Source organism: Diadema antillarum, unplaced genomic scaffold (assembly GCF_040938485.1).
Source record: "Diadema antillarum isolate AM-2024a unplaced genomic scaffold, OU_Dant_1.0 seq00000059_RagTag, whole genome shotgun sequence".
NCBI classification, from domain to species: Eukaryota; Metazoa; Echinodermata; class Echinoidea; order Diadematoida; family Diadematidae; genus Diadema; species Diadema antillarum.
In genome coordinates this window covers 1,545,348-1,617,436 of record NW_027271164.1, presented here as the reverse complement: position 1 = coordinate 1,617,436, position 72,089 = coordinate 1,545,348, and the positions used below count along the sequence as shown (strand labels likewise).

At 37.1% G+C, this 72,089-nt stretch overlaps 2 protein-coding genes and 1 long non-coding RNA gene across 3 annotated transcripts; all 3 read left to right on the top strand.

Annotated features, from left to right (window-relative positions):
* Positions 1 to 14,667: 14,667 nt before the first annotated feature.
* LOC139725752 (uncharacterized) lies at positions 14,668 to 22,963 on the top strand. Its single transcript, XR_011710568.1, has 3 exons — positions 14,668 to 14,811; positions 16,516 to 16,547; positions 22,673 to 22,963. It is a non-coding gene; the product is annotated as an uncharacterized lncRNA (long non-coding RNA).
* Positions 22,964 to 29,730: 6,767 nt separating this feature from the next.
* LOC139725794 (uncharacterized) lies at positions 29,731 to 48,325 on the top strand. The gene is made up of 7 exons (XM_071636874.1): positions 29,731 to 29,791; positions 32,933 to 33,042; positions 36,028 to 36,207; positions 40,011 to 40,164; positions 41,504 to 41,535; positions 43,830 to 43,904; positions 47,313 to 48,325. Exons 2-7 carry the CDS (start codon positions 32,946 to 32,948, stop codon positions 48,323 to 48,325), a joined length of 1,551 nt encoding a protein of 516 aa, XP_071492975.1. The 5' UTR covers positions 29,731 to 29,791; positions 32,933 to 32,945.
* A 2,996-nt stretch (positions 48,326 to 51,321) lies between these two features.
* Positions 51,322 to 71,726, top strand: LOC139725818 (disintegrin and metalloproteinase domain-containing protein 10-like). The gene is made up of 14 exons (XM_071636900.1): positions 51,322 to 51,592; positions 56,919 to 57,057; positions 57,674 to 57,798; positions 58,474 to 58,748; positions 61,170 to 61,273; positions 62,210 to 62,333; positions 63,614 to 63,797; positions 65,365 to 65,519; positions 66,000 to 66,180; positions 66,594 to 66,759; positions 67,403 to 67,589; positions 68,479 to 68,572; positions 69,047 to 69,270; positions 71,041 to 71,726. Exons 1-14 carry the CDS (start codon positions 51,520 to 51,522, stop codon positions 71,293 to 71,295), a joined length of 2,286 nt encoding a protein of 761 aa, XP_071493001.1. The 5' UTR covers positions 51,322 to 51,519; the 3' UTR covers positions 71,296 to 71,726.
* Positions 71,727 to 72,089: the final 363 nt, after the last annotated feature.

The window sequence follows — 72,089 nt, the reverse complement described above, 5'->3', positions numbered from 1 at the left end:
AAATTTTTCACTTTTCCCCTTTCAATCCCACTAAGTCAACCGTACAGAAGCCCAAAGATAATGACTGTTTAATGAATAGTGGTGTAACGCACTTTAATTTCATTTCAGCAACTTTCCAACACTTATACATGAAGAAGTCCCAATGCAATGCAACACCAACTCTCGATCGAACCAAATTTGCTACTCCAATGTGTTTGAAAGAGCACATTAGCATGTGCTGTTTATTTAAATTATTGTGTTTTGTCAAGCCCTTGTCGACTAACAAGAGATTTTCCGTAACATATTCTTATATTTGGGCTTTCTTTTCGGACAAGAAAATTCATGTTCGATCAAGTCTTCTGCGGCAATTTGAAAATCTGCTCGCCCAATAGAATCGAGCAAGCGGTTCAAAAAAAAAAATAAGTAGCACTCAGCTTATGTATACAGTGTCCTATCTTTGAGCAAAAACATGAAGAAAGAAGTGGATTTACCGCACACATCCCGCTATAAAATCTTTTTTTTTCCGCAAAACCATACAAAACCGTGTTGCTGTCATTATCTTTATGTTGACCAAACGTGTACATAGATTTAGAAAATTACATAGAATTAGTGTGTATTTGATTTTTTACTGAATGTGTCTACTTTAAGGTTTGCAGATCGAAATGATCACTCCACAAAGGTGTGCTGCACCCCCTGTAAATTTTCAAACATGTACAATTTCCTTATGGATTAAAAACGATGCAAAGCCTTCGTGTTTTCATTGATTTCTAACAGTGCTAATGTATGACAATGATATATCCATGTATTTACGTATACATAAGCTTGTACTTATCTATCATTAATCCACTTTCGATGTATAATAGTTTACAACGTCACCTGTAACTGTATTTTGTATGTTCATGTAGAATGATGTTCGTTTTCACAGCGGGACGCCTTTGCAAAGATTTTATTTAACAAAACTGGACAGGTCAACCCTGAAGTATGAGTAAAACAAAAGAAATAAATAAATGATTTCGATGTTTGTAAAACGCAAAGAGAAAACCTGTTGATTCTTTGTTGTTCATAGAATAATAAAGTGCACAGCCACATTCTTTTTTTTATATTTTATAAATAGGTCTGAATTCTCTGTCCGTGATAAATGTTTTTCATAGAAGTTTGCTATGTTAGGGCCTGCTCGACCGTCATGCTACACGTCCTATCACGTTCTGCAATAATTCTTTAGCTTGCGTATGACTTTGCATTGTACGACACATTTTCACAGAAGCAAATAGATAGCAAATAGCATCCATTCATGGATGGTCCAAATCATTTGCTGCCAACCAGGTTCCATATGAAAACCACAAACAGCACCGGTCAGTGAATACGTGCATCAAAGTGTACGCTCGTTGGTAACGGTCAGCTCCAATCAAGATTCAACGGCTGTGTGCCTATTTACCTGAAGATCAGGCATCAGGTTTTATTTCATTCTTCAGGTAAAGAGAGAGTAACAAGCGTTTATATATAGACAATATGTACAGGTATGAAAATGTTTTAAATATATATCTCGACAAACAAACACATGTACAGTAGAACAAACAGAGTGCATTAAAATAAGAAAAAATGAAATATGATGTATCAGTAAAAACCTATGAAGCTTACGAATGAATGATGGAAGACATCTTGGATGTAACACATATTTTGAGTCCGAATATTGTCTTACCAGCTCTTTTAGGAAGGTGAGGTCTCATCAACTCTGAGCTTTGGAACTGTGATGATTATTGTTTATGATGAGAGCTCATTTTCACATTCATGGCAAAATGCCCATTTTTGTTTCTAACCCCCCCCCCCCAAAAAAAAAACACCCAACAACAACAACAACAACAACAAAACAAACAAACAAACAAAACGGTGGAGACGGTACTGAGGGAATCAAGTGGTATCTGTCGGTCCAATGTCTTACAATTATCAAAATTCACCTTCAATACTTCGTTTGACAAGTAACTCTTTAAATGTTACAAGAAAACTAAAACTTGGTTACAGATCTACCTTTGTTTCCACATCAATACATATTTTAAGGCTTTACCCATCTGAGTTTATTCATTATTGTTTTCCTTCTTTTTTTTTATAAAGAGTGTCATTTTATCACACATTTTTCACACCCCAGTACATATTGCTTTTGATTTTACATGTATTTCATCCAAGCATTTCACATCATACAATGTGCATTTAGAATTGCCTCAAGTGGGCAAGACGCATGGTTGTATATCAAAATCAAGACATCAAAATAGCACTTGACCTTGCTCTTCTGGGAAACAAGGAGAGTAATATTTGCCTACACATTTCTCTGAACAGAACATTCCCAGGGAAAGTGTACTGATCAAATAAGAAACAAGGATTAGTGAAAAATATTTTGTGTACAAATGAAAGCCTGTGAGCCACAAGTTTCACTAATTCGCCTAAATAATGTAGTGAATGTAATCATTATTGTCATGTAGGAGCACATTATCTGAATTTGATTTGACATTGAATTTGTACCAGAAGGTCTAGGGTTCGAATCCTGACAGTAGCGTTCCGTCAACGGGACAAGATGTCCTACACACAATGTCCCTCTTGACCTAGGTGGTGGCCTATACACATATAAATCTGGGTACCGGTACCTGGTAACGCTGTATGTAACGACAGGGCCCTCTGGTAAGACAGAGTTAACACTGAAAAGGCTACCTTAGACATTAAGACTTTGGAGAAAATGGATGTTGCTGTAGACATTGGTAGATTTGTCTATCCTTTCGCCATTCTAACGAGAGAAAATTTACAATGAAACAAGGGAACAGTGAGAATAAAGTTGATGAACAATCAACCTATATGCTGTATGTTGCATCATGGTTGTACTTCCCGTTGTGTTTTTACCAAACTTATGGCAATTGAATCTCTAAGGGGATGGGATCTCAAGTTGTTTAAATGGGCACAAATTATGGAATGTTTTAAAATCTTCGTCTATAGAACCAGATAGAGCTTAGTGCTATGAGTAACCACATCGATTGCTGTAGTGTAATTTTAAGTTTGTTCAGAGGTACCCAATTAGGGTGGGGTGGGCCCTGGGGGTTAATCTAGTAGGTGACCAAGTTCGGGACCAATATTTCAGCTTCTCCTTGAAGAACCCATGCCGGATTTCTGCTAAAAATGGAGCAGGTAGCGTCCCTAGGGTGATTTGGATGGGCAGTTTATGCCTGTTCCCTCTGGGTCCCAAGGCCTCCAAATCACATAATCATTAAAAATAGAGAAAAAGCTTCTCTTTAACCAGAAGGGATTGAGCTAATATATATTGCGTTATGTGAATTGGTACATCGATGACGGTTGTTTTAAAGTTAATTCGATTCAATGTTCACATTTTCATCTCCTTTTTTGAAAATTTTGACGAAACTCGTCAGGAATATTTGATACGACGCTAGAATGCGATATATATATATATATATATATATATATATATATAGATGTGTGTGTGTGTGTGTGTGTGTGGTGTGCGTGTATATATATATATATATATATATATATATATACACGCACACCACACACACACACACACACACACACACATCTATATATATATATATATATATATATATATATATATAGATGTGTGTGTGTGTGTGTGTGTGTGGTGTGCGTGTATATATATATATATATATATATATATATATAATTATATATATACAGTGTACATAGATATAGATATATGTATATTAGGTATATAGCCTATGGGGCCGAATGTGAATGTACTTTCAAGTATTTTTTAATGGCACATCTAGGGGCGGCCCCCCTGTAGCCGGGACCAATAAAATTCGTTGTGACGGCCATTTTCTACATTTAGATTTTCTTTTCGAAAAAGCATGTTCATATTGTTGATAAACTATTAATTAATTATTGCCAGTGTGATGGAAGAATATACAAATGATGGACATCGTGCCCTCCTTGAGGTCCCCCAAATGTATGCCAAAGCTCCCGAAGTTTGATATCTTCTTATAGGCTCCCCTCCCAAACCTTGTTCCAACCCGGCTATATGGTCTCTATTATGATGTATACATTATATCGAACTCAGTCAAACTATATGCCGTGGGAATTGCTCCTTTTCATTATCTATAGCCATAGGCTTATAACAACCGCCTTTATGCCGCACACTTGACAGTGTATTTCCCGAGAATGTTGCTAAGAATCACAAGTTAGTTCTCGATTTTGGTTTAAGTTCGTGCATGAGCAGGACTCTAGAAACGAACACAAACACATTAACATGGCAGCACGGGTACTTGTTATTCTAATTGGCTTTTCAGTTTCCTCATATCGTATTACCAATATTGTTCCAGAAATAAGAGATAAATGCATTAAGCACTTGCATGTAATGGTGCTTGAGTTCTTGAATTTCACGCGGACTTATCGACCATGATCAAATCCAGTTGTGTATTCACAAAATGAAAGCCAAGACTTTAATAGAAACAAGTGGAGGTGTGCAGTGGTTTGTTCTCGATCTGATGGCTGTTCATGTCCATGGTTGCATAAGTTTTCGCAATTTCGGAAGGAATCCTGTGGAGAAATCTCAATCTCTGTTTCCTTTTTTTTTTCAAATACTCAAAGAAATCACTCATTGGTTTGTGGTGATTTGCAGGAAATGATACCCAAATCATTCCTGTCTACAGCATTCGCGTAATCTATAGGACTCGCTCTTCTTAGATCGACTACTTTATACGTGGACCGGGCACATCCACCCCAGAAACTCCTGCGCACAAGGAATGCATGGGCATAAAGAAGGCCAACTGAAAACTGGAGGAACGCAATAGGTAAAATGATTGTTTCCTCATATCCTTTTTTCTTTCTTCTTTAATTCTAGATAGTGATAGAAAGTTATTTTATAACTTTCTTATATTTGAATATTAATCCTTTTTTTGTTGATATGTTATACCTGAATCTCACTATAACGTTTGTTCGTTAAGTGCACAGATATTGGTTGATAATTAGGCTATCGATGCGCTTAATCTCAATTATTATCATCATGACTGTTGTTATTCATTAACAATTGAGTTCAAAGGCTTCTTGTCAAAAAAGAAACAAACAAAAACTGGAAGATCTGAGAAAATTAGCTATTCTCCTGAACACTATAACTTCTTGAGAATAATGAGGGAAGTGAGGATATCATGTTGGTAGTTGGTAGTGTTGTTTGTATAAATTTGCAATCTCCGGAGGAAAAGCACAAGAATGTGTAACCTACATTTCTTTTTTAAAACATGCTAACTATTGTCGGAATATTATCAATGGTCGATATCGACAATATCTTTCAAGATAAATATATATGTAACATACTTTATTACCTTTGCAAATGAAAGCATGTGATAAACAATCCTAGGTTACTACCTGCCCAGAGGCAGGTAAGTACAAGGAAAGAAATACAATGGATCCGGTCCATCACACCACAGTTGACAGTAACACAAATGTATACATCAACATGTATGTACATTTACAAACAAACATACATTTGAACAGCTGTTTCAGGACGAAAAAAAAGGTGAACTTATATCAATATACATTTAGCCTACCAAAAAAAGAAATATATATTTATCATTTCCTGGCAGTTTTAGTAATTGAGAGATTTGATGATGGGAGAGGAAACTATTTAATTCGCATTGGATTTGTCGAGATTGTTTGAAAGGTATTTAATCGTAACAGGTACATTTCTAACAAAATTTTCTCCCAAAATGATTTTATAGAGAGATGAGATCATGATATTTTAAGTAACTTTGAATCACATTAATTTCAACGAAACAGGGATAAAATATTAAGGTAATTTCAATTTTGGTTTTTAGTTAAATAAACAAACTGCCTTTTTGTTCTTTTTGTAACATTTCCGGACTTGTAAGATAATCCTCGGTAGATACGAGATACGCTACACTTTATTCGATTCTGACGTTAGGCGTTGAAAGTAAATCGTTCCTGGCACGTGATATTACGGAAATGGCAAAGATGTCTCCCTCCCCCCCCCCCCGAAAAAAATTAACGAATAATTAAAAATTGACCCCAATATTCCTTCCATATGATAGGAAGAGATCATGAACTGGATGTACGATATCACAGCATTATCCCAAACCTATAGTTTTTAAAATTTTAAAGTTACCTTTGATTAAGACTTGTTTCAAACTTAAAAGTTTGACATATTCTGGATCAATACATTGGAATAAGTTACCATTGGAACCAACGTTTGTAAGCTTTAAAAATGCACTTGACCGAAACTGTTAATAGACCAATTTTTTCAGTTTTTTCCCCTTTGCATGCTCTTTCTTCTCGTTATCTCCTCTCTCTCTCTCTCTCTCTCTCTCTCTTTCTGTCTCTCTCTCTCCTGAACTCTCCTTTGTTTTCGTCTCTTTCATTTTAAACTACGGCGATGTACCTGTATAGTAATTGTACATGGTTATCTTTGATTGATCGTGTTTGTTTCTGTTGAAATGTGTGCCGTAGTTTCTTCACCATGTTTTTCTGTTTTTTCTGTTTTTGTTGTTTTTATGTATGAGTTTTGTCTTCATTTCTGTATATCTACGTTGTATTTTATCCACACAGACCTGCGGATAAAAATATAATGCCGTGCTTGAATAAATGAATGAAATGAAATGAAATGAAAAGTTTCAGCGTTGTTATATTAATCAAATACTTGACATTTCAGTCAATTTCATGACATTTCACTATGGATTTTGCATATTTGACGATCTTCAGTGGACCATAATTATTGTCATCATCCATCTCGGAGATTTGTCTCAAGAGAATCTAAGCGTGCTTTTTAGCTTAGAGTATAATCTACAATTTAGTATTGCATTCATTCACAATCAAGACGACAATGTCATAGTAAAAGTATTAATTGGACAGAGAAAAGTGCAAAGCACAGATATCAATTATGAGAAAATGTTTCCTGTCTAAAGTTTCGGAGAAATTCCTCATTAAAAATACGCAATGAAAAGGTAATTCATGACTCGTGGACTGCATGACTCATGGCTGTGTGACTCGTGGGCTATATGACTCGTGGGCTATATGACTCGTGGACTGCATGACTCATGGCTGTGTGACTCGTGGGTGTCGAGCTAGTGGGATGCCCTCTAGTGAAGTAAATCTCTATTTCACACCTTTAAGGACCAGAGGCCTTATCTTTCGACAACACCTTTGATAACTTTTTAATGTGGCGGACAGCTAGTGCAATAGGACACGTTTACGCGTCTCGATATTGAAATATTGTTGTTGTTGTTGTTGTTGTTGTTGTTGTTGTTGTTGTTAAAACTGTCAATGATAATCAAGTAATAGCTGACAATAGCTGTACAATTTTGTTGGAGGCATTTTTTTTTTTTGGTAACACCTGGTATATATACCGTATGTCCCAAAAAAAAAAATTACAACGGGGCCCTACGCAATGATATCTTTAAAAATATTGTATCAATCTAGATACAAATTCAGGGTATGAAACTATAACTCAATGCCCACATCTTACAGAAAACCCCATTCGATTTGCTTCAGTGGTCAAAGAGAAATGAGGAATTTTGTAGAGGATATCGGGAATCTCTTTTGTCCAAGTTCTGTCTATTGTTCACACACAAAATGATCGAAGTGCTAAACTTGGAAGAATCAGACTCATGACATGCTTTACTACAATCCCCATTTCTCTGCGACCGCTTAACCAAATCGAATGGGGATTTCTGCAAAATAGAGCTAAGATGTTATATTTTAAGACCCTGAAGTAGCATTGAAAAAAAGATAATCATATTGGATGTTATCAATGCGAAAATCTGATTGTAATTTTTGTGGGACATACTGCAGTATGTCCCTCAAAAATTACAATCAAATTTTCGAATTGATAACATACAAAATGATCGACCTGTCTAAGTGCTACTTCGGGGCCTTAAAATATAACATCTTAGCTCTATTTTGCAGAAAACCTCATTCAATTTGGTTAAGCGGTCACAGAGAAATGTAGATTGTTGTAAAGTATGTCAAGAGTCTAATTTTTCCAATTTTAGCAATTCAATGCTCTAGTGCATGAATAATAGACAGAACTTGGACAAAAGAGATTCCTGACATCCTCTACAAAATTCCTCATTTCTCTTTGACCACTGAAGCAAATTGAATGGGGTTTTCTGTAAGATGTGGGCTATGAGTTATAGTTTCATACCCTGAATTTGTATTTAGATTGATTTACTATTTGTAAAGATATCATTGCGGGGGTCCCGTTGTAATTTTTTGGGGGACATACTGTATATAGTGTGTCATTCAACGTCAACATCAAATCAAATCAACATGCATGTAAATCTCAGATTCATTTCAGTCACGAAGGGTGACTTTGATTTGGACTATCTCAATAATTTCCTCCAGCAGCAAAATGCTTTGTATGGTATCGACTGTAACCAGGGAGGTGGGCCCTGCTGTAACCAACGTAGGACCAACATCCCCAGAAGAGAAGTCAGTAACAACCAAGAGTAGATCAGGTAACGGCATGGGCGTCACCAGGGGGGGTGCGTTGGGTGCGAACGCACCCCCCTTCAGATCCTTAAAAAAAAAAAAAAAAAAAAATCAGTCTGCGAGCGACCTCAACGCCGGACGCTAAATAATTATTCTTTTCTATTTTTTTCTCATATTTTCCACCAGGGACACACACACACACACACACACACACACACATACAAAAAAAAAATCCTCGGCAAAAACAATTCGCACCCCTGGTTCTGCAGCACTGATTTTATACATATCTATTAGTATTCTACAGTGTTTACTATTTATCGACCGTAATGTACATCCGTACGATACGGAGCACTTATACACGTTTGCATGTACGTGTGCTACTTAAAGGTATGTAGGCTCTATGTACGTTACTTCTGACCAATCCATATTGCCAGCCCTTAGAGAGCGAGCCTTAGCCTCATTAAAAAAAAAATGAAAAAAAAAATGGAGGGGCAAGCATATCATTTTGCCCACCCCCCCCCCTCCATAATTCCAGAGACGAGAAGATTTTCTTATCTTTTTTTTTTGACAGAAAAACAAAAAGTTAGCCCCATAAAAATATTGGAGGGGTAAGCATATTTTAATTTTGCCCCCCCCCCCCTTATTAATAATTCCCGAAATGAGAAGATTTTCTTGCTTTTGAAAGAAAACAAAAATGTTGCCCCCATAAAAATATTGGAAGGCAAGCGCACCATTTGCCCCACCCCACATAATCATAATTCCCGCGATGAAAAGATTTTCTTGTTTTTTTGTTAGAATTCAAGAAATCTGTCCAATTATTTCACCCAAAAGCAGTGGCGTAACTACGGAGGGGGGGGGGGGTGCGCCCCCTCCCAATCGCTGGTAAAAAAAAAAAAAAAAAAGACTTACCGAAATAGTATTTCAAGTGTTAGTAAACTGCTTTTGACTGAAAGGGTGATCAAGAAATAGGATTTTTTTTCTATGATTTCTTTTAACCATATTATAGTGTGAAACATTGTTAAAAAGCCCGGACCCGACAAAACATTGTGATTCACCGTGATTCCTGGTTGGCATTCTGCATATAAGCAGGATGTGCGCAGTGTACTCAGTACATCCGAACGAAGAGTCACTACAATGTTGCGCAATTTGATGTAGAATGTACACCTTTGTACTTTACGCTTCGTTATATCAAAGCTAGATCATTGATTTTGCAGTGTTGCTTTACATACTAGTCTATATAAAAATGTCTCGCATTGCCAATAAAAAGACTTGACCTGGGCTAATTCCTAACTTTTCCATACACACACAAACAAACACGCACAATAGTTTAGGGGATAAAAGTGCAGAGTTTGGACATCCTTTCCCCGCTTGGTCACTTCGACGCCACCTCGCTGGTCATACCTCCCCCAGTCATGAACATAAACCCACACCCTTGACTACCAGTGGCGGATCCAGGGGGAGGGGCGCACCGGGCGTCCTCCCCCCCCCCCCCTTTAATTTCCAAAGCGAAAAAAAATAATAATATAGCTTCAAACGGCAGTTTTTGGACAGTAAAATGTCAAAATTTTCAAGCTCGCTCGCTCCTCTCGCTCGCATTTAGTCGTAATGCCATTCTCCTGAAGTTGCTGCCAGTAATTGCCGGCAGTTGCGCCTGGTGCGCCCCCCCCCCCCCTTAATTTCCAAAGCGAAAAAATATAGCTACAAACGGCAGTTTGGGGACTGTAAAATGTCAAAATTTTCAAGCTCGCTCGCTCCGTTCGCTCGCATTTAATCTTTATGCCATTCTTCTGATGTTGCTGCCAGTATAATTGCCTGCAGTTGCGCCCGGTGCCCCCCCCCCCCCTTAATTTCCAAAGCGAAAAAATATGGCTAAGAACGGCAGTTTTTGGACTGTAAAATGTAAAATTTTCAAGCTCGCTCTCTTCGCTCACTCGCATTTAATCGTTATGCAATTCACCTGATGTTGCTGCCAGTAATTGCCAGCAGTTCCGCCCGGTGCCCCTCCCCCCTTAATTTCCAAAGCGAAAAAATATGGCTACAAACTGACGAAGATTCTTCTAGGATCAAAAGCTCAGGCCCCTTAACTTCATATTACTCCATTGGCTCGCCACTATTGGATAAGCAGTTTTCAGCAGCTTTTTTCCTACATATAATAATACTGCGAACAAGTTAGAGTCAGCTTGACTCATTACACTTGTGCGACAGAGAAAACAAATGGAAGTATACTGACCTTTTCGGATGTCTATAACGTCTTATTCACAATCAAAGTTAATCATGCCTTCCGAAGTTAATGGTAAGCGAAAGATTGGATTTTGCAATTTGATGCTTATGACCATTGATTAGCCTAATTTGGATTTTTGTTTTTTTCCAAAGCGAAAAAATATGGCTAAGAACGGCAGTTTTTGGACTGTAAAATGTAAAATTTTCAAGCTCGCTCTCTTCGCTCACTCGCATTTAATCGTTATGCAATTCACCTGATGTTGCTGCCAGTAATTGCCAGCAGTTCCGCCCGGTGCCCCTCCCCCTTAATTTCCAAAGCGAAAAAATATGGCTACAAACGGCAGTTTTTATACTGTAAAATGTAAAATTTTCAAGCTCGCTCGAATGTAATCATTATGCTCTCCTGACATTGCTGCCAGTATTTGCCAGCAGTTGCGCCCGATGCGCCCCCTTAAATTCTAAAGCGAAGAAATATAGCTACAAACGGCAGTTTGTTTGTCTTTTACTGTAAAATGTCAAAATTTTCAAGCTCGCTCGCTCGCTCGCTCGCATTAAATTGTTACGCAATTCTCCTGATGTTGCTGCCAGTTGCGCCCGGTGCGCCCCCCCCCCCCCCTCCATTATTTCCAAAGCGAAAAAATAAGGCTCCAAATGGTAGTTTTTGGACTGTAAAATGTCAAAATTTTAAAGCTCGCTCTCTTCGCTCACTCGCATTTAATTGTTAGCCATTCACCTGATGTTGCTGCCAGTAATTGCCAGCAGTTGCGCCCAGTGCGCCCCCCCCTTAATTTCCAAAGCAAAAAAAAAAAAAAAAAAAATGTGGCTACAAACGGCAGTTTTTGGACTGTAAAATGTCAAAATTTTCAAGCTCGCTCGCTCGCTCGCATTAATTGTTATGCAATTCTCCTGATGTTGCTGCCAGTAATTACCGGCAGTTGCACCCGTTGCGCCCCCACCCCTCCTTTATTTCCAAAGCGAAAAAATATGGCTCCAAATGACAGTTTTGGGACTGTAAATTGTCAAAATTTTAAAGCTCGCTCTCTTCGCTCGCTCGCATTGATTTGTTATGCAATTCACCTGATGTTGCTGCAAGTAATTGCCAGCAGTTGCGCCAGGTGCGCCCCCCTTAATTTCCAAAGCAAAAAAATATGGCTACAAACGGCAGTTTTTTGTACTGTAAAATGTCAAAATTTTCAAGCTCGCTCGCTTGCTCGCATTTAATTGATATGCAATTCTCCTGATGTTGCTGCCAGTAATTACCGGTAGTTGTGCCCGTTGCGCCCCCACCCCTCCTTTATTTCCAAAGCGAAAAGAATATGGCTCCAAATGGCAGTTTTGGGACTGTAAAATGTCAAAATTTCCAAGCTCGCTCTCTTTGCTCGCTCACATTTGATTATTATGCCATTCACCTGATGTTGCTGCCAGTAATTGCCAGCAGTTGCGCCCGATGTGCCCCCCCCCTTAATTTCCAAAGCAAAAAAAAAAAAAAAAAAAAATATGGCTACGAACGGCATAATGTCAAATTTTTCAAGCTCGCTCGCTCCGCTCGCTCGCATGTAGTCGTTATGACATTCTCCTGATATCGCTGCCAGTAATTTGTCGTTTCACACCGTCATTCCATAATCCATTTATAGGGGGTATAACCCCCTCCGGCACTTCCACACCTTTTCCCCACCCTTGCTCGCTCCCTTGCATACTACCCCCCCCCCCCCCCCCCCCGCCCCCAAGATTAAATCCTAGCTACGCCGGTGCCCTTTCCCCGCTTGGTTTCCCTCAAAAAAACAGTAAAAGTCTAGGGATTGAGAGCTTCCTATGTTCCAAATGTCTGTCCAAAAATCTCGTAAACATTTAGTGTCAAAACGCACCCCTCTTGAAAAAAAGCTGGTGACGCCCCTGAACGGTGATAACTCTTGACTTGGATGATGTACAGTATATGAATTAAGTCTCTCATTACTATCAATTATCATGTGACTTGTTAGGTACAATTAATGTCCGTAGCAATTTGAGCTGGTGGCCCTCAGAGGGTTATACGTTCCAGAAAGCAATGGAGCAGTCATCTATTATATATATATATATATATATATATATATATATATATATAGCATTTTTTTTTTTTGGGGGGGAGGGAGTAATTGTTTCGTCTTTAAATTCGATTACCCTCCACTGTTTCACTGACCAATTGAACACAAAATGCACATGCAACACACATGCAAGCTAAATATAGCTGACCAGAGTCTGTACGAACAGAGAACATGAAAACACTTTTTTGACAGTCAGTACAGTATATTGTTAAAAATGTCACCGAATAACGACAAGCAATCACAAGAAGCAACCGACGTATATAGCACAAAATGACTTTGATTTTCATTCTCGTGGACTGATCTCGTGTAAACAAGAAAAGAATGATAAAAAAGGCCACTCCATTAGATATTTGTTATATATCTGACATATGCTATATGAGAGAGCATCCTGTCCTCTTTCACCTTAAATTCAACCTCTTTGATGATCCTTGGTATATCTCAACACAGCATAAAAATGATGTAACACCCTCCCTTCCCGTTAAAAAAACCACAATCCACGTCTAACTTGACCAAAATGAGAAATATATATATCTATAATATATATATATATGTATATATATATATACATATATCATATATCCACAATAACTTCTTTTTTGGTGGCCCGATGGAGCCACCAAAGTCATCAATTTCAAATTTTTGGTGGCCCGAAAAAAACAACAATAAAAAACATTAAAAGTCCTGTCTTTTTTTTTTAATGAGTCACACACTCACTGCATGCATGTTTGCATTTCCGGCACAAAAAGTTACAAAATTATTGCTATACTTTTAAAAAGAAATTGGTGGTCCGAGGCGGGCCACCGTTAGTGTCGAGCCCTGCATATATATATATATATATATATATATATATATATATAATAGTATGTATATAATATATATATATATATATATATATATATATATAATAGTATGTATATAATATATATATATATATATATATATATATATACATAACATATACAAAGAAAAAACTATTGCAGTCGGATATAATATCGTGAGGTTTATAATAAAGTGGTATTTGGAATCATTTTAAGTTGCCACCCAATTGTTTGTTGTGGAGGATTTCATAAGAACGATGGGTTCACTTTCCCTCCTTATATCACCATCATTTTTGCAAATTGATATCAGAGATAAAACACCGTATAGAGTTGGTTTGTGTTTTAATTTATCATGTCATCATCTTTGTCATTTTAGGGCGGGAATCAGTCATATCGTCCCGCGATTCGGGGGAAAGGGGTCAAGGAAAGAGACGACACTACTACAGACACTACGTACTCCCTCTTATAATCCTTGTCCTAATTGTGGTCGTCATTATACTTTTCGTTCGGCTGCACGATGTCAAGAAGAAGAAGAGGATGGCCGACTGGATCAAGAAGGGAGGACAAGGTATAGGCCTAAGAATTAAACTAACTTCTTTTGAAAATGTTTACGGCAAAAGTCGCGGATTTACTACTGTATATGCGTAAATATGAAAGAAATGGGAAATGTCAGTTTCCACTTTTCAATTAGATGTCAATTCAGTAGAGAGTTCTCAATCTTTTTATTCACCTTTCAGTCTCTTTGATGATCTGGGCTATATATGTTGACACTCGCAACCTAACAGTAGAGATTAAATCACATGTCTTATTGGACTTCAATTAAAAAGATAATGCAAAATAAAGGAGACATTGACTGCAATCTGACAAGAATGAGAATGGTTAAATTTGAAAATATTTTACGTGGCTACCAGAATGGTTGAAGGCAAGATTTCAAGGGAACGACTTTTAAACGTTCCCTGTGTATTATGTCACTGCAGTGTATCACATATACAAATTATACATAGGATATCTACAGGAAACATCGTAGGGAAGATTATCTCTTCTTATTTTTTTAATTGATCCTGTTATCATCTCTGTCACTTTACGGTGGGAATAGCAGCGACAAGGTCATCGAACGGGACAACGGGTAGGGACGGCAAAGATCCTCATACACCCTTTTTATACGGAACCCTTACAGTCAGTATCCTCCTGATCGTGCTCATCATTGTCATTCGTCCGCATCAAGTCCTGAGAAAGATTAAGGTCAAGAAAAGAAGGTAGGATTATTTATTTATTCCGTTATATTTAAACAGGGTAGTCCCCTCAGCTTCTCAACTGCTTTCCAGGGGAGCCATGTGTACATATAGGCCTACATGATAAAACACTGGATTACAATAAACTTCATTTAAAAAAGTCACATACAAGTATAACACATAAACACAAAACAAAACACGCTTATTAAGATACTAGATCATGGAGACTGGCATAAGATGTATACTAAATTCCGCGCAAGCGAAGTGTATTATTAAGAAATATATATATATATATATATATATATATATATATATATATTACTGTTATGACACACCAAAAATAAAAACTGAGTTTAAAATACCATAAAAGGGGTTAATGGAATAAAAAAGAATAGTAATTAAAAACAAAACAATTGTATAAACTGTTTAAAAAAGTTAAACCAATCAATAAAACCATTGTATCATAATAAGTATTATTTAAAACGTATAACTTAACTGACGGCATAATTTTCCAAATCTCTCAAATGAGGGGCAAGTTTGTAAGAATACTGGTAAAATGTTGAATATTGCACTTAGCTTCAGATTTACGTGATATCACATCCTGACTCATTGGCAAGGGTTTCAGTTCGTTATTCCAAAGGTTTGTTCTCCCGGAAGGTTCGTTAATCGAAACATCAAATAAGGATCGTTTATCCTGTAAAAGAATACGATTTGTATTTCGAGATGAAATGGACTGCTTTCAGTGACAACAATACGGTGTTGTAATTTAAAGCGGTAGGATATTACACATTGAACTGTTGAAAATTGGTCTAGAAATGTCGCTATGGCGACTGGTATGCCTCCGACATATCGCATTGTTCTTCCCATAGGTGTGTAGTCAAGATAGGAGGCTACATCTTGACAATGTGAGATTACAATTTCACATGATTGGCAAAAATTAAGACATCATATTTGAACACTATATGAAAGTTTGGCAAAAGCACTAGTGCGTATAGTGTTTACACTCCATGAACCAGGTTTCATTTGGATGGGTTAAATTGTTTTAGAGAGCAAATATTCAGGATTTCGAGCATTTCTGTTGACCTTTGCCCTTTGACCCCATAGCTCACAATTTTCTTCAAATAATGTTGGATATGTATTCCCCCAAGTAATTCAAATACCAAAATACCAAACTTAAATAAAGAGTCATCAAAGCAGAATAAGGAAGGTAATATTTCAATATATTCATTATATACTTATGTTACGCGCGATTGCATTACAAATGTTATTTATATGACACTTCCATGATAACTTATTATCAACACAAACACCTAAAAGTTTAATAGACGAAACCTCTTCTATGGGAGTAGTGTCAAATATAACATTACCTGGTAATCTATATAAGGAATTACTGAAAACATATACTATGTCTTTTCAATATTCAGTAACAATATTCAGTGATATGCATTCAACTACAAAGTCACTTTAATATCTAGTCCCTGTGTACTGCAGTATCATGCCTTTACATACCATATGCCTGTTGTTAAAAAACATTGTTCGTTCATTGCATCGTGAACGTCTTATTGACAATATTCTATTTTCATATTTCTACGCTTTACTTTGCAAGCATCGATGAATGAAATTTCACCGCGAAAGAAAAATAGAAAAACACCTTTCCATTTCCATGAAGTGGAATAATCATATTACAGATATTAATTCAAATGTCTTCATTTTTCTTCTGTTTCACAGGCGTGACAACGCCAGTAGGGATTCTAGCGAAGGTAAAACATATGAATCTGTTAAACTTTAACGTCCATATCCAGAATTTATTGTTTTCCATGGTTGAACGTAAAAAAGAAATATATTTTTACGCATACCGGCAACTCGGTTTTGAGAATCTCAACGAGTAGTGCCCATTTGACACCTGAATTGTCTTAAGATGTTCTTTTTAATATAATGATAATTATGATGATGATAGTAATAATGATAGTAACAATGATAATAATATTTTTCCTTCATTCAGTCCACTGTCAATATCTTGCAGTATTCAAAGGAAGTGGGAATCGACACGTGGATTTGAATTTGATGGAAAACGGTCAAATTAATGAAACCAGGATATCAAGAAGTAAACTAAATATAAGAAAAATATTTTGCATAAGTCAATAAAGAAATATTATACCTGCGTTTTGCAATACCTGATCACCTAAATTGCTGAAATAATGTCCTACTCTTTTTTTTTTTAGCTTAATTTGTTTCTTGAGCCAAAGGATCAAATGAGCTATTGCGATCATTCATCGTCCCGCGTCCGTCGTAGGTCGTGAGTCGTTCGTGGCAGGTAGCATCTCGAGGGGAAGAAGATCTCAATATGTAAGCGCCATGCCCCCCCCCCCCCCCCCCCCGCCCAAAGGAGGCCCTAACACCCCCAAATTAAGGAATCTATAAAAATCATCTTCTAGAACCAGAAGTGAAAGAGCTAAGTAACTGCTATGGGTAGGTACATTGGTTTCAAGTTTGTTCATGGCAGCTCCGGAAGCCCCCCCCCCCCCCCACCCCGTGCCCGTGGGGTCCAAATTGGGGGCCTAAATTGTGCATTTTCTTCTTCTTCTTCTTCTGCTTCTTCTTAAAAACACATGGTCAAATTTTCACTAAACTAGGCAGGTATTATCACATTATCACATTATCACATATACATTTGTACAAATAGGCACTATTCCCAACCTCTAGGTCCCTTGGGGCACAATGCCCATGGAAGTATTGTATCGTATTGTATTTTATTTATTTTTCCGTTACTAAAAAGATATACAAACAAAGATATATTAAATGAAATAGACCTTCCACGGAGGGATGACCCCACTCAGCAATGCTATAGCAACATTGAGAGCGGAAACTTTAGAAAATGTCAATGGTTGGTATGCATGCGGTGTAATTGCGAAAGCAATTATTATAGAGGATGATCTGAAATAACCGCATTTCAACGTTTCACACCCCTAATCAAAGAGCTCCGAGAGAAGCTAATTCTTAGTTGTTGTCGCTGAATGCTAAATACCTCTTCATTTGTATGTTACAGGTGAACCAGATTTTATTATGTTCTATTCTTATGATAGTAAATCCAGTGCAGGAGTTTCGGTAGAGTTTGTATGGTACATTGAGGACTCAATAAGGTCAATAATAGTTAAATGTGCATTTATACGCAGATTTATAGCTAAGTTCCCCTGTTTGTTTGTTTTTGTTAAATGACTACTAGTAGTAACGTAATTATGTTGACTCTGGCTCTAAGTATTTCGATTCAATCACTTCTTTAAAGTTTGTTACAGCACACCACGCACCGATGCACCTCATCGTAACACCCCGTGCATACGATGTGCACTGCACTTCACGTTGCACCGAGCATGATATGCAGCTATCACGTACTGTCACTCATTGTAAATGGATTCTGATTTTGGAATAGATGACCAACAGCTAGTGAACCACACAAGCCAGTACTTCACTATCAACGAATTTAACAGTCAATTTCCTTTCAATAACGCAAATCAGATTTGTGCTAATTTCAGTTTTACCGAGACATGGTTGCACACCAATTCCCCGGACTATTTGGCATTGAAAATTACAATTTTATTCGTAATGATAGAAAGCATGGCAAAGGAGGTGGGGTTGCCATGTATACGTCAATAATCAAATTGAATTCAAAATTCGAACTGATTTGTGTATTCAGGAAGCAGAAAGTTTATTTATTGAAATCTTAAATGATAATGAAAAAAATATTATAGTTGGTACCATTTACCGTCCTCCACAAAATGACATTCAACCTTTTTTTTTTTTGATAACTTCGACCATTGTGTCAATGAAATCTTTGGAGAGAGAAAATCCATTTTCTTGATGGGAGATTACAATATAGATTTATTACAACCCACCCATTTCCATGACATATTATTTTCCAATTCACTGCATCCCCACATCAATAAGCCCACCAGAATAAATAACACCACCCATAGCAAAACATTAATAGATAACATAATGTCTAACGTCATAACGGAAACCTGTACGAACGGCATTATTTATTCAGATATTTCCGACCACCTACCAATTTTTATGATTAATGATAAATCTGTAACAACCCCAATACGCTACCAACCCAAACAATATTTGAAAATGCATAGAAATGTAACGCCACATAATATTGATTCTTTGAATCAAGATTTATTTGAAGAACAATGGAATGACGTCTTTGAACTCCAAGATGTTAATTCTTCTTATGAAATTTTCTTACAAAAATTATTAGATTATTGTGATAAACACATTCCTTTAACTCCCAAAAGAAATGGAACGAAAAAAGATCGGCAACCCTGGATTACTCAAGGTCTTATATGTTCTATTCTCACTCGAAACCGTCTTTATAAAATATCTCAGAGAAAACCTACTCCTGAAAACGTGAAAAGGTACAAAATATATAGAAATAAACTAACTATTTTGATTCGAGTTTCACGTAAATCATATATTTCGAATAAACTCGAATCTAATAAGGATGATAAAGGTGCTCTTTGGCGGACCATTAATGAAATACTGAAAAAGAAACCTACGGAATGTCCTGACAGCATTACTCATAACGATAATGTTATTACCAATCCTGATCAAATTGCAAATATTTTTAACAATTTTTTTGTCAATGTTGGTCCTTCTTTGGCAGCATCTATTCCCATAAATGATGAAAAGAATTATAAAGATTATTTATCTGAAAGTAATCAAAATTCTTTGTTTTTTACTCCAATTAATGAATCGGAAATTATTGATACTGTTCGATTTTTGAAATGTAGTAAATCCTGTGGGCCTGATAACTTAAGTGTGAATTTGTTGAAAAAAATAATTTACCCCCTAGCAGCCCCTCTCACCCATATATTCAATCTATCCCTACTCAACGGAAAGTATCCAGACTCCTTCAAAACGGCCAAATATATCCCCATTTATAAAAGAGAAGATCCCTTAATGGTGAAAATTATAGACCCATTTCATTGTTACCTGCAATATCGAAAATTTTAGAAAAAGTAGTTTACAAGCGTCTCCACTCGATCATGATTGAAAATGAAATATTAAATGCGAACCAGTTTGGTTTTAGGAAAGGATTTTCTACCGATTATGCTATAATTAAATCTGTTGATAATATTATTGATGCGCTTACTAAAAAGGAGCACATAATTGGAGTTTTTATTGATCTTAGTAAATCGTTTGACACTATTGATCATGACATTTTACTTGAAAAATTACATAATTATGGTGTGAGAGGGATTACTCTGTCGTGGTTCAGAAGTTATCTAAGTCATCGAAAACAATATGTTGCATTTAAATCCACTCACTCAACATATTCTAACGTGTCATGCGGTGTCCCTCAGGGATCTATCCTCGGGCCCCTACTCTTTTTGATTTATATTAATGATATTATCAACTCCTCTCCTCGTTTAAATTTCATCTTAGTTGCAGACGACACCAATGTTTTTTATTCCCACAAGGACATTGTAACACTGGTTGATACATTAAATACGGAATTAAGCAACATCTCGAAATGGTTTAGAAGTAATAAGCTTTCATTGAATATTGATAAGACATGTTTTATACACTTTCATACGTTGCAATCCCAACCCACCCTTCCTCAAAGTATTTTTATTGATGATATAAACATTGCTGAGAAACATTCAACCAAGTTCCTAGGAGTGACCCTAGATAGCAATTTAACTTGGAATACTCATGATCAGAATATTACAACAGCAATATCTAAAGCAACTGGTGTTTTAAGAAGAATAAAATATTTAATTAATGATCAAACTTTAGTTATGTTATATAACACTTTATTTTTACCATATGTAATGTACTGTAATATTGTATGGAGCAACAGTAGCAAAACAAAATTGAACACAATTTTTCTTCTCCAGAAAAAGGCTCTTCGTATATGCACACATTCAAATTTTTTGGCTCACACTGATCCCATATTTTATCGCCTAAAAACTTTGAAGGCCCATGATATACATCTATACCTAACTGCAATATTTATGTATAAACACACTCGAAATTTATTACCATTTTTTCATAATACCCTAGTAACCAATGACCATATTCACTTATACCCTACCCGTCGTTCCCATGATTTTCATTTAAGTAATCCGAAGCTTTTACTTGCTCAAAAGTCGATTAGACATCAAGGTCCGGATACATGGAACACTCTTCCTGAGGAGTTGAAACAGTGTGCCTCCTTGTTTTCATTTAAAGCAAACTTAAAGAAGTATATTTTATTACAGTATACTTCAAATACGAACTAAAAACAAACAAATTATACAACTAATGTTGGTCTCCCGATAGGAACAACGCATATCGTCCCCTCTTTCAGTAAACCAATGTTATTATTCTAAATTCCAGCCTATCTGCCATTGTGCACCTTCAAGCACCTGCACACACATTCACCACCACCACCATCACACACTAGAGTTTATTTTCCCCTGCTACCTTCGCAGCAGAATTTATATTGTTACGAATCTAGTACGTCCTTATCTTTTCCTCGGGCCGGCCATCTTTTCAAGCAATGCTTATAATGGCGGCCCTCTGCATAATCGTTTCTTAACTATAAATGTTATTCTTATCACTGCTGCATAGACATGCATATTGTATATTATATTTCTTTCATATCGTTGTTTATGGAAGTCTAAAGACTGTGTTAAATTTATTTTATATATTTTCTACATGTTCATGATTATGTACTTATATGTATCGTGGTTTATGCAAGTCAAACGACTCTGCGTTGAATTTACTTTGTATATTTCCTGCATCTTCATGATTATGTAATATATGTATATTGATTTGCAGAAAATAAAGTATCTATCAAACAAACAACAGCGCTGTTTTACACAGGGGTCCCTCACATGAGAAATATAAACAAACAGTATAGTTACATAAGAAGAAAATACAAACATTCAGAGAAATATTTCAGCTGAAAATTATATACAATCAAAAACTACGATGATAAAATTATACACACTAAAAAAAAAGACATACTACGTATATTCAACAGAGAAAGACACTGAATGAGGAATAAACATCTACACGTTACATAAACGATATTGGCTCCACGAAGAAATGAAGAAATAAACTGGTAATGCATCTATTTTGCCAATAAAGAATGAGTTTATTCGACTCGCTGAAAATTTGAGTCGAATAAACTCATTCTTTATTGGCAAAAATACATTAACAGTTTATTTCTTCATTATATATATATATATATATATATATATATATATATATATATATTTGTATAGTGCAATCAATCTTATATCAGCTCCGGGAAATCTACACTCTACAAGCAATGCTTTTATGTAGATTCCTATTAGTGAATATATTTTCAAGGTTATTACCAGTATGATAGAATATTTTACATGAACACCATACCCCCATGGAAGCCCTCAAAAGCTGCTCCTGCCCTCAAGTTTGCAATGTTCTAAGGTAACAGTCTTCAAGAAGGTATAGGGTGAAATTGCGATACACAGGTGAGCGCGACACCCCGGGTCTCTCCTTTTTTCCCTTTTAGCACACAGAGTTTTATCCGCTATCTATATGAAACCATTGAAGAAAGTAGCACCATTATTATACAGTATAGTCCCTGTGGAATTTTCTTTCCACTAACCTTCCGGAATTTGGTGGTCTGACCAGCAACTGACCAGTGTTAAATCAATGTTATGCTTGAACCGCTTAATCATTGTTCCTGCTATGAGTTAATTTTGTTTACAGTGCTGTATTTTTGATGTTCGTGAGGGACAAGCATGCAGAGACACTGCGCGGTGGTATAGGTACCATCGCGTAGTGAATATTATTGTATGTGTATCGGAAGTGTCTTATGGTCTTCATCTATACATTGCTGTACCTGTCACAGGTGTTACCACTGCACGTTACACGGATGTCAAGGATTTGTGCAGAAGTCTCCCATCCATACCACAGGGTGACCATGGTGTGTATATCCTGTTTCTGCCCTTTCTATTTATATAAATGTTTTGTTTTATTGAAACTCATTTCCCCTCCACCCCCCCCCAAAAAAAAAAGATTCGTGCAGTTATGAACATAGCTATCATAATTGAGCTACAAACAGTAATTGCAGAGGGCAAAAATTCATGAATAGGACTAGAGGGGTAACACTGACCCTCGGCAACCCCTATAGGCTCAAAACCCCCACATACACACACACACATACATACACTACAAATGTTCCGGAGGTCCTTGTCAAATGCCCTGACAGAAGCTCACAGCGCTTTGGTTACTATTGAGCAGCAGACATTTTGTCCCTTGTTCCTCCTTTGTCCTCCTGTATGTGTGTGTGCAGTGTTATTGGACATTAGTATGTTGCCTGTTTTCATGTTTTCTGCAATGGATATAATCATGAATGTACGCGTGTTAACTGTATATATATATATATATATATATATATATATATATATGATTGTGTCCTCATGCAAACTTGATATTGATCCCAATCCCATGAATTGAGATTTGCTATACGGCTACTCTCATTTTACAACCGAACACTACTTTTAGGAGTAACCATGCAGTATAATATTGCAAGCTTAATCTTTTCTAACAACTTTCTATATCAACTGATTAATTAAGTTGATACTGTTCGAATTACATATAAACTACATGAAAAAAATGTTGTGTAATCGCGGTCTATCACAATCACGCTGTTTCTGTTCACAATTTCTGCTGTTCAAAAAAAGTATATACAACCATCTTTCTATCTATATATCCATATCTCTCTCGCTCTCTCTCTCGCTCTCTCTCTCTCTCTCTCTCTCTCTCTCTATATATATATATATATATATATATATATATAAGCTTTATTTTGGTTTCTGTGAAAATGCAGAGTCGGAGTTTGTAACACTAACATTGAAAGTGCAAAGAGGATATTTGAAACTGTACTCCTTCCTGTTGCAACACTCACATGAATGTGACTTTCAGTGACTGAGAACACAAAGGCGACATGTAATGGGAAAGTGCCGAGCATAAAAGATTTGTTGATACAAACATCAGATACCGGATCATTTTACCAAATTACCATCATTTATACAGTGTTTAGTTATGTGAGTTCCTATGTGGTGACGCTTCTTTCTTTCTTAGGAGCTCCTCTAAGGAGATATTATATTAGCATGGGTAATAATAATTTCGTTTGATCTGTTTATGACATTGTTTGATTGCCATCAGTACTGGTGGCTGGGGCAAATTATTTTCTATTGGAACCCGTTTTTCTCTTCTTCTTCTTCTTCTTCTTCTTTTTTGTTGTTGTTGCATATAATAACCCTATCAACATGTGACCAAGCATTGTCCTCAATACAAGAATATGTGTACAAATACTCACTGAGATGAATTTTACTTTAACGAATTGATAAAATCTAAGTAACATAATGTATTCACATGAATTTCATAGTTAAAATGAGAGATCAAATGAAGTGGAGGACAGAATAACAAAAAATGGTGGATATCATTTGTTCTTTGTTTACGTTAAAGAAAAAAAAACAAGTCGTTCCTGATTAGATTGCACCCGACATCTTCAAAAAATAAGTTCTTACGTATTCTTTAAAAATACAGAGTAGAGTATTTTCTTGAAATCTGTTAATGGACATGCTAGTAATAAAATTCTCAAATGACGTAAAGGAAGGAAGATTAGTATATCACCAGGAAGGAAATCTTACACAGCTGGACCACCGTGTATCATGTAGATATATACATGAGGGAGTGCGGGGATCAATATTATGTAGTTTCCTTGTCGATAGTTAAGTGCTGAGTTGACTGTTTTGTTTGACTGAAATATGATCGAAATTGAAATGGGCAATATACATGTATTTCTAATAAATATACGTAGCAGTTTTGAAGAAGTTAACATAACACATCTTTGGTAATTTTCATCATTTCATTTTATTTCATTTCCAACAATGCAAAATATTTATATACACGAAATAACACCAAGGAGTGAGTATATATATATATATATATATATATATATATATATATTATACTTATGAATATATATACATATATATATTGAATATAATCACACATAGATTATGTATTCTACTTGCTCTTCTTGCTCTTGAGTAGGTTCAGCATATTTGCTTGTGTTTGTTGATTTCCATCTCAAATTTACTATTTTTTGTGACTTTTCTCCTATTATCAAAATTTGGAATTGTTTGGAACATGAAAAAATGAAATTTTAACAAAAAAACTTATCATTCTGCCTGTCTATGTTTAGGCAGAGTGGATGACAACTCGCTGGAAAGTGAAAAATGCGTGGAAAATCCCCTTTACTCCTGTCCCAAGCAAGCAGCTGAAGCAGTGGGTAAGGATGGCGAGAAAATTGATGGCGCTGTACACGTGGATGACGAGAAAAGACGTGGAAACTGCAATGTGGTCGTCGCAACTTTACACCAATCCCCGAGCAGCACTCCACCTCCTCTGATTGTCGATCACCTGTATGAAACTGTGCAGGAGGCTCTTCAATGCAAACCTGAAGATGATGCTTCGGTTAGTCGAAGCCGACACGAGTCCGAGCCGGATCCCGGCACGACCAGCCCGTACGATAGGCTTAATCGAGGTTTTGTGCTTCCGGATACCGGTCAAGAGAAACCTCCCCAACCCGCGCTGGAAGACGGACGTAACGATAAGGTGAGTGATGGCCTCCCTGGAAAACCCACATTGGAAGACTCGGATAGACAGTCGGAGATACACGTCTACAGTAATTACACAGACGAGGGAAAACCATTGGAGTCGATAGATAGACAGTCGGAGATACACGTCTACAGTAATTACACAGACGAGGGAAAACCATTGGAGGCGACAGATAGACAGTCGGAGATACACGTCTACAGTAATTATACAGACGAGGGAAAACCATTGGAGGCGACAGATAGACAGTCGGATATACACGTCTACAGTAATTACACAGACGAGGGAAAACCATTGGAGGCGACAGATAGACAGTCGGAGATACACGTCTACAGTAATTACACAGACGAGGGAAAACCATTGGAAGCGACAGAGACATCTGCAAATCCAGCATATACAGACAAATAAATAAAATCTACAGCAGGGTGCTACGTAGCGCTTTCGTGATTGCCCGGGGCAAGTGAAAATCAAAGTCGGGCAAGTGTTTTGGAACAATGAATGAGAAAAAATGCTTGTTCGAATTGGGCAAGCAAAAAGTTTTAAAGCCACTTATTTTTTTCACTTTTCCCCTTTCAAACCCACGAAGTCAACAATACAGAAGCCCAAAGATAGTGATTGTGTAGTGGACAGTGATGTAACACGCTTCAATTTCATTTCAAAACAATGAAATTCATGTTCGGGCATATAGTTTTGCAACAATTTGAAAATCTGCTCGCCCAATCGGGCAAGTGCATAAAAATAAAGTTATGTAGCACCCTGTTTAAATTGTCCTATCTTTGAGCAAAAACATGAAGAATGAACAGTCAGTCGTCACGCCGTATGCAAATTAGGCATAATGAGGTTCAGTGTGCCAGTGTTTACTCGATGCGCATGACCGTCTCGCGAATTTGAGATTTCATGGGATTTTTTTTTTTTTTTTTGCAAAACCATGTTGCTGTCGTATGGCGACCAAACATGTACATAGACTTAGAACACTACATTGAATTTGCGTGTTTTTGGTTCCTCACTGAATATGTGTCATTTAAACGTGTCAAAGGTTTGCAGATCAAAGTGATTACTGATGTAAAACTTTTGATCTCCACAAAGGGGTGCTGCACTCCCTGTAAATTTTCAAACATGTAAATTTCTTTATGGATTAAAAACGATGCAAAGCCATATGATATAATGTTTTCATTGATTTGTAACAGTGCTTATGTATGATATATCCATGTATCTATAAGCTTGTACTTATCTATCATTAATCCACTCTCGATGTATGTATAGCTTACAACGTCACCTATAACTGTATTTTGTATGTTCATGTAGAATGACGTTCGTTTTCAGTGCGGGGCGCCTTTGTAAAGCAGTTTTACAAAACTGGACAGGCCAAACCAGCAGTATGAGTAAAACAAAAGAAAAAGAAAAATATATTTCAACAAACAAATACATGTACAGTAGAACAAACAGAGTGCATTAAAATAAGAAAAAATGAAATAGGATGTATCAGTAAAAGCCTATGAGACTTACGAATGAGTGGTATGAGACATCTTGGATGTAACACATATTGTAAGTCCTAATATTGTCTTACCAGCACTTTTAGGAAGGTGAGTTCACATCAACATTGAGCTTTGGAACTGTGATGATTATTGTTTATGATGAGAGCTCATTTTCACATTCATGGCAAAATGCCCATTTTTGTTCCTACCCCCCCCCCCACCCCCCCCCCAACAACAACAACAACAACAAACAAACAAACAAACAAACAAAACGGTGGAGACGGTACTGAGGGAATCAAGTGGTATCTGTCGGTCCAATGTCTTACAATTATCAAAATTTACCTTCAATCCTTCGTTTGACAAGTAACTCTTTAGATGTTACAAGAAAACTAAAATTTAGTTACAGATCTACCTTTGTTTCCACATCAATACATATTTTAAGGCTTTACCCATCTGAGTTTATTCATTATTGTTTTTCTTCTTTTTTTATAAAGAGTGTCATTTTATCACACATTTTTCACTCCCCAGTACATATTGCTTTTGATTTTATATGTATTTCATTCAAGCATTTCACGTCATACAATATGCATTCAGAATTGCCTCAAGTGGGCAAGACGCATGGTTGTACATCAAAATCAAGACATCAAAATAGCACTTGACCTTGCTCTTCTGGGAAACAAGGAGAGTAATATTTGCCTACACATTTCTCTGAACAGAACATTCCCAGGGAAAGTGTACTGATCAAATAAGAAACAAGGATTAGTGAAAAATATTTTGTGTACAAATGAAAGCCTGTGAGCCACAAGTTTCACTAATTCGCCTAAATAATGTAGTGAATGTAATCATTATTGTCATGTAGGAGCACATTATCTGAATTTGATTTGACATTGAATTTGTACCAGAAGGTCTAGGGTTCGAATCCTGACAGTAGCGTTCCGTCAACGGGACAAGATGTCCTACACACAATGTCCCTCTTGACCTAGGTGGCGGCCTATACACATATAAATCTGGGTACCGGTACCTGGTAACGCTGTATGTAACGACAGGGCCCTCCGGTAAGACAGAGTTAACACTGAAAAGGCTACGCTAGACATTAAGACTTTGGAGAAAATGGATGTTGCTGTAGACATCGGTAGATTTTTCTATCCTTTCGCCATTCTAACGAGAGAAAATTTACAGTGAAACAAGGGAACAGTGAGAATAAAGTTGATGAACACTCAACCAATATGTTGTATGTTGCATCATGGTTATACTTGCCGTTGTGTTTTTACCAAACTTATTGCAATTGAATCTCTAAGGGTATGGAATCTCAAGTTGTTTAAATGGGCACAAATTATATATTCTTTTAAAATCTTCTTCTATAGAACCAGATAGATCTTGACAGTTTATGCTTGTTCCCTTCTGAGTGCCAAGGCCTCCAAATCACATAATCATTAAAAATCGCGAAAAAGCTTCTCTTGAACCAAAAGGGATCGAGCTTTATATACTGCGTTATGTGAGTTGGTATATTAATGACGGTTGTTTTCTAGTTTATTCAATTCAATTTTCACATTTTCATCTCCTTTTAGAAAATTTTGACGAAACTCGTCAGGAATATTTGAAACCGACGCTAGAATGCAATATATATATATATATATATATATATATATATATATATGTGTGTGTGTGTGTGTGTGTGGTGGTGTGTGTGTGCGTGTACATATATATATGTATACATATACATATATATATACATATACATATATATATACATATATATATATGTATATATATATATGTATATATATATATATATATATATACAGTGTACATAAATATAAATATATATTATGTATATAGCCTATATGGGGCCGAATGTGAATGTACTTTCAAGGACCAATAAAATTCATGGTAATTTTCTACATTTTGATTTTCTTTTTGAAAAAGCATGTTCATATTGTTGATAAACTTTTCATGAATTATTGCCAGTGTGATGGAAGAATATCGATGGACATCGTGCCCTCCTTGAGGTCCCCCACATGTATGCCAAAGCTCCCGAAGTTTGATATCTTCTTATAGGTTTCCTCTCCCAAATCTTGTTCCAACCCGACTATATGGTCTCTATAAGTATTATGATGTATAGATTACATCAAACTCAGTCAAACTATATGCCGTGGGAATTGCTCCTTTTCATTATCTATAGCTATAGGCCTATAACAACCGCCTTTATGCGGCACACATGACAGTGTATTTCCCGAGAATGTTGCTAAGAATCACAAGTTAGTTCTCGATTTTGGTTTAAGTTCGTGCATGAGCAGGAGACTCTAGAAACGAACATAAACACATTAACATGGCAGCTCGGGTACTTGTTATTCTAATTGGCTTTTCAGTTTCCTCATATCGTATTACCAATATTGTTCCAGAAATAAGAGATAAAACGCATTAACCACTTGCGTATAACAGTGCTTCAGTTCTTGAATTCCGCGCGGACTTATGGACCATGATCAAATCCAGTTGTGTATTCACAAAATGAAAGCCAAGACTTTAATAGAAACAAGTTGAGGCGTGCAGTGGTTTGTTCTCGATCTGATGGCTGTTCATGTCCATGGCTGCATAAGTTTTTCGGAATTTCGGACGGGACTCCGAGGAGAAATCTCAATCTGTGTTTCTTTCTTTTCTTTTTTTTTTTGTTCAAATACTCAAAGAAATCGCTCGTTGGTTTGTGGCGATTTACAGGAAATGATACCCAAATCATTCCAGTCTATAACATTCGCGTAATCTATAGGACTCGCTCTTCGTAGATCGACTATACGTTGACCGGGCACACCCAGCGCATAAGGAATGCATGGACAGAAAAAGGCCAACTGAAAACTGGAGGAACGCAGTAGGTAAAATGATTGTTTCCTTATGTCTTTTTTTCTGTTATTCTTAATACTGATAGAAAGTTATTTAACAACTCTCTTATTTTTGAATATTAATCATTTTTGTGTTATGTTATACCTGAATCTCACTATAACGTTTTTTTGTTGGGTGCAAAAAGAATTGGTTGATGATTAAGCTATTATGCGCTAAGTCTCAATTATTATTATCAATATTATCGTTATAATTGTGATTATCATTATTACTAACATTGTATTTATTATTATTGTTATTATTATTATTATTATTATTATTATCATCATCTTCATTATTATTTCTTTGATAATCTGCTCTTCCTTACCCTGCCTTTTGACAAGTTTGTCTGAGAAAGATGCACATCTTTTCGCGCTATATGTATTATTAGCTGCGCTCACATATAATGGTTATCTGTTTAATGATGACAGCTAACAGTGATGATGACAAGAGATTTTTGTTGATTTTACGTCAAAAGCTGATCATTTCACGATCAGTAAAACACACAACATAAGTAACTATCTCCTAGACAATGCACCACACATTTCTGCAGATTGGAATGATTGTTAATGATCGAACGAAATATAATTTTTCATTTTGCATAAAAATAGTACGTGTAAAATGTATCTGAAATACATCAGTGTTTGTCTTTGTGTGACGTCATGAGCTACCTTCTAAAGCAGAATATGATTTATCGTCTTAAAGACCTTAGAAAAGTTGAGGAAGATAACGATTATTCAATATTCACTATCAATTATATGAATCACTTTACTAACGATTGAGTTCAAAGGCTTCTTGTCAAAAAAAAGAAACAAACAAACAGAAACTGGAATATCTGAGAAGATTAGCTATTCTCCTGAAACACTATAACTTCTTGAGAATAATGAGGGAAGTGAGGATATCATGTTGGTAGTTGGTAGTGTTGTTTGTATAAATTTGCAATCTCTTGAGGAAAAGCACAAGAATGTGTAACCTACATTTCCTTTTTAAAACATGTTAACTATTGTCGGAAAATTATCAATGGTTAATATCGATAATACTATTCAAGATAAAATCATTTATTTTATCATTTCCTGGTAGTTTTAGTTATTGAGAGATTTGATGGTGGGAGAGGAAATTATTTAATTCGCATTGGATTTGTCGAGATTGTTTGAGAAGTATTTAATCGTAACAGGCATTTCTAACAAAATTTTCTCCTATCACTGCTGAATTGGAAAGAGAAAATGGTAAAATTTTGTTACTCGGCGGGTGTTCACAACATGATTATCAAGAGTATTTCAGTGGCATGAATATTGATGTCTTTTGTAATACGTTCATTACTTCTTTAGGAACCGTTGTCATGTAAATATTTCATCAACTCTTAAATTCAATTCAATCAAATCATTTTATTTCCGTATAAAGTAATACAAAGCAATAAACATAACGCTCACGGAACTTTGAATCACATAAGTTATCATGGTAATATCAACTTTGTTTTTTAGATAAATAAACAAACTTCCTTTTTGTTCTTTTTGAAACATTTCCGGACTTGTAAGATAATCCTCGGTATATACTAGATACACTACACTTCATTCGATTCTGATGCTAGGCGTTGAAAATAAATCGTTCCTGGCACGTGATATTGAGGAAATGGCAGAGATGCCCCCACCCCCCCCCCCCCCAAAAAAAATGTTAACGAATAATTAAAAATTGCCCCCTTTATTCCTTCCATGTGATAGGGAAAGATCATGAACTGGATGTACGGTATCATAGTATTTACCCCAAACCTTAGTTTTTTAAGTTTCAAAGTTACCTTTGATTAAGACTTGTTTCAAACATAAAAGTTTGACACATTCTGGATCAATATATTGGAATACGTTACCATTGGAACTGAAACAAAAAACGTTTGTAAGCTTTAAAAATGCACTTGACCGAAACTGTTAATAGACAGATTTGCTCAGTTTTTCCCCTTTGCATGCTCTTTCATCTCGTTATCCCCCCTCTCTCTCCCTCTCTCTCTCTCTCTTTCTGTCTCTCTCTCCTGAACTCTCCTTTGTTTTCGTCTCTTTCATTTTAAACTACCGCAATGTACTTGTGTAGTAATTGTACATGGTTATCTTTGATTTATCATGTTTGTTTCTGTCGAAATGTGTGCCGTAGTTTCATCACCATGTTTTTCTGTTTTCTATGTTTTTGTTGTTTTTATGAATGAGTTTTGTTTTTCATTTCTGTATGTCTATGTTGTTTTTTATCCGCATGGACCTGCGGTAGAACAGTCTTCGGACTGAAGTATGCTTAAATAAATGAATGAAATGAAATAAAATGAAAAGTTTCAGCATTGAATCAAATACTTGACATTTCAGTCAATTTCATGACTTTGCATATTTGACGATCTTGGGTGGACCATATTTTTTTGCCGTCATCCATCTCGGAGATTTGTCTCAAAAAATTTGAATGTGTTGTAGCTTAGAGTGTAATCTACAATTTAGTATTGCATTCATTCACAAACAAGACGACAATATCATAGTAAAATTATAAATTGGACAGAGAAAAGTGCAAAGCAGATGAGAAAATGTTCTCCTGTCTAAAGTCCGGGAGAATTCTTAATTACAAATATCCAATGAAAAGGTAATGCATGACTCATGGGCTGTGTGACTCGTGGGCTGTATGACTTCTAAATGGACTGTATGACTCGTGGGCTGTATTACTCGTGGGTAGTATGACTCGTGGGTGTCGAGCCTGTGGGATGACCCCTCTTCGATGTTAGTCTCTATTTCACACGTTTTTTGTGTACTCAAATATCAAGCTGTCAAATAAGGGTTAGAGGCCTACCGAACAATGTTTTATCTCTCGACAACACCTTTGATAACTTTTTAATGTGGCGGACAGCTAGTGCAATAAGACACGTTTACACGTCTCGACATTGAAATATTGTTGTTGTAATCATGTCTTTATTGATAAGTAAAACAAAGGACATGTTTACACATAATATACCAGGTCCATTGTCCTATTCTGAACACATGGCATATATATATATATATATATAGCGTGTCATTCAACGTCAACATCAAAATCAAATCAACGTGCATGTAAATCTGATTCATTTCAGTCACGAAGGGTGACTTTGATTTGGACTATCTCAATATTTCCTCCTGCAGCAAACTACTTAGTATGGTATCGACTGTAACCAGGGAGGTGAGCCCTTCTGTAACCAACGTAGGATCAACATCCCCAGTAGAGACTTCAGTACCAGCCCAGAGTAGATCAGGTAATGGTAATAGCTCTTGACTTGGATGACGTATATGAATTAACTCTCCCATTTCTATATGTGACTTGTTAGGTACAATGTCTGTGGTGATTTGAGCTGATGGCCCTTAGAGGGTTTATGCGTTCCAGAAAGCAATTATGTATACACTCAGCAAAAAAAAAAAAAAAAAAAAGTAAGTTCCCCTAACCCATTTTTGGAATTTTACGAATTTTCATAATTCCAACGGGAATGGATAGGGAATTTCATTACTCATAACATGAATCGTATATCATTACCACCAGATATCATTATTGGTGTTAAAAAAACCGCATTTTATGTCAAAATGCATGGGGAAAAAGTTGCACTTCAGGCTATATGAAGCATATTGTATACATTTTCTATGTAAGTTAGCGAAATGTCCTTTTTAAATTGTGTAATTATCAGGAATTTCTTCAGGTACACTGTGCTTCCCTATTAAGCAGATGTTATGCATACTTTCTAATTAATAGCCTTTTCAATATGAAAATGTTGGCAGAAGCCATGTGATTTGTAATTCCAATTTGGGTTGATCACATTAATGTGCCTATGGTCATTTTGAATCATGCGCTTAAGTTGTATATCAGTTTGTTGAGGTCTTAATGGCATCGAACGTATGGAGTGGCCTGCAAGATCCCCCAAACGTACTCCAGTAGAGAATCTTTTTGATATCATTAAGCGGAAAGCGAGCAAGAAGGTGAAAGATGATACTTCACTGCAAGAATTTCAGCGCATCTTGCAGAGAGCATGGGCCAACATTGAGCAGCGCGAAGTACAAAATTTAGTTAACAGTATGAGGAAGAAATGCCGGCTGGTCATTGAAGCGGATGGTGGACATATAATTTATCAAATACTTCACTGTATGCTCATGAAAAGAAAGAGATAGAAAAACATGCAACAAACCATGCTGAAATTTTCAGAATCATGAGTGATTGTTTGATTATTTGTGTAAAAGTCATTGCAAATCACTAAATGTAACTTTTGTTTCCATGCATTTTGACATAAAATGCATTTTTCACACCAATAATGATATCTGGTGTCAATGATTTGCCACTCATGTTATGAGTAATAAAATTCCTTATCCATTTCCGTTTGAATTATGAAAATCGGTAAAATACTTTTTGAGATACAGTCAAAAATGCTAGGGGGAACTTACTTTTTTGTTGAATGTATATATACAGTATGTCCCTCAAAAAATTACAACGCAGCCTTCCGCAATGATATCTTTAAAAATAGTGTACGAATCTTAATAAAAATTCAGGGTATGAGACTATAACTCATTGCCCACATCTTACAGAAAACCCCATTCGATTTGCTTCAGTGGTCAAAGAGAAATACGGAATTTTGTAGAGGATATCGGGAATCTCTTCTGTCCAAGTTCTGTCTATTGTTCACACACAAGATCATCGAAATGCTAAACTCGGAAGAATCCGATTCATGACATGCTTTACAACAATCCACATTTCTCTGTGACCGCTTAACCAAATTGAATGGGGTTTTCTGCAAAATAGAGCTAAGATGTAATACCTTAAGACTCTGAAGTAGCACGTACACAAGTTGATCATAATAGGTGTTATCAATTCGAAAATCTGATTGTAATTTTTGGGGTGACTTACTGCAGTATGTCCCCCAAAAAATTACAATAAGATTTTCGCATTGATAATGCCCAATATGATTAAATTTTTCAAATGCTACTTTAGGATTAGCATTTCGATGATCTTGTGTGTGAACAATAGACAGAACTTGGACAGAAGAGATTCCCGACATCCTCTACAAAATTATGTATTTCTCTTTGACCACTGAAGCAAATCGAATGGGGTTTTCTGTAAGATGTGGGCAATGAGTTATAGTTTCATACCCTGAATTTGTATTTAGATTGATTCACTATTTTTAAAGATATCGTTGCGGAGGGCCCCGTTGTAAATTTTTTTTGGACATACTGTATATAATATATATATATATATTTATTTATTTTTTTAGGGTTTAATTGTTTCGTCTTTAGATTCGATCATCCTGCACTATTTCACTGACCAATTGAACACAAAATACACAAGCAACACACACTCTTGAAGCATCCGAGTCAGAGCTGACCCGGAACTGGGTCCGTTGGGGTCACACACCGTTCTGGGTCATAAATGACTTGGAATTTGGTCATTAAGACCCCGAATGAGGTCACCCTGACCCAATTCATGACTCTGAATGGGTCATATCTGACCCCATTCCTTGTCATTTCTGACCCGGAACGGTGTGTGACCCCAACGGACCCAGTTCCGGGTCAGTTCTGACTCGGATGTTTTAAGAGTGCACATGCAAACTAAATATAGCTGATAACAGAGTCTACATACAGAGAACCTGAAACACGTTTTTTTTACAGTCAGTACAAATATTTTGTTCACAAAATGTCGCCGAATGAATACAAGCAAACACAAGAACCAATTCAAAAATATAACAGAAAATCGCAAGATTCAATAAGATTTGATGTATATGGCACAAAATGACTTGTTTTTATTTTCGCGGACTCATCGTGTGTAAACAAGAAAAGAATCATAAAAGCTATTCCATTAGATATATGCTATATCAGCGAGCTCTTCATCCTTTGTTCACCTTTAAATAATTCAATCTCTTTGATGATCTTTGGTATCTCGACACAGCGTAGTAATGATGTACCACCCGCCCTTCCCGTTAAAGAAAAAAGTATAATCCACGTCTAACTTGACCATAATGACATATATAATACTGAAGTCTGATATAGTATAGTGAGGTTTGTAATAAAGTGGTATTTGGAATCATTTGAAGTTGCAACTCAAACGTTTGTTGTGGGAGAGGATTTCATAAACCGATGGCTTCACTTTCCCTCCTCATGTCACCATCATTTTATGCAAATTTATAATCAGACATAAAACATCGTAGAGTTGGTTTGTGTTTTAATTTATCATGTTATCATCTTTGTCATTTTACGGCGGGAATCAGTCATGACGTCCTGCAATTCAGGGAAAGAGGGTCACGAAAAGAAAAGACACTACTGCAGACACTACGTACTCCCCCGTGCAGCCCTTGTCCTCCTAATTGTGGCCGTCATTGTGCTTTTCGTTCGTCTGAAAAAAGTCGAGAGGAAGATTAAGGGCAACCCGAACAAGCATGAAGATGAAGGTATGACTATGACGTTATGACCAAAATCACACTGAGAATGATAGCACATAAGAACCAATATATTGATGTTCAGGCGGGTTAATAAACACTAACATTGCAAGTTACAGACTCGAAATGATTTTGTCATTATACAAATAGTGAATGGTCACGAGTGCAATGGTATACTAATGATGCACAGGATAGAGTGTGTTAGACGAAGATGTTCGTCCCAAACATTTACGCACGTCGCACTCGCGGAAGTCCCGCACATACAGTATAAGTATAATGGGGGGTTGGGTTTCCGGACACTTAAGTTCCCGCATGAAAACTTACATAGAATATGCACCCTTTACCTTAAAGACTTGATATAGACTCCTCATATAGGCCTACTAGACAACATACTCTGAAAACGGCGTGAGAATATACCTGCTAAATCGTTGGATTTGCTCTTCAAAGTGACTCCATGTACGCGTCCGGTCCCATAACGCTTGGTCTACTGTACTGTACAAAGTTACGTACGTACGCCACACATGTTATGCACAAGGGAAGACAGGCCGGCCGGCCGGCAGCCCGAACTAGAAGTTGTTTACAGGATTGACAGCGCGTATGCATGCAATTCATCAAAGGAGCCGCCCGCCGCGCGCACAGACGATCGGCAATCTACCATAGGATTACAGGCAGTGCAATTGTACTGAAGTAAAGGAAGGAGGTGTGTCTCATTTCAGCGCTTCCTATTGGCTACATTCTTGAACCCATTTTATAATACGAGATTTCGCACGAGGTGAAAGATAGAGGCGCTCTATTCAACGAGGCGAAGCCGAGTTGAATAGTGCACCTCATCTTTCACCGAGTGCGAAATCTCGTTCCATTGCACGAGTAAAGACCATACACTATTTGATTTATACAACGTCCAAGTAGATCTTTTTGGTTGGAGGATTGTTGGGTAGGTCTAAGTAGGCCTAGAAGTCTATATATGTATGAAAAATACAGCCATACTTACATGTGGATCCACTGCGATTCTCTTTCTGGCTTGTGCAATCAGTGTAGATACAGGTCACAGCAATACTAGCGCTCATACACGTACACTAGCACTACGTAGGCCTGCGTACGCGCATGCATGTACCGCACACGTACACTGCGCTAGCTGCATGCGATCCTCAATATGCAACACACAGTACATGCAGTACCGTACAATTTCTCGAACCGTGGAATGTTATAGTAGAACGAAAAAATCGAACCCAGTTGCACGCAAAAATAGAACCAAAATTGCACGGCGCGTTGAATGGAGTGCGTGCTTATTGAATATCACGTCACCAACAATCCTCCAATCAACTTACAAGGATCTACTTGGACGTTGTATAAAATGCAATGATTACGATAACAGTGCGGTCGTTTACGTGCATGACAATCGAATGTACATACAATCACAAAGTCCATGGAATCTTCTGGAATTGTCTACAAATGATGTTCGATCTCGGATGCACAGATAAATGATCCTTGATGCACCGATGAATGATTCCTCCGACGTAAATCAAAAGGCGCAGGTCAATCCACAGCGACACGTGTAGAATCCAGACGTTATGACGACCGGGTCCATGCAGTCGATGCGTGAATGATAATCCAGCAAATGATAACCAGCTAGGAATCCAGCTCTTCACAGCTCTGTATAGCAATGTCCATTGACATGAGAATGTTAGTCACCAAACGGAAGGCGAATCAATATTCTCCACCTGCAGTATGTCTCCCAGGCAATTTGCCTCCCAGGATTGATCTCCACAAATATAGCACGTCAGCAGGTAACAGAGGACTGACTGAAACAAGTCGCTTCAGAGCCAGAAGTGACTTAAAGGAGACCTCCGGATGATTTTCAGATTTTTACAAATGAACAACTATAAATTAGTTATACTGAGAACAGAGTTTCAGAATTTGTGACAATTGGGATGAAGAATAGGAATATTTTCAAAATTTAGAACAAATTGCAATGAACAAGGATGATGACATGGCAGAGTCACCATAAGAATGCATAAGTTGGGGCTCAAGGAAGCAGAACAAAAGAAGAAGGCATGCATAGATTATTCACAGGTGAACTTGCTAGCGAGCGGTATTGTAATGGAATTACACTGCCACATTTCTGAAATATGTGAACCTCCTATGTCATCATCCTTGTTCAGTGTAATTTGTTTAAGGTTTTTCAAATCATTTTTTCTCTGCTCAAGAACCACAATAAATTCCACAAATCTATACATGGAGTTGTCGATTTACGTAATACATAATGTGAAATTATGAAAATCGTCTGGAATGTCACTTTAACTCTCAGAGCAGAGGGTGTTGGGTACTCTCAGAAACCTCAGAATTTATGTGGCCTATATAGGCTCATTCACCCCTTCTTGAATGTTCTGTAATTCGCTCTAACCTGGGGCTCCTGCATACTAGTATGTTCCAACTTGTACATACTTGCGGGTTCAAGAGCCTTCCAGAAATTCTAGCTGACTCACTGTCTAAAAATAAGTACCAATCACATTGGGCTACAAGGACAGTGTATAGATTGCATTACTTTAGCCAAATATGTGTCCAGGCATTTCATATAGAACATTCTAGATTGGGCAAACTGCAATGTATTTCCTTTTACATGCATGTATACTGTAGCTATACCAAATAGAAACTTCTCCACTAATCTGGTCAACCTGTATACATACACATATCAAAGCAACCATATAGTACATGATAATTATATCTATACCAGTATGTGCATTCATGACAGTGAAATAAACTATGATTCCTTTTTATGATGTTTATGACAAACGTCACGGATTTGTCTCTCGTGTAATTATGAAAAGACTGGGAATAAAAATAGAAGAATAATAGGATTAGAACCAACTCTTGCTGTCGGGCGGAAGCTCGGTGGTCTAGTGGAGATGACTTCTGACCGGAGATCAGGAGGGTCGTAGGTTCCAATCCTGCTCGAGTACGTACGCCCATGATTTCTTTTATCATGGCTATACTAATAAAATACTGATCAACCCAGTGCTTATTTACGTCGATGTAGGGCAATTTGTCAATTAGTTGCATAAGAAAAGTCAATTTCCAATTTTCAATTAGGTGTATCCTGTACCAGCAGAGAGCTCTGCGTGTTCTTTCATCCTTCAATTTCTGTGATGATCCTGGCTATCTTTATACTCGCAACTTAACAGTAAAGAACCACGTACGCTCCCTTTTTGAGGAAAACTTCAATCTCGTTACTAACTTGACTTTAATGAAAAAGCTAATGCAAAAAAAAAAAAAAGAAGAAGAAGGAAAGAGTTTCACTGCGATGGAACAAAATGTAGCCTTTTTTCAATGCCCTCTCGCTGAATGGTGAAGAGAGCCCAGCCGAGTGGGTTCGTGCTGTCGCGCGCTCGCCTGGGCTCGCTTCGCTTGCCAGTTATAGCCATCTTACAGCGAGACGGCCTTGACAAAAGGCTAGCAAGAATGAAGCTTTTTTTTTTTTTTTTTTGATTTTGCATTTGGATCTGTTTTCCGTGGTCACCAAATAATGCGCGTGGGGCAAGATTTTTTTTGAACCAACGACTTGACGTTCCCTCACTCATCACACGTGCAAATTATGTAAGATAACGATATGAAACATCGCGGGATAAATATATATCTTTTATCAATTTTGACTTGATTTATTGATTTATTGATTCCTGTATTATCATTGTACATGAACATACATACACATGTATATAATTATATATATATATACGCACATTGTTGGAGCCATACATACACATAAACGTCAGTTGTTACAAAATGTTTTTTCTTCATTGCCTTTACACAACATACAGCACTTAATTCCACAATTACTCCATATAAACAAGAAAGGCGTCGTGTCAGAGGAGTCCTCTTCTTCTTAATCACTATCCTCCTAATCGTGGTCATCTCTGTGCTTGGCATTCGTCTTCGACGAGTCGAGAGACAGCTGAAAGTCAGGAGAACAAGGTAGGGTGTTAGATTTTAGGCTCATGTGACATCATATTGAGTGATTGGTAAGAATTCTGACATCCTAAACGAAGTCTCCATTAGCTGTATATTATGTGCAGTTTATTTTTTATTAATAATATAACACTCGAAATCGTGGTATTTACGTATGCCTCATACATATTCACACTTAAACCATAACTCTAACTAGAAGAGAATAACTGATAATTTTTCCTTTATCTCCCATATGTGGAAGGCGATAAGCATTAAAGGTTTCTGTGATTTCCTTAAATCTTTCTGTGTTTGCCACGATTTCCTTCTAAGGTGCATGGTTTTGGCTTCACTTCATGTTAAAATGTTGTTGTTTTTTCCTGGTGTTATCAAAGTTTTCGGTTTTCTCGAACCCATTTTATGAATATTATAAAGACTGATACCTTGGAGAAATGAAAGGTGCAAAAAATGATAACTCTGGTGGCCACCGTAGTTGGTGAAGAAATATCATAGTGACCGTTGTATATTCATCAATCACGCTATGAAAAATTATTTGAAGACATAAAGAGTTTTTCCTCGAAATTCCGGAAACAATTGACCATTGACTCTTTCTGGTATGTTAAGATTTTAGAATCCTCAACGAAATCTCCAACTTTCTGTTGTTATTTATTTCCTTATTTGTTCATTATTTTATTTGGGAAGCAGGATAGTAAAGACAAAAGTACATTGCATCAGTCCAGTCAGGATTGGACATCATTCGGTCCAAAATCAATTGAAATTGTTACAAGCGTATTTTTGTCTCTTGTTAGCAAACTTTTCATAGCATCCTACGTGTACATATACTAAATAGATTTAGTTTTGCACTTTATTCAGTGCTTTAAGCTGTCCATCTTTAATCAATTCATCCCAGTTCATATCATTTCATTTCATCTCATATATCGCTTTTCACAACAACAACAAAAAAAAAATTCTCTCACACTATTGGATGAATGATAAACAATGTTTATCGCAAGAACGACATCGCCTCGCTACTTTCATGAGATGATTTGCTCACAAATATCCATTATGAAGACATAGCCTTGACACAATGCTTGTAATGTCTGGTGTTTTTTTTTTTCTTGTCACTATGAAGTGTCATGCATGTAATATACCATAATGTGCTTGTTACTATTGATATGAAAAACTTGTTGATTGCATTGTGCATGTTATATCTTGTCATTATTCTCTCGAACACTCATGGTTCTATTATTTATTTCATCAAGCGTCCGTGAATTAAGTTGCACAAAAAGTCAAAACACCTTTCGATCTCCAAATCATACTACAGTTATTAATAAACATCTCCATCTGGTTTTTTTTTTCTGTTTCACAGACATGATGATACCAACAAAGGCTCTAGCGAAGGTAAATATAAGCATATTATTTTGTTGGGGGAAAACGTCAACGTCTACATTTAACGCTTATATTCTGTTTTCCACAGTTGTATGTAAGAAAGAACTCTACTCTATACCTACACAGACAGGATGGTTTTAAAAAATCTCAAAGGTGATCTGTAATTCACACCTACATTTTTGCTCAGGGCGTCCAGTTCTAGTTTTTTTTTTTTTTTTAAATGTCCGGCTTCAATTTTCCTCCATTTAGTGCGTTGTTAATATACTTGTAATGCATTATTCAAAGGAGGTGGGAATCGATAAGTTGATATACATATAAAGCCCACCGCACACTATACGACTCACGACTACACGTGTCGTACAACCTCATCAGGATATCAAGAGTGACCTGGGCATGAGAAAGCGGTGATATTTTGTATAAGTCACTAAACTGCCAAATAGCATAATAGACCTATCTATACCTGCTTTTTGCAGCACCTGATCATCTAAATTCCTGAAACGATTTCATACACAAACTTTGCCTTTTTTGTGTGGTTTTGTTTGCTTTGGGTTGTTTTGTTTTGTTTTTGTTTCGTGCGTAATTCGTCGAATGTTCTAGAGCCTGATATATAAGTGATAGAGCTAAGGTAATGCTGTTAACAAGTACATTGATGACTGTAGTTTTAAGTTTGTTTATGGTAGATCCGGGAGTACCACCCTCGAGACCCCGCGGTTTTCAATTGGGGTCTGACTTGTGCATTTTCTTCTTCTTCTTCTTCTTCTTCTTCTTCTTCTTCTTTATCTTCTTCTTCTTCTTCAAATTTTGACCAAATTTGGCTGGGTATATAATCGCAAGGGTGACAGAATATTATTTTGTACAAATGGGCACCATTCCCCACCTGGGGGTCCTCTGGGGCATCATGCGATTACCCCGGGATGGGGGGGGGGGGGGGAGAGAAGACAGACAATCCCCCAAATCGAGGAATCTTCTTCTCTCAAACCTCGGGTGATGAGCTAAATTCAGCTAATGTAGTGCTACAGGTAAGTTAGATTATAGTGACTGTAGTTTCAAGTTTGTAGCAGATCAGAAGATGGAAGGATACCAAATTGGGACCAATTTTTAACATTTTTAGCTTCTTCTTGAAAATGAGGGCCAGATTTTCACCAAACTTGGCAGGAATTATCGCTTGGAGGATTGAATTGTATTTGCGCAATTGGGCACCATTCCCCTCTTTGATGGGGCTCAAAGCCCTCAAATCTAAGAAATTTGTAATTAGCACATATTCTATTTAGAACAAGCAGAGAGAAGCTACAATACAATGCTATGAGTAAATACATTTTTTACTGTAGTTTCTAGTTTGTTTATGGCGTATTGGGGGGGGGGGTTCAAGTCGGGCCCAATATTCACATTTTCATCTTCTTTTTTTACAAAAACAGGTGCTATCACTAGAGCGTATCGTAGAAAACATAATATTTGTACAAGTTGGAACAATTCTTCATTCGCCCCACCCCCCCCCCCCACCCCGCACATTGCCCCCACCCCGGGGGATCTTTATACATATCTTCTTCTTCTTCTTAAAACCAAGAAGTGATAAGTTTAGTTAGTGCTAACGATTATAAGTAAGGAGATTGGTGACTGCAGTTTAAAATCTGATATGATATATTCATCGTTTAAAACCAAAAATTCTCTAAATATTTAATTATGAATATACTTTTAATGCTATTTGTGGACCTGGATGGGGGTCAATTTCAAAACCAGTCTTACATTTTGATCTTCTTCTTTTTTTTTTGTAAATTGCATTATAGTCAAATTGTCTAAATACAGTGTACTTGGCAGGTATTTTACAAATATGATAGAAAACACAACTGGACACCATGCATGTCTATGTGGAAGCGCTCAAAGCCACCCCTGTGATGCAATGTTCTCAGAACCACGATCTGCAAGAATGCATGGAAGGTGAACTTGCGATGCTCAGGTGAGCGCGAGACCCCGGGTCTTTTGTTTTAGCATGCAGAGTTTTATAGATACCTCATACCTGTGTGAAACCGTTTATGATGAAAGGAGCACCATAGTCTCTGTGGAATTCCCTTTTCCCTAGCCTTCCGGAAGTTGGTAATCTGACCAGCAACTGACCAGTGTTAATCTAATGTTAAAGGACTTGTCCGTCCGCAGATGCTTGAACTGCCCTGTTCCTTCTATGAATTAATTTGTTTTTGATGTTCATGAGTGACACGCAGAAGTGGTATAGGTACCATCGCGTAGTGAATATATATGTGTATCGGAAGTGTCTTATGGTCTTCATCAATACATTGCTGTACCTGTCACAGATGTTACCACTGCACGTTACACGGATGTCAAGGATTTGTGCAGAAGTCTCCCGTCCATACCGCAGGGCGACCATGGTGTGTATATCCTGATTCTGCCCTTTCTATTTGTATAAATGATTTGTTTAATTGAAATTCATCCCCCCCCAAAAAAAAACAAACAAAACAAAACAAAAAAAAAACCAAAGATTCGTGCAGTTATGAACATACCTATCAGATTTGGGCTACAAACAGTAATTGCAGAGGGGAAAAAATTCACGAATGGGGCTAGAGGGGTACAATTGACCTTTGACAACCCCTATAGCCCCCCCCCCCCCCCCCCCACACACACACACATGCATACACTATATAGATGATGACTGGCGGGGGAGGGAACATACCGAATGTTCCACCCGAAGGGTTTGAAATGCTATTGAGGGAGGGTATAAGTCCCGAGACGAAGTCGAGGGACTCATAGCCTCCCGAAAAGGCATTTCAAACCCTGAGGGTGGAACGTTTGGTACATGTTCCCGACAGCAAAAGTCATCATCTGTTTAATGGGTTAGTCAAATACGTCAACGACAACCACCAGCACAATTATTGTACTCGATCGCTCCTATGCCTTCTGTCATTTGTTACGTGAAAATGTTTTCCCATGGGAGAACATTACAAGAATGTTCGCCCATGGGCGAACATAACGAATGTACCGCCATCACGTGACTGTGTTTAGCCAATCACCAACCGGTATTTGACTAACCCATTTAATATTACAAAATGTTCCGGAGGCCCCTGTCATATGACCTGACAGGGGCCTAACGCTTAAATACTGTTGAGCAGCAGACATTTTCCCCCTCGTTCCTCCTGTTTGTCCTCCTGTATATGCGCGTGTTATTGGGAATTAATATGTTACCTGTTTTCTTGTTTTCTGCAATGTATATAATTGTGAACGTATGAATGTGTAGGCGTACTATTTATGTATAGGAGATGCTTGTATGCCCTATATATCCTTGAGCGGATTTCTATAATGATGTATCAACTACCCATCTACATGTATCAGTCAATGTACATGACTGTATCAGTCAATTTATCTATGTGTTGTTCTATATAATAAGATACGATTTATATTACACGTAATTGAAATGATTATGTGTGGATTCTTATGTCCCCCATGCGCACATTTAATTAGGGAGCTTAAGATTTTCATGCAGCGGACGTTCAGTGGGGAAAAAAAACACCCTTTATTTGCACATGCGCAAAATAGCTTACTAAAATCAATCTGTATTTATATCTCGCGTCTTCTGAGTTTTCACTACGCGTTCTGAGCCCTGTAGCATAAAAGTGTCAAACATCAAAAGTCTCTGATTACTCGGTTCTGATTGGCTGGTACCTAACTTATGTTTGATGGCATCTTTTTATGCAACAAGGCACTGGGCTATTTTGGCGTCCACTCAATTCGCGACGCATGTAGAGTTATTTGATGCACTGATCATGGAGGCGCCATTTTACTTTCTATCGGTAACGTGTTACGTCCTCGCGTAATCTCTACTTTGCAACGTCACAACGCAGGGAGAGACGAGAACGGTCAATGCAATCGTCCGCATCGCAAATCTAAAGCTCCCTTATAATTCCAATCTCATGAATTGAGATTTGCTATACGGCTACTCTCATTTTGCATCCGAACAGTTTTTTTTTTTCAGGAGTAACCAGTACAATATGCAAACTCAATCGTTTCTAACAATTGTTGTGTTAATTAGGTTGATACTCTTTGAATTAAACTATACATGAATAATATGCTGAATAAAGATAGGCGACGGTAATGTTTGTGCTCCAATCACTGTTTATTAGAATCCCGCTGATGGTCAAAAAGTACTTCCAGATCACTTTACGTGCATGAAGTGGATACCACATCTCAATTTCTGCCGCTCACCAAAAATATAAGTTTTATTTTAGTTTCTGTGAAAGTGCACAGTCACAGTTCATAACACTAACATGTATAGTACAGAGAGGATATGAAACTGTACGCCTACGTGTTGCTACACTCACGTTAGTGTAACTTTTAGTGGCTGAGAATATAATGATGATATTATGACATGGGAAAGTGCCAAGCTCGGAGGATTTGTTGATACAAACATCAGATACCGGATTATTTTACCAAATTACCATCATTCATACAATGTTTAGTTATAATAGTTCCCATGTGGAGACTTTTCTTTTTTCTTATGAGCTCCTCTATGGAGGCATTATACAAGAATAGTAATAATAATTTTGTTTGATCTGTTCATAACATTGTTTGATTTGACATCAGAACTGGTGGCTAGAGCGCAAATCATTTTCTATAGAAACTCGTTTTTCTCTTTTTCCTCTTCTCCTTTTTATGTTGTTGCATATCATAACCCTATACAGCAACATGTTACCAACATTGCCCTCAAGACAATAAGATGTGTACAAATACCCACTAACATTGACTAAGATGAATTTTACTTTAACAGAGTGATAGAATCTAAAAATAAAGTAACATGATATATTTACATAAATTACATAGATAAAATGAGAGAACAAAATAATAAAATGGAAGACAGAATAACATAAGATGGTGGATATCATCAGTTCATGGTTTACAATAAAGAACAAACAAGGCGTTCCTGATCAAATGTCACTCGGCATCTTCAAAAACAGACGTACTCTTTAAAATAGGAGTATTGGGGTATTCTGGAAATCTGTTAATGGTTATGCGAGGGATAAAATTCTAAAATGACGTGAAGGAAGGAAGATGAGCATATCACCAGGAAGAAAATCTGGACCATCGTGTATCATGTAGATTGTTAAAGAATGCGGGGATCAAAAATATGTACATGTAGTTTGCTAGTCGAAAGTCAATTAAATGTGAGTTGACTGTTTTGTACACCTGAAATTGTGGGCAATATAATTTCTCATATACATAAGTAGGTAGCAATTTTCAAGAAGTTAACATAACACATCTTGTGTTATTTTCATTTCAGCGAAAGCTACGAGTCATATATATATATATATATATATATATATATATAAAGATACATATATACGTATATAAAGATATATATATATGTATATATATATATATATATATATATATATATATATGTATAACAAAGAAAAATGCGTGAAATTAACAATACAACGCATCACATAATTATGCAGATGAAATTGAATTAAAGTTAAAGTTACCGGAAATGGAGGAGACGCGCTGAAAAGCCAAGCTCGTAATTTGCAGTGGACAAAATTAACTAAATAAGACCAAGGAGGATATATATATATATATAAACACACATGGAGTATACATTTTACTTGCTCTTCTTGCATTTGAGCAGGTTCAGCAGTTTGCACGTTACTCATATCTGCTTTTGTTTGTTTATTTGTACTACTCGTATTTTGGTGACTTCTCTCCTAACATCAAATAAAATTTGACTGAAATACGGAATATGGAACAATGGAAAAAAAACATATTATTCTGGTTATCTATATATATAGGCAGAGCGGATGACAACCAGCTGGAAAGTGAAATATGCGTGAAAAATCCCCTCTACTTCTGCGTCGAGGAAACCGCTGAAAGGAATAGGTCCAAGCAAGCGGCTGAAGAGGTGGGTAAGGATGGCGAGAAAATTGGTGGCGCTGTACACGTGGATGACGAGAAAAGACGTGGAGACAGCAATGTGGTCGTCGCAACTTTACACCAATCCCCGAGTAGCACTCCCTCTCCCCTGATCGTCGATCACCTGTATGAAACTGTGCAGGAGACTTTTCGATGCAAACCGGAAGATGGCCCTTCGGTTAGTCAGAGCCGACATGAGTCCGAGTCGGATATCACCACCAGCCCTTACGACAGGCTCAATCGAGGTTTCGTGCTTCCGGTTACTGGTCAAGAGAAACCTCCCCAACCGGGACAACCGAACCCAACCGAATACGAACACAACGACAAGGTGAGTGATGACCTTCCTGGAAAGCCCACATTGCAAGACTCGGATACACACGAGTCCGAATCGGATCCGGGCACGAACGACCGGCTCAACGACGGTTTCGTGCTTCCGGTTACTGGTCAAGAGAAACCTCCCCAACCGGGACAACCGAACCCAACCGAATACGAACACAACGATAAGGTGAGTGATGACCTTCCTGGAAAGCCCACATTGCAAGACTCGGATACACACGAGTCCGAATCGGATCCGGGCACGAACGACCGGCTCAACGACGGTTTCGTGCTTCCGGTTACTGGTCAAGAGAAACCTCCCCAACCGGGACAACCGAACCCAATCGAAGACGAACACAACGATAAGGTGAGTGATGACCTCCCTGGAAAACCCACATTGGAAGACTCGGAGAGACAGTCGGAGATACACGTCTACAGTAATTGCACAGAAGAGGGAAAACCATTGGAGGCGACAGATAGACAGTCGGAAATACACGTCTACAGTAATTGCACAGACGAGGGAAAACTATTGGAGGCGACAGAGACATCTGCATATCCAGCAAATACAGACAAATGAATAAAATCTACAGCAGGGTGCTACGTAGCGCTTGCGTAATTGCCCGGGGCAAGTGAAAATCAAAGTCGGGCAAGTGCACTTTGGAACAATGAATGAGAACAAATGCTTTTATGTTCGAATTGGGCAAGCAAAAAGTTTTAAGCCACTTTTTTTTTCACTTTTCCCCTTTCAAACCCACGAAGTCAACGATACAGAAACTCAAAGATAATCATTGTTTTGTAAATAGTGATGTAACACGCTTTAATTTCGTTTCCAAAAAGTAACATTCATGTTCGAGCAAATGTTCTGCAACAATTTGAAAGTCTGCTCGCCCCATCGGGCAAGCGGTTGAAAACAAAGTTATGTAGCACCCTGCCAGTGTCCTATCTTTGAGCAAAAACATGAAAAATGAAGTGGTTTACCACACACATAGACATATTTTTTTTTCTGCAAAATGATGCAAAACTGTGTTGCTGGCGTATGGTGACAAAACGTGTACATATACTAGTAGACTTAGAAAATTACATCGAATTTGCGTGTATTTGGTTCCTACCTGAATATGTCTACTTTTAAGTTTGCAGATTGAAATGACTACTGATGTAAAACTTTTGATCTCTACAAAGGTGTATTGCACTCCTTGTAGAATGTTCAAACATATATTATATACCTTTATGGATTAAAAACGATGCAAAGCTATAACGCATTTTAATTGATTTGTAACAGTGCTACTGTATATACATTTATATTTATGAATCTACGTATACATAAACTTGTACTTATTGATAATAATCCACTCTAGATGTATGTAGTTTACAGCAATTCCTATAACTGTATTTGTATTTTCATATAGAATTTCCGTTCTTACTGCGGGGCGCCTTTGGAAAGCAGTTTTACAAAACTGAATAGGCCAACAATTCAGTATAAGATAAGTAAAACAAAATGAATAAATGAATAATGATAATGATGTTTAATAATGATAATGCCGATGTTTATAAGACGCAAAGTGAAACTTTATTTTTTCTTGGTCAGAGAATAATGATAGTTCACCGCTACATTTTTTTAAAGTCTAAATTCTCTGTCAGTGGTAAATGGTTTTTTTTCCAAAGAAGTTTGATATGTTTCTCGAACGCCATGCTACACGTCTTTATGCTCTGCAATAATTCTTATCTAGCTTGAGTATGATTTTGCATTGTCTAACACATTTTCACAGCAGTAAATAAAAGCCACCAAACTAATGTAAGCGCAGGTATATAGAATGGAACATTGATTACAGTATTTCATATCTACAATACCACATCTTATACCGGTAATGTTTGTATAAACGCTTGTGCCAATTTTGTCAGAGTAACAACAGATCGTATAATTCCTTACATAACCAAAAAACTATGTTGATGTAAATCATGTTTCTGTCAAACCTAATTACTATCGAAATTATGTACATTCGAAGTATGTATGAATACACATTACAGATATTAACTCGCACGCACAAATACACACATATTTTTGATGACTTTTTTTCTACCTTAGTGTTTTGGTTTTTATTCATATACTACATAATATGATTTTATAGTTTTATAAAACTTATCACGACCTGATGCATGAATATGTAAGTAAATGTTATTATACGGATTGTCAAATTGTAGAATAATACTGTTTGATAGGTGTGATGTTATAATTTCTTTTGTTTGCGATAAAGAAAGAAAGTTTTGTATGAGTAATCCAGAAATAAAAAAGTAAAGAAAATGATGAAACTCAAAATTCACAGTATTTTCTTAATCTTACAATGGGGGAAGGGGGAATACCATGTCAAAAGATATTATGCCCATCCCGAGACCTAGGTATTAATTGTCATAACTCCATCACACACCTCCTGTATCTTTGGTGTCCATGGCAGGTGATTAGCAGCCAATAATTTCTCGGTGACACTAATAGTTATCAGATTTGTTTGTTTGTGTTTTCTTTTAAACGGAAATCTCCAATTTATATCATTCAAGCATCTTGAAAAGAGTAGTTCATGGATGGTTGGTAGTTCCATCACTGTTACGCAGATAAAACAAAGCACCATCACTGTCACCTCACTCATTTTCGTGAATGCGCAGAAAGTAAGATGAAAAAAACGTGAAAAATGTGGTGCTTGATGAATAATTATCGTACTGTGCAACATTATTAACAGGAAGCGGTTATAAAATGATGCATGAAACTGTGATACCGTCAAACAAAAGGTATTTCAAGATACCAAAGGATGAGGTTTCTGATAAATAAATCGCTATGTATTTATATCAAAGCTGGTGACGGTATTAGTTGGGGCAAGCTATATCAGGAGAAATTTGTACTAAGCGTTTATGTGCGCCGCGAATTAGTCTCAATGGAAGGAATTATATGGACGTCCTGAAAATACTGTCTGTCTGATCAGCTTTCTTGAGATAAAAACTGATTTATTACAGTTTTTAAAGTTTGAATAAAGATCGCTGTTATCAAAGCACCTACTTTGATTGTTTACGTGTTTTTCTTGTTGTCCATGTAAGCATATATATATATATATATACGTGTATATATATATATATATATATATGCATATATATAATATTATATGTATACATTCTACACTATATGCAAGAAATAACATATGTAGGCCTACTCTGATTCTTATAATTCTATCTCTTGTCCTGTATCAAGAGATGTCTACAAGACAGATGACGGGGTCGAGAAAAAAAAAAGATAGGAAAAATAACGTCTGATATACTGACTCTCATCTTCTCCTTCTGCTCATAAATGATGTATTCACGTATGTATATTCACAAACAGACATTAAATAAAGATAAAGGGGGAGTTAAACGTAAACATGATCAATGACATTAATCAAAGCTATGCTTCGTCCGTCAACTTGAGCGGGTCAAAAACGAACTGAACGTTCAACCTAGGGCGTTGTCAACAGACTTACAATAGGCTTTCATGCTTTGGTGGTTACTTACAATCCAATTCCGAGAGAAGCTTATACTGCAGAAGTAGTCCTCACCTCGTATGTGTATGAGGTTGGGCGTTGGAGCGTGGCGCCCATATGTCTACCACCTACGATACCAATGCATTTCAACGCACTCCTTCGCTGGTATTGAACACCCCAAATCAAGAGACCGTAAATTTTTGCAGCGGAAAGGTACCGGGCTGGGAGATCATCATCATTCGGGATTATTTGGACAGCAGAGCACAGAAGAAACATGGATTGGGACACACCCAGGATCATCGCTCTTGCTCTGTCATCTCTTCTCTTATTCCTATCACATTCCTCAGGTATGTCAAACCTTCAATTTGGTTTTCTTTGACAACAGTTTGGCACCAGTGTAGTGGTGTGAATGGCGTCCCCACTTTCACATTGAAAGTGTATAAACGAAGTGGGAGGGAACTGGGGAGCATATTGTGTAGTCCCATGTGTAGCTTAATTTGTCTGTTGAGTTTCAACTCTAAATTTAATCAATGACGTTTTGTGATGCATTCTTCATGCTTAGATCTAGTTCTAGTTGTTGTCAACTGATAGTACTAGTAGTTGTTGCTTGCTATCATATAATATTGTTTTACTATAATAAGAATGATCTTACTAGAAATCAGATTGTTGTAGAACATGGTGAAAGGTTAAGTTTATTATTAAACTTACCAAGTCTTTTAAAAAAGATAAACAAGAATGATTTTTTTATTCTGTGCTGATTTTATATTTTGATATGGTAGAAATGTTGTCAGTGAACTAATTAGTTCCAAAGAAAAAATGAAGAAAAAACAAAAGTGTAAAAAAAAAAAGGTACCGGTAGCTCCGGTAGCACAACAAATTGCAAATGCAACAAATAAACAAATACATACAAATTAGGCTTTTTAAAGTTTTTATGATGTAAGTGCAACTGCACCAAGGACTGCAAGGTTCAACCTCCCATTGGCATTGGAGTCCCATGCCCAAGCAAGGTTAGACCATGCACAAAAAAAAAAAAAAAAAAATGTTTCTAAATGCAACAGGTGGTTGAAATTTGAACAGTGTTATGGTCGAATCATGGGGAGCTTGCTTGCTTTACAGATTGTTTGATATGTTGAAATATATGTACGAACCAAAAATTAGACTCAGTGTTTTTCATTAATACAGTATGTACTTCATGTGTGTAACAAGCTAAAATTTAAAAAAAAAAACCAAAATTGATTAATTAGAATTAGAAATTGATAATTTGAAAATTGTAACAGTAATTATAAGTCTGGTACAGCAGTAGATAATACATGTCAAATTTTGTCGTGTAGTACCACCGATGGCCAAGATATCATAGGGCAAAATTTGCCCCCCCCCCCCCAAGGGAAAAAAAAAAAATCTTCTGCTTCTTTAATTTGTTCTGAATTTAAATTTGATATCCTCCCTTCAAAACCTTTTTTTTTTTCTCGAGGGGAAACATTATACATTAACTAAAAAGATTTACATTGAACATTCTAATGCTACTAGTGAAATGCAGCCACAGCACTCAGATTTTCTGCACCAGGGTAAACCAAGGAGGTTTGAGAAATGGAGTAACAACAGTCTCATTCCCTTTGATCCCATGTTTCATGCCGCCACTCAGAAATATTTGAAGTATGTGCTAAACTGGAGCTGCCTCACAGATAGGAAGACAATATGATTCAAGTGGCACTGCATCATGACTCGTCACTCTCAAAGGAAGATATGTGTTTCTGATGTTAATTGCTTTTCGCTGTCCCTTCTTAGAAAACAAGCGGCACATTAATAGTACAGGCACGGGGATGTGCGAATAAAAATTGTACAAAAATTGATGAAATCAAAATCAAAATTACTCGTTTTTACATGACTTTACACTTATCTAACATATACATGTAAACGAATAAAGAACTATACTAAAAAATTATACCATATCAGTTTCATTTGTCGGAAGCGATCGGAAAGATGAAATATTTTCACGACATACAGCCCAGGTTTACATTTTTGCACGGGATTGGACGGGATTTACTTTTGTTTCATATGCTTTATCATTAAGAGAACATTCCTTCTATTTGACAAATAAACAAGCAGAATACAGACGATATAATGTTAGAGTTTAAAATGAATCTTCAGATTGCTCCAAAAGACGGCAGCATGGAACCCTGATCATCAAGGGCACAAATGCACACTCTGTGGAATTCTTTTGTGCATCAATAAAAAAATGGCAGCTGTTTGAATACTTAGAGCCAATTGGAACTCCATCTCTTAAACCTCCTTCAAGGGCAAACAAACTGACACCTGTGTTTCATTGTAAACTGTGACTGGTTTAGCGGTAAAATTAATTAAATCTTGAAGTATGCCTAAAAGAAAAAGAATGAGAAAATGATATTGGTTTGAATTCATTTTAAGCATACTCATACTTGATTTTCTAATAATTATATTTATGAATTATGAACACACTTTGTAAAATTTGAGATTTTCCTCATAACAAATTGTGTGTGTGTGTGTGTGTGTGTGTGTGTGTGTGTACAATGCAACAAGGGTGGATGGAATACAATGATATTGATGGTTAAGCACATTTTATATTTAGCGAGATCAGAAGGGAAGGTACCTAAGTTTAATGATTTTTTGGAGTATTTTAATATGTGTAAAGAAGAAGAAAATAATATAGCGAGTAAAAGAGGAACAGTTGGAATGCATTTGTCAAAGTAGGAATATATGTTGTATACCAATGATTATACGTGATTATTTTTTGTCTTGATTTTGCCGTATCCGCGAGTTACTATCACGTTGCTGTCGTTTTTTTTTTCCCTTATTGCTTCCACCTTCCACATCATGTCCATATTATGAATAGGATGTATTTTATTGTACACAGTTGTATGACAAATAAAATGGCAACTTACACAGCAGAGTTATTCAAGTGTACATTTAAACCTGAGGGCTGAAGGCACGGGGAGGGTGGGGGGAGGGAGGGGGAAGGGGGGCATGTTGGTGTTAGGTGGGTGTGTCTGTATGCATGTGTGTATATTTTCTCGCAAGAGGCCTCTTTTTTTTCTCTCTTTTTTTTTTGAGAAGCAATGAAATATGCCCGGTTTTGTTTTGTTTGTTTTTTTAAAGCAAATTATCTCTGATGTTCCAGTTTTGTGGGCTTTTACAAGAATATGTGTGGAAAAAAAAAGCGGATTTCGTTGTTTTTTTTTTGTTGTTGTTAAAAGAGTTATAATGTAAGTTTGATATTTGTTTGCAGAATATTGGAATTACTGCATTTTGTCCTTATATATTGTAAGTTGATGTTATTTTGTATTATGTTTGTGTATAGTGCAGTCTGTTTTGTATGACGTCTTGTTTTTGTTCTGTGAACGTTTCTGATCTTTCTGATATGAAACTGAACGAAATTCGAATAAAGAATTATCCACAAAAAAAAGGGTCTGCAGTTCATGTGCAATGCCTCTTTATGTTCAAGTTATATGTGATAAGCAGAGAGGATTCCAGTTGCAAAAACGGTAGATTGTTTGAAGTCTTTTTTGAATCATTTATATAAGAAAGTTAGTAAAACATTCAACATTCTTTTGATAATGGTGAATTAAACTGTGGAGCAGCATTTCACAAGTTCTAAGTATTCTGGTTTAGACATCACTGTTCATAAAAAAAGCCTTAGAAATTTGATAACAATGTCTATCTGTTAGAGTAAATATTCCCCACCCCAGCACACATAGCATGTTCCATGGTACATTGTTTGTGTCACACACTAGAATTAAGAGCTTGTGATTCATCCCTCATGCAAAACAAATATTAAACCTTCAGCATGGCTCGCACAGTTGATTGTACTGTACTTTTTGTTAATAGTACAGTAGTTGTGCGATCTTATCTTCCAATGGGGAAATATTCTTGAACATGTCATACAGCTGTAAATATGAGATGGAATATGATTTTATTGTACTGTTGAAATCAGTATTATAATCATGCAAATTTGTTACAAATACATTCTTATCATTACTATTGACAGCAATGGGGATATGAAAAGTGTTTGTACCGTATCAGGGCAATTACCCCGCGAGGGCAATTACCCCAGGCTAAATACTGGCTAGTGATAAGGTCAGAGTAAAGATTAGGGTTAGGTTTAGGGTTAGAGTTTGGGTTAGGGTTAGGATTAGGTTCAGGATTAGGATTTGGGTTAGGATTTGGGTTAAGGTCAGGGGAAGGGGCCAGGGTAATTGCCCTGGGGGTAATTGTCCTAGACCCATTTTTACGTGACTGCAAGTACAATGAATATGTTGCACTATTACATGTATTTCCACTATTAAATTTCTCTAAGGCTCAACATTAGCAGTAGCTCAGTGACCTGGGTCCACTAGAAATAGATGTCAGGCCATTTTTTTTAAAATGAAAAGATATGCTTTGGTGGCCTGATTGGGAAGCCAAATTTCGTTTTAGAGCCACCAAAAGGAAAAGGTTAGTGTTTAGCCTTGAATTTCATCCATAACAGGTATCTTCCAGATGGATTTTTGAAATGATCGTCTTCGGGAAACATCTCTGATGTCAAATGTAATACTCTGCTAGGCACTGAGCTTATTTTCTAGATTATGAATTTACAAGTTGTCACATGGAAACCTTTTTAGTGGGAAAATTAAAACCAAACTTGTGTAATATTTCGTTGACTGATAATCTACCGTGAAGTTAAAAAGTTAGATTATTGTACAGCTACATGGGTGCATTATACAGTAAATCAGAAAAAAAAAAGTCAATGTGTGGAGTTGTCAATTTGGTTTATTTGACTGGAAATTGTCATGCCCATCATAGTTTGTTTTTGGTTTTGGGGTGTTTGTGTGTGTGTGTGTGTGTGTGTGTGTGTGTGTGTGTGTGTGTGTGTGTGTGTGTGGTAGAGTCTATTACTCTGATGTTGGGTCTGATTTGATAGGATAGAAACATTACATGTTGTATCACTACCATGTTTGCAGAACGCCATCATTTTGGCTCATATCACAAAGAAAAAGTAGCAAAAGTAGTACTCCTTAGTTTCTTGACAGAAAAGGCACAAAAATCCACACTTATTTAGATACCAAGATGGAGAAATCTGGTTTAAAAGAATTATACTGTGCTTGACTTCTGTAGATTTAGATTCTGGAAGGCTACACTGTAGATTCCTAGTAATCCTTTGTAATCAGAAGAAAATAGATTATACATTGTACTTTATTCCACATGAATGAAACATTTTGAAGACCATTATATTTACTTGAATCACTGAATAAGTTTCTCATTGACATTGTTGTCATAGTTTTCATTGACATTTGTAAATTCAAAATTAGTTTACTACCTGTACCTAAACCACTGACCAAAATATCCCCTAACTTTTCGATTCCTTTTCATTAAGTAGGAAAGTAATGTCATAATCTTGTTCTGGCTTGGTATCTCATAAACAGAAACACTCAAACCACCCCCAAGCTGCATACAATGTAGTTTGGGCATTAATGAATGTTCTAGTGGCATACATAGCAAATAAGGTGTTTGCTATTGAATTCTGTGGGATAATTGTCCATGTGCAAAAGCTCAGCTAGCTTTGTTATGTGTTCTGTCGTGCATGAAGATTGCTCATTGTGATTGCATGCTACTGTTGCACCTTCATTTCATAACCTTTACTTAACTTTTTTTTTTTTAAAGGATTAAAATTGCGAGATGATATAAGGCACTATGAGGGTTTGGACTACGATAGGACCCAGGTTCATCAGCAACACAGGAGAGTGGCGAGGTCAACTGGGATACAAGGTGCAGTGGAGATCAAGTTTAGTGCCCATGGAAGGTAAATGCCCTTCACTTCATTCAAAGCCTTTACTTCTTCAGGCTTGATCCACATTATTTTCATTATTATATCATGCATAATTCAAGATGAGTCTTCAAAGTTGGTTGTAATTGCAATTTGAACAGTAATTTGTTGAAGATAAACATGCAGTTATGATCCTGTATTTCATTTGTTTCAGAGGTCAGTTGATAAATTGGTCGACAATTTCGTATTGTCATAAGATTACAGTGTCTGGACCCTGGTTAAAAATATAATTGCTATAGTACCTTTACTTAACATCATTTACTGTGTCCTCCATTGCTCTCCCATCCTCACTTTCTTCTGGCCACAGCAATTTGTGTGTTGTGTTTTTCCATCTCCAAGTGCTTTTCTGCACATACATAATTTATGGTCATTCTATGTGCTTTACGTGTAAGCGATATGCCTGTAAGGAGGCCAGTAAGGAGGTGTAACATGAGAAAGGGAAAAGGCACATTTAGCATGATGTTATCATTTCCTTATAAACACAGTTATATGATAGCAAGGAATAATGCAGGCATCACATGCACAGAAATAAATTAGTTGAGAACCCATATTAGTCTAAAAACTTTTCCCTGTCATGCTTTTCTGGTCGCAGGGATTTCCATGTGAGATTACGTCGTGACACGGAAACGTTTGGGCGAGAGCTAACAGTGGTTACCTCAGAAGGGGAGGTGCCCTATGGCTTTGCAGACCTGCCAATGTACATCGGTGAACTCATCGGTATGTACTTCACAGATCTCTGTCTTCCTCACTGAGGCTGTTTCATTTCCTGTTATTTCTCTCTCCCTTTTATTATTGTGTTATATTTTGATTCATTAGTGGTGTCATTACATTTGATGACATAAGGATTTACTGGAATACTTAAGCATGGAAAGCCTGTATGTGTAATCAGATATCTCTGTTTACTTTTGATACTCTAGCTCCGTATGTTGTAACCACAAGACTGCTTGTTGAAAAGTTTTGAGTATACAATGTATGGCACACTTGCAGATGTTGTACAATTTGTGTAACATGTCGATGCTGTGATGTATTTCATAAAACGTGATGGTTTCCACGTGTTTCCATGTGTACTATGCTTTAAAAAGCCATATGTCTTCCTCATCTATGATGTTATTTCTGGAAAAAAAATGTGGTTGTCAGCTAAAGAGCAAGAAAACAACATTTGCTCATCAGAGGACATCTGATATGATATGTTAGTGTAGCTTGTGGACACATTTGCAAGTTGAGACCAAGTATAATCATCTTGTTTTCAAACTAGGAAGTTATTTGATACCGTTAAAATGTTGAGAATGTTGACAATACTCCTTCAGTTCCCTACAGCAGTGATATTTTATGTATAATAATGATGATGATAAAAGGACCTGAAGCAAAATCTGTCATTTTTTGAATCCGTAGGAGAGGAGGATTCTTTCTGCCATGGCTCTGTCAATGAAGGTCAGTTTGAAGGTCGCATCCTCCTTCCTTCAAAGCAGCAGTCCTACTCCGTGGAACCTTCGAATCGCTACCTGGTGGATGCAGACTTCCACTCCGTCATCTTCAGGGATGAGGATGTGGTCCTACCAGCCAGTCTAGGAGGAGAAGGAGGAAGAGGAGATACTGGTGGAGATGGAAGCTGTGGTGTCAGGGGGGAAATCAAGAAGAGAATGGAGGCAAAACTTGAGAGCTTGAAGGTAAGTGTGTTAATTTTTTGTCTATTTGTTTGTTTGCCATCCCTGAAAGGGACTCTACAGTGCTGGTTGAGATGAGGATTCAGCTTGTGACATTTTGCGAGATATTTAGATACCTCTATATGAAATGTTAAAGAACATATAATTCTAAGGGGAATCAAAAGTTTATTCGATGAAAATCAGTTTTGAAATGACTGAGATATCTAAAAACAAGGTAAAACAAAGGGATCATAACAAAACTGATGGCCTGTCAATTTTAATATGATCACTTTTTGGGATATCTCAGCCATTTCAAGGCCAATTTTCATCATATTTAAATGTTGAATCCTTCTTAAATTACATGCTCTTTCATATTTCATAAGAGGTTTCTCATTATCTCACCAAAAAATGTTAGAAACCTGAATCCTCACGTCAACCACTACTGTACAGTCCCTTGAAGGTTATGATTGAATGTTTGAGACCAGAGAGGATACCAACCTCATATACTACAATGGCATTAATCTATTAACATAGGTGGTAGCATATCAGCGTATGTACTCATCCTGTAGAAAACTTTTACCAATTCACAAATGGTGAATGCATTTACACATACCCTAGTTCATGAGTAATTTCATTCTGTTTTGAAAATCTGGTGTTCTTTATAGTGTGTTATTTCAAAGACTGCGTGTTGCAGCAACATTTTCCTTGTATGATATTATACATCTTTAATTGTAGCAACAGAACGAGAGCATTTTTGCTGTCAACTTGGCACTATCATTTCTGTCTTTGTTCTGTAATCACTGTTTGTTTTCCTGTCCTAGTAAAGATTATTACCTCAGTCGAGGAGATTATGTTTTTTTGGCCTTGGTTTGTTTATTTGTTTGTCTGTTTGCAAAATAACTCAAAAAGTTGTGAACAGATTTGGATGAAATTTACAGAAAAAGTTGATAATGACACAATCAAGAGATAATTAAATTTGAGTAGTGATCTGGGAATTTTTGTGAATTTTAAAGGATTTTTATCTTTTGGCAAATAGGGACAATGAACTTGGGAGTTCAAGCTGCGCGCTTTGTGGTTTGCATATACGCGCTAAAGCGCATGCCGTGCTCGAGGCGCCGCGCAGCAGGAAGCAGATGAGGTAAACATGAGGGTTCTTTATCATTGGGAAATTGGGTGATTTTCAATATGCATTTATGGGAGGAAATGAGCTGCGTGCTTGGCGGAGCGCTGCGCTCTTTGAGTGCTTCCCTAGTTTTTTGTGCCTCTGCCACAAAAGTGTGAAAGGCAGTCCATGATCAACTTTATGAACAGTGTAACTTCAGAAACCATTGAGGTATCCAAATAGAATTTGACATATGTATGATTTGAGTGGACAAAGCTGTGCCTATCATCATTTGGTTGTGTGTGCTCAGGGTCAAAGGTCAGCGGTCAAGGTCTATTTCTCAGAATGTCACTATTTTCTCCAATATCTCTGCAATGCCTTAAGGTATTTTCATTCTCTTGATGTAAACATGTGTTAAATGTCAAATATAATTGCTAAATTTTCACTCTTTTCTCCATATCTCAGATATGGCTTAAGGTATTTTCATGAAACTTAGTACATATACAAGTAAAACTGTCTGATACTACTTCTCATGGGAACTTTTGGGTCGTGGGGTCAAAGGTAAAGTGTCAAAGGTCTGGTTGAAATGATAAGATTTTGCCATAGTGTCAAATGTCAAGTGTGATAATGTTTGTTAACTCCATTGCTTTTTTTTCTCCTTATTTTGAAAAAAGCTCAATGTACTGTTAGGAAAAGCGGAGGTATGCCAGATGTCATAGCAACATTCTACCTTTATTGTGTTTACATAAATATGTAGGAACTGTGAATAACTACAAAGGTGGAAATGATTGCACTTTATAGATACTATTGTTACAATATATGTTACTAAGTTGATTATGATTATACTTACTGCTGATGTAAATATAGCAATGCTGATAATGGTAGACTTCTACCATGGTAATGATAATTGATGTCCATGTTATTAATATGTTAGGACAGATTTTCATCAGTTCTCACCCTCTGTACAAAATGCACAGTACAAATGTATTTTTAAGATTGAAACTATTTATAAGAGTGCAACTGCTGATCTACATTTAACAACCATGTTGGAAAATATGGATTCTGTGAGAATTAAACCTGTCAGTGGATGGCAGGTTCAAAATTCTGGCTGGTTCCAATTTAAGACACGTTTGTTAAAATGTAAATCAGCAGTTGCTATCTTACAAATACTGTACATTTGTACAGAGGATAAGAATGGATAAAAATCTGTCATAGCACATATTCACCCCTCTACATAATTATTCTCTTGCTTTCAGTGTCATTGTTGTTATGATATTATTATTAGTATTTATATCTTCATTTTCATTGAAATTATTATTTTCGTTACTTAATTTTTTATCTAGGCCTCAGAGACGACAGGTGAACCTCATCGGAGCAAGCGTCAGGTTGATCAGGATGCCCAGACATGTTCCCTTTACATTCAAACAGATCATACTTTTTACCGAAGGTGAGTACTCTGTGAGAGTTTTATGAGCAAGAGAGACAGATCGACAGACAGATGGACAGGCAAACAGACAGACAAAGAGAAGGGGACAATTAGAGAGAGAGGGAAAGAGAGAAGCAATCTATTCATGGCTCCTGTTGCCATCCGGACAGGCAAGATGATGGACTCTGGTCTCAGGCATTTCTTTCCCTGGACATGTAGACAGATGGACAGACATTCAGACAAGAGGGAAAAGGAGCATCCAAGAGATATGACCAGATGAAGAGAGATAGAACACGGCAGTAGAGAGGATTTCTGAGTGAGAAGTGGATGAGATGATATACCCAGCAGAAAATGGAAAAGGCAGGGAGACGTACGGGAGTGTAGAGGAGAATGGAAAGAGATAAATCAATATTTGCATCCACAATACATTCCATTGTGTCTGTAATGTATGCTGGCATGCCTTTCTGGTCTTAAACTGACATTGTCATACCGGTACTGCCCAACAGTATGGTGACACCCTGTACTCTGCCAGCCTCCTCCTATTTTTTTTTTTTTAGCTTCACACTTTGCCATTGCCCAATAGGTAAATGTTTTGTGTTTAGTAAGATGTGGAGAGGTAGGATTGTTTGCTCACTGCTCAGTTCTAGCTGTGCTGTGATCACTGATATTCCTTAATAAAGATCTGGTTAAATAATTGGCAGTGCTGAAATAATTGTATTGTAATTCTTAATAAGAAAACTAGATAACAATATCAATGGGATAGGTAAATTACATTAGAAAAAAATATATATATATATTTATATATATATATGTATGTATTTGATTTGACGCAAATTTTAGCATTCGGTAAAAGTGAATGCTTTGCTTATTATTTTGATAGTGTCTCTCTGTCAAATAATTGCTGGAAGTAACCAAGACATTTACATGTATTTTGGTAATATATCTTACTGTCCCCAGGTATGGGTCAATTCAGGCCGTGGTCACTCAGATTGGTCAGCATGTCCAGGCAGCTAGCTTTATCTACAGCAACACAGACTTTGGTGATTTCAGGAACATTTCATTCAGTGTGGAGAGAATGAGGGTAAGCAAAGTTGCTTGTGATAATCTAGGAACAGAAAATATCTTAACTGACACACTAAGAAGACTAACAAAATCATATTCTGATTGTTTAAGGGGAATGATACCCAAATATATATTGTAATGACTGTGTAGATTGTACCTGTGAATGCAGCAATATTAGAAGAACAGAAGTGTGAGGAAAATTGGACATTCCATTCCAAAGTTTTGAATTTGTAAATTTTTGGTGCTGACATTGTCGGATGCAAAAATAGTATATGTATGAATATAACAATATTAAGAAAACCAAGAAAATTTGACATGTTTTCATTTTTCCAGCATAATTCAAGAACACTTGACTTACCTCTCTCAGAAAGCAAGGGGAATGATGCTGCCCTTAACATATGTCAGTAATATGTCAAGTGAATTTATACGTTTCATTTCAAAGAAAAAAAAAGAAAAACAACTGTTGTGGAATTCATTTTCTTATAGCATTGTCCTGCAGTTACAGTGCAAACTGTTGTAGTCTTTTCATCCAGTAATGGGGGCACTGGAAGTTCAAAAATGTATTGCTCAATTTTTTTGATTTTCCTCAAACTTGACCGATATGTTCTGTTAGTATTTCTGCATTCACTCCACCCATGACCCTTTAACAAAACTTGACATGTCAATCAATCATCTTGGTAACACTGGTCTCTATGCTCTATATTTACCAAGCTGACGTGTTTATTAATGATGATGTCTACTACGTATTACAAATGTTACAAAGCAAGAAAGGAAGAATGTTTCCCTGGTCCTTCTTTGTTAATATTGCAGAGGGAATTTTATATCTGTACAGTCCTTTTAGAAAATAGTAGTCTAAGGTGAATTGCATTTACAGCCATTTTTTTAGCAAAGAACTTGATAAGAAATTTATACAGAATTTACTAATATTTCCTAATAAACGGCTACTTTTTCTCTGTGAACCTAGTGTACAAGTTGTTTCAATCCACTTTAAAGTACTGGAGTATTCATTGCTAAGAATGTGTTACTGTATTTGTTAATTTGAAAGAATCTACTCTGCGGGTTTTAGTTCTTATGTTGCGCAAGCCTAGTGATTTTCACAAGCAACCTTTACATTGATGTGCTGTACATATTAAGGTTTTTAGTGTGTTAGTGAGCCAATATAATATTCATCATCTATTTGAGGACACTCTATATTGATGCAGATGTTCTTCTCATCTGGTAGTAGTTAAGAAAGACTCTAAGTCTTTGATTTTATTTATCAATTCTTTTCACTCCTGTCTCCTTGATGCCCTCTCAAAGGTTTGGACAGAGGAAGACATCGGGCTTGTCGGCTATCCATTCAGCAACGAATATATTGGAGTGGAAAAGTTCCTTGACCTGGCATCAACAGGAAACTTCAATGCATACTGTCTCTCATACACATTTGCCAACAGAGACTTTGCCAACGGAATCTTGGGACTGGCTTGGATTGCGTCATCCAACAGTGAGTGGTGACAGGAATACAGTGTAGAGTAAATGAACAGTTTTAATGTACTGGAATGTGTGACAGCCAAGTCTCTTAAAGGGAATCCCACAAAAAAAATAAAATCAATTTTTTATGAAAATTACACATTCCATCAACTTGATACTGACATATGTTAAGGGTAGTAATTATTCCCCCTGCATTTTGAAAGCAATTAGTCAAGTGCTCTTTCATTATGCTAAAAAAATGAAATCATGCTTGATTTTCTTTATATTTTCTTTGTAATTGTTGTCCACACATGATGCCATAAACTCAAGTAGTCTCCTCATCCAGTGGTTCCAGCACAAAAACTTAAAAGAATCATAACTTTTGCATCGATTGTCTGATTTTCCTCAAACTTTTGCTGATGTGTTCTACTAATGTTGCTGCTTTCACTCAATCCACATTTCTCTTTGGGTTTTAGCTTCCTTTAACCACTGTAAGTCAGCTTCAGTAGAAATGAATTTAAAGAGGCACAGGAATAGGATATTCTATGCTCTCTCTGACAATTGTACACACATACACACACACATACACACACACACACACACACACACACTCTATCACCACCTCTCTATCTATCTGTCTGTCTGTTTATCTGTCTGTCTGTCTGTCTGTCTATCTATCTACCTATCTATCTCTATCTATCTACCTATCTATCTATCTATCTGTCTATCTGTCTATCTATCTACCTATCTATTTATCTATCTGTCTATCTATCTGTCTGTCTATCTGTCTATCTATCTATCCATCTATCTATCTACTTATCTATTTATCTATCTATCTATCCATCTATCTATCTACTTATCTATCTATCTATCTATCTCTTTGTCTATCCATCTATCTATCTATCTGTCTATCTATCTGTCTGTCTATCTGTATATTTATCTATATTTCTATCTATCTGTTTATCTCTTACACACAAACACACATGCTATCTCTCTCATTGTTAAATGTCTTTTCATCCATGGTGAACATGGCAAATCAGTAGATATGTGAAGTGAATTAATCATGAGAAACTGGAGATTTAAACACTGAAGTTGATGAAAGGGAGCTTGATGGAGAGAATCTTATAGGCTAAGAACCTGCAATGATTTGGAAGTATGTAAGTTGTATGAATGTCAATTTCACAGTGTTGATTTCAGGATATACAAGTGGCATTATATTGTATATGACATATATTTCGGAGAATGTAATATTTTCAGAATTGTGACATGCAAGACATTTTCATGAATTTGTGATTGAGAATCACACAGATATAGTAAGAAAGAAATATATTATCACCTTTCAAGCAAAAAATCTGTGATCTTCAACCGCAGAGATAATAAATAGTGCATTTAATTTCATAGATGATGTTTGACTTGCATGAAAATAAACAATTTAGAATATCGCAGTATGTACATCGTACATAGTTAGTAATTTAAAAAAAATGTACTTTATCTGTGTTTGACAACTAAGCGTATCTATGAGCATGAATAAGATCACATGCCTCGGCACATGCTGGCTACTGTTGGAATAGAAAATTGTCAAATTTCTCTTTTTCTTCCAGGGAACAGCAATGGGGGCATTTGTGACAAACAAACATCCAATGGCCAGACACTCAATACTGGCATCGTGACGACAAATAACTACGAGTCTGACGTCCCATCACTCGTGTCTCACCTCACCTTTGCCCATGAACTTGGCCACAGTTTTGGTTCCCAGGTGAGATCTGCTACGACCTTGAAATACGCAGTCAACGACTTGAATGATTGACTTCCAGTGTGAATGTTTGTCAATGGAACAAATTTAAAGTATATTTCAATATCAAAATGGCTGGATGGTAAACAACAGTTGTACTTTAAATTTCTTTTTTCTGATATATCCAGGAGATGTTATTCACTTTCATATGTGTGTATTTTCCTTTGATTTAATTCAAAATGTAAAACTGTGTCAGTGTGGCATGAACATATATCTTTTTCCAGTGGTTGCCGAAGGTGTTATATGTTAAGTTGATAACCCCCCCCCCCCCCCCCCCGAAACCGTTGAATCTTTCAATTAATGTTGCAGCATTGCAGGTAAATTAATGGTAGTGCTTTTCCTTTCTAATTCATTGTTTCAATTTCAGATAGGTACATGTAAGTCTCATTCAAATAAGGCCCGTATCTTACATCTTTTTCTCTTACATGACCCCACCCTAAACAGCATGACCCAGTGACAACAACCTGTTCCCCTGGGGGTGACATTGGTAACTATCTCATGTTCTCCCACTCCTCCTCTGGGGATCGCATCAACAATGACCGCTTCTCCAGCTGTAGCATCACATCAATCACTAACACTCTGGCCTCGGTCTTCAGTGGGTTCAGCAAGTCAAACTGCTTCAAGTGTAAGTTTGGGTTATATCTCTTCATCGTGGCCTGCTGCATAATAGTTGAGATCAAATTTAATTCAAAAATCAAACATTTTCTCTGAATACTCAATTTTGATTGGCTGATACATGATGTACATTTGGGTTTTCATTTTACGTTAATATGTTTCATTGCATCTTTTTATGCAAGATAGCCAAGATGATTGAAAAAGATATTCTTTAACTTTGCAGTAATTTGCATCTCAATATACAAAAGTAATGATACTTGACCAAATTATGTTTTTCTTGTTTTATTGTTAAGTTAGATGTACTTTAATGAAACAATGATGTATTACTCTCATTTACATGTTTAAGCAATATTCATACAGTGTTCAATGTTTTCCTTGTAATGTGTATTAAAAGCTGCCTCTGTGTTGTGTCTATCCATACAGCCATGTCTGACATCACATTCTGTGGTAATGGTATCTTGGAGGATGGGGAGGAATGTGACTGTGGATATGAGGAGGAGTGTACGGACCGATGCTGTGTGGCACAGAATGCCGATCACACCATCAGCAGTGCCTGCAGACTGAACTCAGCTGTTAGTGCTCAATGCAGGTTAGTTTCGATCGGGAATTAGAGCAAATCTCTTGCCCCTTTCATGGCAACCTGTGTTACTTGTCAAACCCCGCTCTCACTGTTCAGGGAGTCTTTTTTGGTATTTTACCTCATTAGGGGCAACTCCAATCCAATAAGAATTGAGATTGAGATGGGGAAGTTTCAGTAACTTTAAGAAAGTAACCATGCATGGACTAACTTCCCTGGTCCCCACATGACTAACCACATGTAAAAGAGACTCTCCTTGACTCATGGTGCCTGTCAATACCCTACCATGTGACCCTGTTTTAAGGATGATCAATTTTTTGTAGTTCTGACTAAATAATAGTCAACATTTGTGTTTATATAGATGACCAGCATTTTTTCATCAATTCATGAGTCCAGGGATTTTGTTAGTTGTGTGCTCATAGTAAAGAGACATTGACAATGTCCCACTGGATGGGAATAAAAGAATTGAAAGAATTTATGCAGGCAGGCATAATAGTTTTTGTTGCTTAGTCAATGAAGTGGCTTGTGTGTATTTCTGTGACATCAGGTGAATGAACAATCTTTGCCGAATTACCAGTTCTAAATAATGTCTCTGATATTAATGAAATAACAGAAAAGGGAATTAATGATTGAAAATTGATTTCTTGATTCACAGTCCATCCCAGGGGCCATGCTGTAACAGCGAAACTTGCAACTATCAGCCGAGTTCATACCAGTGTGAAGCCATGGATGAGTGCCATGGTGCCGCCCAGTGCTCTGGCTCCTCCGTAGAGTGTCCCATCCCCACCCCTAGGGCAGACCTGACGCCCTGCGATGGGGGTAGGAAGCTGTGTGATGGTGGGGTAAGTGGAGCAAGAATCTTAAGTCTTTCAGTCCCATTGGTAGCATGAACATACAATCCCAGAAAGAATTTCAGGATGGTGGTCCAGGGAGGACTAGAGGTAAACAGTAGTCTCCATGTGCATGCAGTAACTTTTTATTTTTGCTGTAGAATTGACATATGAATAAAAAGATAAATAAATAAATAAAAATGTGTGAAATAACGCGGTGATGCGACAATTTAAGTTTAGTAATGACTAGAATACCCAAAGATTCAAGTGAATATGATTTGCTAGGGTATTTGTCAGTGTTGAATCCATATTCAGTTGCTGTCATCATCTAATATCTCAAACTCATTTAAATCCCTGACTTGTCTTGTCTCTGAAAATTTAAGATAAAAGAATGTGTCAGAAGACCAGTTTTGATAAGTAAAAATCAAATTTAAACAACATCATTCCTTGGTATGTTTGAAGTCTGGAAAAAAAGGTAAAACTTCTACCATCTTCTCATACTGTATACTAGCTGTAAAAGCTGTTATTTTTACATACAGATATTTTTGTGAGTGAGACAGTCAAAGACATTTTCACGAGATGTTATTTTTGCGATTTGACACCAAGTGCACTAATACCTGTCCATTCATGATAATTTCATGTGTTGTTATATTCACAAAATTTACAAAATAAATCCCTCATGAAAATAGCAGCTTTTACAGTAATGTAAATTACAAAGAATTTCATGTTCATGAAACTTTCCCAAATTTTGTGAGGAGTTAAGATTCACAAAGGTAAAGTGCATGCCTTGACTGCTAGAGGTGAGTTGCTAAAGTTGCTTGCTGCAAATGTTTCTGGCTTTACAATATGTGATAAATTATAACTTATGTCTTCCTGGTAACATATCTGATAATTTTTACAGGAGTGCAGTAAGTCGGTGTGTTTCCTTCAGGAGCGTGTGGAGTGCCAGTGTACTGATGAGGTCGAGTTTTGTGACTTGTGCTGCAAAGATGCAAGTAAGTCATTCTTCTCTCAGTGAATGAGTGCTATTGATTTGGTATGCACACCATAGTTCACCTGTCTTCATTCACAATCATGATGAAAGTTTGTAAGGTTGACAACTTTATTGACAAATATAAAGGATTCTGTCAGCATGAAACATTTTGCATCAATAACATCCCTGATAAGCGTGCACAACACTGATTGAGTGCACAAATGAAGACCAGTGAAAAAAAACTGTATGCTTGATCTTCATTTAATTTATGACTGACAATGATTGATATTAATGAGTAAAAGAAATGCACAGTTCCCTTTACCATAATTTTCATTCACTCATTCATGTTTATTTTCCATCACTTTGAGTGAAATCTATCCATGACCCAGACATACTTTACACACCCACACATGCGCCCTGTTACACCTGATATTGATGAACAAAGTTCATGAAGTTATCTGCCATCTCTCTCTTCCTCCTCCCCCCTCCTTTAAAGGGACTGGGTTGTGTTTGAGCTCCTACCGCCTTGGCCTGCCCCCAGGCCAGTCCACACCCCTGATGATGGACCCCGGTAGCCCCTGCAATGACTTCATGGGATACTGTGATGGTTTCAATGAGTGCAGACTGGCTAACGAGGATGGACCTCTGGCCAGAATCATCCGTAAATTCTTCTACAGTGATGAACCACAGCTGACCGATGCCATCGCAGAGTGGATCACGGTAAGTCACCCGAGGGTCATCCCAAGGGTCATTTCAGATTTTGACCATTCAGCTCTAAAGTGCACATAGTTAGCAGTGATCTTTGTAAAAAAAAAGTAGCAGGAATGGAAATATTAGACAAGATAAAAGGTAAACCTGAAGGTATGTGGTTAAAAGAGAAGAGGAACTACTTTTATACCTCAGCTTGTTGAGAGTAGAGTATCACTGTAAATGTGGCAATATATGCAACATTTATATTATACACTTTGTTGTTAAATGGTATGCTGTAATCTAAGGATAAATAAGTTCAACCCTGATGTATTATACTTGACTTCTTTTGACCTTGGGAAGAGCATAATGTTTGCTTATTTCCACCAGAATTAACTTAGCTGAGATGGCATTTTTAGCTCACCTGAGCCAAAGGCTCAAGTGAACTATTGCGATCGCTCTTCGTCCGTCGTGTGTCGTCCGTCGTCCATCGTGCGTAAACTTTTACATTTTCATCTTCTTCTTGAGAACCCCTTGACCGATTTTCACCAAACTTGGCAGGTAGCATCCCTAGGGGGATAGGATCTCAATTTGTTCAAGTGGGCACCATACCCCACCTGGGGGGCCCCCCAGAGGGGCCCCAAACCCCCCAAAATTAAGGAATCTTAAAAAATCTTGTTCTCTAGAACCAGAAGTGATAGAGCTAAGTTGATACTATGAATTATTACATTGATGACTGTAGTTTCAAGTTTGTTCATGGCGGAATCAGGGGTGCCCCCCTTGGGACCCAGGGGATGGGGGGTGGGGAGGGTTCCTAATGGGGCCCAAATTGTACATTTTCATCTTTTTCTTGAAACGCCATTATGAATTTTCACCAAAGTTGGCAGGTAGCATCCCTAGGGGGAAAGAATCTCATTCCCATCAAATGGGCACCATGCCCCACCTGGGGTGCCCCAGGGGGCCTAAATTTGGACCAAAATTGTAAATTTTCATCTTTTTCTTGAAAACCCTATCACTAATTTTCACCAAACTTGGCAGGTAGCATCCCTAGGGGGATAGAATCTCGATTCTAATGGGCACCATGCCCCCCCCCCCCCCTCCTATAAGGAATCTTTACAGATTTTCTCTGGAACTGGAAGTGATTGAGCTAAGTTAATACAATGAGTCAGTATATTGATGACTGTTGTTTCAAGTTTATTCATGGGAGATCAGGGTGCCCACCCCCTTGGGACCCAAGGAAGCGGGATGGGATGGGGGGGGGGGGGGGGGGGTCCAAATGCGGGCCTAAATTTTCATCTTCTTTCTGAAAACAACATAATGGATTTTCACCAAACTGTGTCAAGTAGCATTCCCATAGGGATAAGATCTGAAAGTGTTTGAATGCATGGGCACCATGCTTTCATTGGGGGCCCCAGGGGGTCCAAACCTCCTAAATTAATGAATATTAAATAATATTTTTCTCTAGTTCTAATCAAAAGTGATAGGGCTTTAAGTCTTTTTTTCCCAAGCTGCATAATGCAACGTTCTATAAAGTACAGTGTACTTGGCAGGTATTTTTACCAATGTGATGGAATATGTAAATGGACACCATGCCCCCATTCTCAAAGCTATCCCCACCATAAGTTTCCAATGTTCTCAGGTAAGAGTATGCAAGAATGCAGGGAAGGTGAACTTGTGATACTCAGGTGTGATGAGCACGTGACCCCCGGGTCTCTTGTTGTGATATAAGATTAAAGTTTAGCTCAACCTTCATGATGTATCTTGCCTCCCCCTCCTCCCCATCACTGTTGTCTTCTACTCCAGGTCTACTGGTATGTGGTCCTTATCATCGCCATAGCTATTGTGGTCCTCATGGTTCTAACTGTCATCCTCTGCACCCGTGTCATCCCGACCGACAACCCCTGGGACCAGGAGTTGGAGCGCTTCAAGAACCGCTCCAGCGTCTACGTCAAGCTCCAGCGCAAGCGTTACCGTGGCAGCATGGCGCCGGGAATGCATCCCCCACCCATCGAGTCGCACCCCGACCACGTCACGGAGAACAGGGCTACTCCATTTTAAGGTGGTATTATGGCTAGTGAGATGAAGGGAGTTGGGAGTTGGATCCGGGCAAGAGATACAATGATGCATCCTATCACTCATACCTGGAGTCATGTAAATCCACCTGTTACATCCAAGCAAGTTCCACTATCTTGGTCCTTCATAAATTCAAAATGGAAATATTTCATCGCATGATGTTTGCTGAGAAGCACAAAGGAAGACAGTAATCTATGATCCATGCTGACCACTCTGTGCCCCGTTTGCCAATTCCTCCTATGCCAGGAATAATTATAAACCAAAGATAATCAATGACTCACTTGTATTTACCAAATCGCATTGTAATGTCTGCTTGTATACATTGCACAGTGGTTATATATGTGTGTACAAGATGAGCCACATCTAGCAAAAGCTATCATGAGGATAAGTGTTAAAGAACCTGGAGTGCAGTCTGTGATTATACTGGATGGCAAACTTGTGTGAATGTGGACGTTTGTGGGTGATGACATCACTGCTTCTCAGTCACCAAAGTGATTTCACTTGTATATTGACATGATTGTAGTAATCTAAGCCTTCTTCTGTATTCAAGGCACGTTGGTTTGGTGATGATTGAATTCTCTTAACATTTTGAGGCAAAATAATCTGTGACATGGAATTTATTTAAAGTTGTGTAAACTCAAAGTACTTATTTATACTCATAATCTTTGTTATTGAATAGAATTATTACAGTAATAGATTACAGCACTGGAAAATATTAAAAGAGGTTTTACTCAATATATCTGGTATGGAAATTAGTAGTGGCAGGCAGCTGTATTTAG

Excerpts from the sequence above, each read along its gene's own strand:
- LOC139725794 (XM_071636874.1), top strand. The coding sequence starts at position 32,946 with ATGGTATCGACTGTAACCAGGGAGGTGAGCCCTTCTGTAACCAACGTA. Across the intron at positions 33,043-36,027 it reads ACCAGCCCAGAGTAGATCAG|TCATGACGTCCTGCAATTCA; the intron begins GTAATGGTAATA and ends GGCGGGAATCAG. Across the intron at positions 36,208-40,010 it reads GAACAAGCATGAAGATGAAG|CACTTAATTCCACAATTACT; the intron begins GTATGACTATGA and ends CACAACATACAG.
- LOC139725818 (XM_071636900.1), top strand. The coding sequence starts at position 51,520 with ATGGATTGGGACACACCCAGGATCATCGCTCTTGCTCTGTCATCTCTT. Across the intron at positions 61,274-62,209 it reads GATCATACTTTTTACCGAAG|GTATGGGTCAATTCAGGCCG; the intron begins GTGAGTACTCTG and ends TACTGTCCCCAG. Across the intron at positions 68,573-69,046 it reads CTTGTGCTGCAAAGATGCAA|GGACTGGGTTGTGTTTGAGC; the intron begins GTAAGTCATTCT and ends CCTCCTTTAAAG.